The sequence below is a fragment of the Pithys albifrons genome, chromosome 11 (genome assembly GCF_047495875.1).
Source record: "Pithys albifrons albifrons isolate INPA30051 chromosome 11, PitAlb_v1, whole genome shotgun sequence".
NCBI lineage: Eukaryota > Metazoa > Chordata > Aves > Passeriformes > Thamnophilidae > Pithys > Pithys albifrons.
Genome location: NC_092468.1, coordinates 6,722,904 through 6,794,043, shown reverse-complemented (window position 1 = coordinate 6,794,043; position 71,140 = coordinate 6,722,904). Strand labels below are relative to the sequence as shown.

The 71,140-nt window shown below is 40.2% G+C and overlaps 3 protein-coding genes across 4 annotated transcripts; 2 read left to right on the top strand and 1 right to left on the bottom strand.

The window, feature by feature from the left end:
- Positions 1–2,190: 2,190 nt before the first annotated feature.
- On the top strand, positions 2,191–11,119 carry RBP2 (retinol binding protein 2). The gene is made up of 4 exons (XM_071566459.1): positions 2,191–2,263; positions 5,422–5,600; positions 9,207–9,308; positions 11,036–11,119. Exons 1-4 carry the CDS (start codon positions 2,191–2,193, stop codon positions 11,087–11,089), a joined length of 408 nt encoding a protein of 135 aa, XP_071422560.1. The 3' UTR covers positions 11,090–11,119.
- An 18,020-nt stretch (positions 11,120–29,139) lies between these two features.
- COPB2 (COPI coat complex subunit beta 2) lies at positions 29,140–42,469 on the top strand. Of its 2 annotated transcripts, none has more exons than XM_071566122.1 (22): positions 29,140–29,317; positions 30,418–30,555; positions 30,797–30,883; positions 31,769–31,895; positions 32,717–32,865; positions 34,000–34,146; positions 35,174–35,273; positions 35,409–35,551; positions 35,720–35,919; positions 36,084–36,194; positions 36,461–36,549; positions 36,628–36,734; positions 37,016–37,159; positions 37,800–37,930; positions 38,228–38,435; positions 38,657–38,767; positions 39,514–39,728; positions 40,006–40,098; positions 40,178–40,358; positions 40,474–40,542; positions 41,606–41,695; positions 42,126–42,469. In XM_071566122.1, the coding sequence occupies exons 1-22, from the start codon at positions 29,315–29,317 to the stop codon at positions 42,219–42,221; spliced, it is 2,739 nt and encodes a 912-aa protein (XP_071422223.1). In that variant the 5' UTR covers positions 29,140–29,314; the 3' UTR covers positions 42,222–42,469. The 2 variants fall into 2 exon arrangements, with proteins under 2 accessions (XP_071422223.1, XP_071422222.1); XM_071566121.1 differs by having other exon boundaries at positions 41,603–41,695.
- A 526-nt stretch (positions 42,470–42,995) lies between these two features.
- On the bottom strand, positions 42,996–48,819 carry MRPS22 (mitochondrial ribosomal protein S22). The gene is made up of 8 exons (XM_071566123.1): positions 48,702–48,819; positions 48,185–48,345; positions 47,282–47,446; positions 46,348–46,491; positions 45,792–45,875; positions 44,713–44,858; positions 43,440–43,548; positions 42,996–43,170 (listed from the first exon to the last, which is right to left on the bottom strand). Exons 1-8 carry the CDS (start codon positions 48,796–48,798, stop codon positions 43,078–43,080), a joined length of 999 nt encoding a protein of 332 aa, XP_071422224.1. The 5' UTR covers positions 48,799–48,819; the 3' UTR covers positions 42,996–43,077.
- Between the last annotated feature and the right edge of the window lie 22,321 nt (positions 48,820–71,140).

Genomic DNA, 71,140 nt, shown 5'->3' with positions numbered 1-71,140 from the left:
ACCCTGAAGGAGAAAATAACTTATAGTTGGAAAAACAGTGTGATAAGGCAAAGATTGTTATGCATGTGCAAAGGGAACTGATGGTGCTTACACAGCTGATTTTGAGTGGTTTTGAGGGGTTGACTTGGGAATGGTAACATTTTCTTTTACTTGCTTTTATAGAACCTTTTAGTGCATACATAAAATGTATAAACAGTAATAATGTATTTCTTGGCATTGATGCAACATGGAGGCTAAGAAAGTACACAAAGACATGTAAAATCAAACCTGTTGCAAAGATATTACATAATATTGCTACAGAACAATATTTTAGGCACAAAGATTTTAAATTTTCACTTCCAACATAACAAAATTCCTAGTGTTTTATCTAGAATTTCTTATAGTGGAAATAATAAGTAGATGTGCTCAGCTCAATAAATTGTGCTTGAAATAGGACAAGAGGACACACTCTTAGCTGTACCAGAGGAGGTTTAGGTTGGACATCAAGAAATTCTTGACAGGAAGAAGACTGGGCACTGGAGTGGGCTGCCCAGGGAAGTGGTGGAGTCACCATCCCTGGAAGTGCTCAGGGACAGACTGGATGTGGCACTGAGTGCCCTGGTCTGGTTGACAAGGTGGTGTTCGGGCACAGGTTGGACTGAAGGACCTCAGAGGTCTTTTCTGACCTAGTTGGTTCTGTGATTCCATGAAATGAGGCATTTGCTTTAGAAAGCCACTCTCCTCCTGTGTAAAGATGTCAGTGAGTACCAAAGCCCAGGGGTAAACTGGTCTGTAGACAAACTGTGTCCACGAATGCAGGTACCTCCCCGTGGGCACCCAGAGAGGAACGACCTGACTGCACCTCCCACTCACTGCAGTTCCTTGAGCCTTTGTCTGACTGAAAACCCTTTTCCTATCTCCTGTAAGTACAGATCTGGATACTTCTCCTTATCTTAAATTAGCTCATTATGTTAAGGCATTTTAAGAACTCAGTTCCCAGAAACTCTCAAATTTCTTTAGTTTTTGGTGTTTGTTTTTCTAAATGCCTACATAACGTTTCAGCAATTGTGGAATTTTACATTAAACTGTAACAAACTGAAGGCACTGAGGAGACATTGCAAGATCAATAACTTTTCAATTTACTTATTTCTGAGTTGGAGTTCTAGATCTTTATACTTTTTCTCATATTTTTTAAATAATATTCCCATAAAAAAAAGAAAAGGAAGAAAGAGGAGGGAGGAGGGAAAGAAAGGCAAGGAGTTTAAGGACTTTTTGACTTTTGGTCATTTCAATTGCTCTCTATATAGAGCCATCTGTAAGTTATCTTGACTGATTAAAGCCACATAATGTAAAACCTTATATTAATTTGGTTTTTGTGCTTACTTTACATTCCAATAAAGTTTGACTGCACCTTCAAATTCTCCATTCAGACACATTCTGAATGTGCTTATTTGCACAACTGAAATCTGAGTTTTTCTCCACAATGTAACGCCAATAGATGAAAAATACCTTTCTAATACAAACTGCCACATTTCAGAGCAATTTAAAAATCATTCTTAAGGCAGGCTTGATACTAATTATGATTGATTTTGGTTACTTCACATTTGATAAATTTACTGTTAAACTAAAACAAAAATATGGAAGTGTAGTTGGTAAAGGACAGCTATTGGTATATAGATACTTCCAAAATCAAAGGAAAACAAAAAAAAAATTTCAACAGGAATATTCTCTCTTCCGCCTTGTCTTAATTTTGTAGCACATCCAAGACTTCCATAAATTTTAAATGGAAGTTCTGGGTGTGACAGGTCTGTAAAACTGCCTCTTCACAAGGAAAAGTGACATGTAGAAGGGAACTAAAAAAGAGAATCCACCTTGGAAACTTTAACTGAGCTCTACAACTTGCCACTGTGTTCAATATATTTCAAAGGTATCCCGTAATAGCTTGTAGCTCTTTACAAAGGTCACTGCAAAATCATATCCTGTATTGCTACATATTTCTGAAAGTGTTCCTTCTCTGCCAGCTGTTCAAGTGAACTTTGTTAATGAAGGCAAAGTTTCCAGGGTTATCACTCTGCCCCTTACACTGTATATCTAGAAAACCATAAACCTTATTAAAAAAAAAGATGTGAAGAGCTTTATAAAACCTTCTCCTAGCAGATCCTGTTTCCAGCCTCACCTCTTGAGCTGAAGTTGATTGTAGCTCCTGCCACCATGCCGGCTGATTACAATGGGACGTGGGAAATGGAAAGCAATGAAAACTTTGAAGGCTACATGGTTGCTTTAGGTAAATGAAAAAATATTAACTATATAAAGATAAATGTTTCAATTATAAGTAAAATCCTTCTAAAAATTAATGAGATTATTTTTGTAAAACATGTTGTGGCATAAGGGTGTCTGCCAATCACAATTGAAATCAATTAATTGCAATGTACTTATAATTACAGTGATCTAAGTATATAAGCAATAAAGACTTGTAGCCAAAGACTTTATTCTTTATTTAGATAAATGAAAAAATAGATATGGGGGGGCGGGGATCCAAAAGAGGCTTTCAGATAGAGAAGCTCTATTTTACTTCTGGTATATTCTTACTGTAGCAGTGAAGCCACAGCCTGGTTAGCTCTGCTGAAGAGGAATAACATATTCCATATCACTAAAGCAACAATAATGCTAATACTTAATTAGTGCTTTGAGCTAATAAAATTCTATGTTACATAGATTAAAAGTTTTAACTGATTTTGTACTAGTGTTACTATTAGCAAAGAATCTTAACACTAATTGATTTATCTATTCAGACTGAAAGAGGAGTACACATAAACATATAAAAATAAACTCTCATCATTATTCAGCAATGAATGAAAATAGTTAGAATTTCCTCAAAGCTTCTACTCTCTTAAGAGATAAAGGCAACTTTTACTATTTGTAGTTATTAGGCTTTGCATTTATGGAAAAAAGAACAATAACTTCAGGGATACCTGTAAATAATACACACACACACGTGAGGTACCAAACAATTGTAAAAAAATAAGAATGATTAAGCCAATATCATGACACTCAGAAGAAAGACACACACTAACCAAAGTGATTTCAGTGCGGGGGTTTAGCAGTTTCACATGAAGAGTAATTCCCACTTGAGAGGCAACTAGGATGTGATTTCAGTTTTAAATGTGGAGTCTGGCTGATGCTTCAGTCAGCTGCCAGTTGTCACCAATTGACTGTTCCAGGCCACCTTCATCTAACTCAGGCTTCCCTCCCTGCCTGCCTTGGCCTCTGGTCTGACCTCCAGTTCCTGCCTCCAGCCCAGTCCATCATGATTTTTTGTGTACACATGCATATATATATGTATATATGTGTGTGTGTATAGATATATATGTATGTATGTGTGTATGTGTATATGTATATATATGTATGTATGTATATGTGTGTGTGTGTGTGTGTGTGTGTGTATATATATATATGTATATATATATATATATATAGTGTAAGATACATTAATTTAAAACTGGCAATGAATTAGCAAAAAAACCAACACCAAACCCAACACAAAGATGCATATGCTACAGGTGACTCTCAGAATGAAAAGAAAGTACAGGGAAAGGATCAAAAGGTGTTATTCTGCTCTGTTTCTCACAACTTTACATGTAGTTGGTATTATAAGTTTGAAAGTGCTCAGACTCAAAGCACACTGAGGTTTTGGTGTTTTTTTTAAATTCATCCATCCTTGTAATTAATGCATACATATTTCTAGACTTTAATTAAAGAATAGTTTTGCCCTTTAAGTCAGGAACTTTGATTTTATCATAAACATGTTACAAGTATTTTAATCTACTATAATAGAACAATATATCATTTTTATGGTGTGTATTGTTCAAAATGCAGTTATGAAAACCATGCTTTAATAAAACCTCCCTTAATTTTCTCCAGGAGCTACAAGACTAATATATTTGTCAGAAATAGCATTTCTTTAGAGGTCTAGACATTTTTTCCCCCCTCAGAGAGAACTAAATTTTATGTTGTCTGGCTATAAATCAGACCCAGAGATACCTTTAATCCACCACAGCAGATAAAGTATCCCCAAGAAGTCTTGACTATAAATACTGAACATTATTCCCCATGTTAAAAAGTCCCATTTTTTTTCAAGCCAATCCTCTTACCCAACTCGATTAGTACTTCACAAGTAGTATAATGAATCTACCAGAAGAGAAAGGGGTCCTTTAGAACGTGGCATTGCTGAGCTGACAATGATTAACTCCCATGCAAAACCACTGCAGGATGGCTGGCAAACCAAACCCATTTTTCAATCTCTTGCAGCAGCATGTGAGATTATTTCATTTGCATATAGCACCATAATAAGATTCTCTGCTAGCTGAGCAGAAATATTTATTGCAGCTGGTAATGCTGCTGGTGTTAGGGGGGTTGTGTGGGGCAAACTGTCATCATGGTATGTTCTCCCTTTGGTAACTTCCAATGCATTTGGTTGCAAGCAGTTGTTTACATTATAATGTTAGTCTTCATCACCAACAAAATAAGGATGTTAAGGAGACCAGAACTGCATAACATGTTCACAGAATATTAAACAGGAACTGGCAAATCCCCTGCATGGATGCTTTTTTGACTTTTGACTTTGAATTTGTCTCCTTTTAAATTGCAATTTATTTCAGTGTCTGCTATCTAACAATAATGGATGTGTCAGGCTTTTATTTGATTTTCTTTTTTTTTATTAGTATAATTATCATTATTTTGGGTTAATTAAATGACCTGTTGTAAACTCCCACAGGCTGTAAATTCATCATACAAGTAACATGCCAAAATCCCCTTGATTACATGCCCATTCTCCCTTGGTTGCATACTCATTCTAACGTGGTTAATTTCTGAATAGGAAGATTATTCTGAGATCCTTCTTTAGGGGTGGCCAACATCAGTAACCCTGCAGGGCACACACCAGTCCCCTCATGTGCCTCAGAGAGCTGCTTAGGACAGGGAATGGCAAAGGAATGGATCCCAGGCACTAAAGGATAATGGTGCTGCTGCATCCACAGCAACAGCAATGTCAGGCTTAACAGTACCTGTTGGTTCATGTTCTCAAAGGAACCTGGAAATCCAGGTGATTTACACACTAGCATCTCTTTGCTACTCATTGTATGTTGGAGCTCTGCCCTCAACATTCCCACAGATATCCTGTTAGTAAATAAATTTATAATCAGGGAAAGATCCTCAAATTGCAAGTGTACCTGCAAACAGAAGATGGTTTTTTTATTTGAAGTTATCTTTTTCTCTGAAAAATATTCCAGGTAAAAGCATCATTTGTGGAACTATGTTCCACATATTTTATTTTTTCTTTTTTTATAAATGTGTCAATATTATATACTGTGGGTTTTTTTAAAAATTTTTTGTATCAAATACTGGAATTTTCATTGTGATGCTCTCTTTTCTGCATTTTGACAGGTATTGATTTTGCAACTCGTAAGATTGCAAAACACTTGAAACAAACAAAGGAGATCACTCAAGATGGAGATAATTTTAAAACAAAAACACTCAGCACTTTCAGAAACTATGATCTGGATTACACAGTGGGAGTGGAGTTTGAAGAACATACCAAAGGACTGGATAACCGAGTGGTAAAGGTAAAAATCTGGTACCTGATACCTGTTTACGCCACAGTCAGCACCAGGAGGCAGCAGTTTCCAAAATCAGCTGAATACATTAAATAAACCCCCAATATTTTACAGAAATCACAGGATTTTTATAGAGCTGAAATAATTGACATGTTGAAGCAGTTTTCTTTTCAACTACAAGCATTTATTAGAAATGTGAATCAGGATGTTACTCAGATTTGTGAGGAAAATCATTAATTACATGTTTTTCTAGTAAGTAATTTTTCCAGCTTTTCCGTGATAGACCTTTATGTATTTAGAAAGTAGAAAAAACTTATTTTTACCTATGTATCCTCTTTAATGAAACTGTAAATTCATCCCTGTGAATTTAGGACTGTTTAGACTAGTTTGGGATGGCTGTGTTCACAGAGCATTTTTAATCTCAGCCTGCTCAGCCTCAGATGGGCAGTTTAACGGTTGGACACTGTTAAAAATAAACTGCACTTATCTATTTACATGAAGGGAGCTTTGGGAAGGGGCAAGAAAGAAGTGTGAGCCAAGGCTGCCAGTGATGGGGTGGCAGGGCCTGCTGGCAGGGGCAGAGGGCAAGGACGCCCAGCAGCGCATGCTCCCATGCCCTTTGGGTTGCAGGGCTAACCCAAGCTCATCATTCCCGTAGGAATCTGTGAGGGTGTGTGCAGACACCTTTCAGTGAGACTTGTGGACAGTAATGTTTGGTTCAAGGGCCATGCTGTGCCTCAGCCCATTCCCTCCCTCCTGTGGCAGAGTCAGGGGGTCAGTTCCTGTGGGACATTCGAAAAAGTCTGTCAGAGAAGTCAGGGAGGAAATGAACACATTTGAGAATGAATAAAGTTACTGAATTCAGCTTCATGGTTTCTGTATCACTATTGCTGTTTTACCCTCTTCTCACCACTAAAATACATGAGCAGGATTTTCAAGGTAGAAAGGCCAGTAGATCTTAAATGTCCATAGACTGTGCCCTTCAGAGCCTTGCCAATCCTGCATCACCTGCCTCCTTCTGTCCTCACACACTGAATCCACCTGGATCACTCTTTGCTGATTCCCACAGTTGTGTTCTGCCACTCGGCTTTCAGTGGCAAACTCTGAGAAGCCGAGGTCAAAGCTCATTGTCAACAAGACCTGTTTTGTTTTGGCAATTGCCACAGGAAATTGGCAGCATAAAGGACATGTTTATGTTTGAACTCACATCATCCTTCACTGGAGTAGCACAAATTTAACACAAGACATTGTTTATGCATCATGGTTCACTTTTCATTCTCAAACTAACTTCATGCAGTGTAACTCCCATGACTTCTTCCAAATTATTTCTCACTGACAGCACTACAGCCATCAAAAAATAAGACCCCTTTTTTTCACTATCCTGAATATACCTACCTCAAAATTTTCTTCCTATCTCTTTCTCCAGTGAGCACTGAGTGGGACACATTCCTGTGACAAAGTCTGTGCTTTAAGACATTTTTCCCACACCCCTTTACATCAGGTGAAGGCATTACAAAGGATCCAAGGGCTCATTAGGCGCATTGCTCCTTAAATCCATTGACTAACATTCCTCTAGTGCTCTTCACCACTACCAAAGCCTTGCAAAATCTTTCCCCTTGCAGACTTTCCTCTTCACTATCAATTAGAAGGAAAGGAAGGAAGGAAGGAAGGAAGGAAGGAAGGAAGGAAGGAAGGAAGGAAGGAAGGAAGGAAGGAAGGAAGGAAGGAAGGAAGGAAGGAAGGAAGGAAGGAAGGAAGGAAGGAAGGAAGGAAGGAAGGAAGGAAGGAAGGAGGGAGGGAGGGAGGGAAGGAGGGAGGGAGGGAAGGAGGGAGGGAAGGAAGGAAGGAGGGAAGGAGGGAAGGAGGGAAGGAGGGAGGGAGGGAAGGAGGGAGGGAGGGAAGGAGGGAAGGAAGGAAGGAAGGAAGGAAGGAAGGAAGGAAGGAGGGAAGGAGGGAAGGAGGGAAGGAGGGAGGGAGGGAAGGAGGGAGGGAGGGAAGGAGGGAGGGAAGGAAGGAGGGAGGGAAGGAAGGAGGGAGGGAAGGAAGGAGGGAAGGAAGGAAGGAGGGAAGGAAGGAGGGAAGGAAGGAAGGAGGGAAGGAAGGAGGGAAGGAAGGAGGGAAGGAAGGAGGGAAGGAAGGAGGGAAGGAAGGAGGGAAGGAAGGAAGGAAGGAAGGAAGGAAGGAAGGAAGGAAGGAAGGAAGGAAGGAAGGAAGGAAGGAAGGAAGGAAGGAAGGAAGGAAGGAAGGAAGGAAGGAAGGAAGGAAGGAAGGAAGGAAGGAAGGAAGGAAGGAAGGAAGGAAGGAAGGAAGGAAGGAAGGAAGGAAGGAAGGGAGGAAGGGAGGAAGGGAGGAAGGGAGGAAGGGAGGAAGGGAGGAAGGGAGGAAGGAAGGAAACAGTTTGCACATTTGTAACCCTACCTGGTTTAATTACCTTGGCCTAATATTCTTTTCCAAATGAATTATATTATTTGTTTCTAATAAAAAGAGAAGGAAGAAGAAAGGATGTATGCTGTTATTCTCTGAACTACTTTAAAGAATTTTCTGGTCATTGTATTAACAAAACAATGCCTCGAACACATTAAAGTTAGATGAAGGTAATAAAATTGGTAGGCAACATTTAAATGTAAAGAGGGCATGGATAATTTAAAGAGCATGTAGCTTGAAAATTCGGTAAATAAGAAAGAAATTAACTGAAATGGAATGAGTTTTGTCTCATTAATAGAAAGCTCCCTCATAAGAGAAATAAATTATCCAGTGCTGAACTAGAAAATGAATTAAGGTCCCAGTACCCCTAGAGCTTTGTAGTAACTGAACTTGCATGGACTGTTACTGGTCTCTAATAACGATTTGTCCGATACACGGTTAAGTGAGTCTCTAAAGTAAAATGGTTCAAATCTGGAACATTTCAAAGTTGCTTTGAATGTACCCCAGCACATCTACAGATAGTAGAGAGGATTTATCCTGCAAAGAGGACTTTTCCTTACTGAAAGGTTTATCCTGCTCCTGGACAAGAATCAGCATACCCAATACCCTGCCTACTGGTGATAGACTCTGAATCACACCAAATCAGGAAATGGATGAGGATGGAAGGGATCTCTTGAGATTACCTTGTCCAAGTCCTCTGCTCAAGCAGTGTCAGCTATAGCACATTGTCCAGTTTATGATCACATTTCTATAATTGTCTTTATGAAAGTGCTTCTAAGAGCACAATTAGAAAGGGTTAGCACTGCACCAGCTGGTGTAAGTCCCAGATCTTCACCTATCTTATTAATAGCTTTAAACAGCAAGCAAAAAAATACATTTGGCATACATTGCACAAGTATCTATCTACTCACTCAGCAATTCACTAGGTAGTATAAACACCTGATATTTGTGTATGTGAAGAAGCACATGGAAATGACAGCAAAGCACTGCAAAAGCTTCCCATCAAAATGCTGTTGTCATCTTGAATGCATTTGGGTTTTGGTTAAATGCATTTGGGGTCTTTTAGGAGGAAGATGGAGAATGATAGACGCAATTGTGCCATTATGTATTCACATTCTTTGACTGAACTTATTGTCATGTATTCATTAACTTCTCATTAACACAGCTATGTTAATTATCTGATTCATGCAGACACTAGTGACCTGGGATGGTGACAAACTGGTCTGTGTTCAGAAAGGTGAGAAGAACAACAGGGGCTGGAAGCACTGGATTGAAGGAGACATTCTGCATCTGGTAAGGGCTGCTGTGCAGATACATGGCCCATCACTGAGGCTGCAACACACTCAGGTTTCCTATTGCAAAGGATCCTTTTTCTAGTTAGAAAGGTCTTTATTTAGACAGTTCTGATCTCTGAACTCTAAGGAAATTCAGGAATGCTCAATTTCTTTCCACCTGCTCCCAATTAAGTCATCAGCCTGCAGTGGTTTTTTGCTCCAGTCCACTGCCCTCCAGCTCTTAACCCTTCCTGTTACATTGCACCTCTATCATAATCTTGTCCTTATATAATCACTGGTAGGAAAAAAAAAGAAGAAGAAATAACAAAAAAGCAATCAGACAGATTGCAAGAAAAATATTAATTTTTGTTCTGAAAGAAGCACTATGAGATTTAACACACTATGCTGTAATGCAGATCATAAACCCCTGCACACTCAAGAGGATCCCACAAACAACCTCTACTGCAATTATTTTTGCTAGTACAATAAAAAATTCAAAATACCAATACATCTGAGATAGTAAGCTGGAGGCCAAAGGTACAGGAGGTGAGTCCGAGAGAGGCCTGAACAGCCTGAGTAGGAAATAAGCAGTCAGTGAAGTTCAAGATTTCAAAATAATAAATCATAGAATCATTAAGGTTGGGAAAGACCTCCAAGTCCATCAAATCCAAGCTTTGACTGAACACCACCATGTCCTCTACACCACATCAGGAAGTGCTGCATCTACTCATTTTCTGAACACTTCACATAATGACAATGATTCCAGAGTTTCCTGGAAGAGCAATCAAGTAAAGGCCATGTTAGTATTGGATGACACAATGCATGGGTGAAGATTCTGGAGAGCTCATTGTTCTCTCCCATGGTTTGCATCCAGACATCTGCTCCTTCACAAGTTTGCTCTGCACATGGTTGGTGTGGGCAACCACAGTGGCTCAGGCCTATAGCCCTGAAAGCTCAAAGCTCTGAATTAAAAACCACGCTCTGCCACCAAACTCCAAATCACCTGTCCAGTACACTTCCACAAATCTATTTTAACATAAAGCTCACCTAACAAAGGCTCTACATGCTGGCACCAGGATTCAGGCTAAGACTGATGGAAACAGAGAGGCCAAGTAGATCCTTACAACAGTCTTCAGAAACTGTATTGCAGATTTGGCCCATTGCTGGCCAAAAGTCAGCTCCAGCTGCCTTCAGAGCCCTGTTTGCACAAGAATGCTGGCTGATCAGACTAACCAAACTGACTCATTGCCATGAGCAGCTGTGGCAGCCTTCAAGAGGTCAGCAGCAATATTGGGCAAAACTGGTGTATTGTTCTGGCCCCTGAGAAAGGGCTGGACACACCTCTGAAGCAAACCATCTTTTTAAAGCATTCCTCTTTTTCTTTTTTTACTTCCTTATTTCATTGCTTCTCATGAATTATGAGGTAACACGTGAATTATAAACTAGTGCAGTACATTGCTTTAATAACAGAGCATGAAAAAGCCTTGCATTAAAGCACAATTTTTATGCATTTTTCATGTTTATTCTTCTTACAGTTCAATTCAAGTGTCAAAAACTAATTAGTGCAACATGAGGTGCATGCCTGCTGTTTGGTTACATGTAACACACTATTCTTTCTGTTCTCTTTTTCATAAGCATAAGTTTTTAATGCAGGCGCTCAGTTGGAGTAATTTTTGGTGGGATTTGCTGTGCATGCAAAATACAACTTCTACTGCTATATACTCACTAATTGTTTCAATACTGTAGGAACTGACATGTGAAGACCAGGTGTGCCATCAGACATTTAGGAAGAAGAAATAAAATTGAGCAGAAACCTGCCCAGATCTTCACCACGCTGTTCTGCTGTTATGTTTGGTGTAAAAAGAAGAATGAAGCCAGATTTCTGTTTCTTTGACACTGCTACATGAATGTATTTGTTCCTTTTTATCGAAACAAACACATTTTATAGAAATAACATCAAACAGTTACAAACCTCATAAATTCCTTTGCCTTTCAGTTTGGAGGTAAATAAAAGTAATTGTCTTTCAAATAATGCTTCCCTTCATCTTTATAATCATTTCCAGGGAAATGTCCTTTTGCAACAAGGCTGAAAATTAACAGTCACAATTATATCAACCACAGTGTGTCTCTCCATAGTGCTATATTATCATAATATATTTGGATGACTGAGTAAAATGGGACATTCACCGGACTGTTTCTATTCAATTAGTCCTGGATCACTAAGTCCATGGTTTCAGGTACCAGAATGGCTCACTGAGCCCCATACATGGCCTTTCACATCTAGACAGTTCACTTGAATCCAGCCCAGGTCTGTAGCTGCCAGTAGTTATCACCTGATAAATATGTCATGGCCACTGAGAAATGCTGCAGCTCCTTAATGCAGCGGATCAATGACAATGCTGTAACCTCCAGTTAGAACTGGCATCCTCTGATAATCCCAGTGGAGAAATCTGCTGTTTGAAGTAAACTCTACACTCCATACTTACTCCATGGTGTGAAAAGTGAGGCATACTTAGGACTGCAAGAGGAAAACTTCAGACTATACAGAGTCTGCACGTACCCTGTGCACAAAGAGCACCCAGCATGTGCAGTCTTCACCTTGGACCTACCTGTCAGAGACTTAAAAAAGAAAAGTCATTTCCATACAACTCTACTCAGTTTTATTCAGGGTTTTTCAAGAGAATTTATATTCTTTGCTACAGGCAAGTTCAAGTTAACCATGGATGATGAGCACTACGTCAGTAGATGAACTGAAATTATTTGAAGTGTGTGCACACCTTCCACAGAACTGAAGAGCTTGTATGCCCCAAAAGCTCATCTGCTTCTTCCTAACTATATGAATTATTGTAATAATATATACTTTCTCACAACCTTGCCTTTCAGATATAGAAGTTTTCACATCAACTTTATCACTGTTTAAGTTCCCTTATGTCCAGAGGTCCCCATCGGCTGTTTAGTATGGGATGAGTGAAAATTAACTAAACAGATCAGTGGAAGGGAGGAATAGAAAATATGTGGAAAAAACTTTTGCAGAAATGAAGGAACATATGCTTTCTCCTCATCCCCACCTGCTGCTTAGCCCACTCACTGTCAATAGCTCAGGACAGGAAAGGAGTGAGACAGTCTCCCAGCTGAAAACTAGGTTGCATCCATAAAAATCTGACTATTATGTCACCAATACTTACATGGCCATGGACATTATACTGGTCTCAGCTGGGATTGAGTTAATTTTCCTCTTAGTAACTAGTTTTATTCATTTTCTGTGGCCAGGTTTTGGTAGTGGAGGGGGGCTACAGGGGTGGCTTCTGTGAGAAGCTGCCAGAAGCTTCATCTCGTCTGACAGAGCCAATGCCAGGCAGCTCTGGGACAGACCCACCTCTGGCCAAGGCCAGCAAAGCTGGGGTGACAGTAATGCCTCTGTGGTAACATATTTAAGAAGGAAAAAATAAAGTTACTGGGCAGATAAAAATTTCAGCCAGAGAAGAGCAGAGTGAGACTGTAGAAACCAAGGTCAGTGCAGAAGGAGGTGAAAATCTGCTCCAGGCATTGGAGCTGATGTTCCCTGTGATGCAGCTCATGGTACAGCCCATGGTGAAACAGCTGTGCCCCTGCAGCCCAGGGAGGACCAAGGGAGGGCAGAGACCCACCTGCAGTCCCAGGGAGAGCCCAGAGGGAGCAGGTGGATGCCCAAAGGAGGCCATGACCCCATGGGAGGCCCATGCTGGAGCAGGGGCCTGGCAGAACCTGCTCCCATGGAGTGAGGAGCCCACGCTGGAGCAGGTTTACCTGGTAGAACTTGTGGCCCTGTGGGGGACCCACGCTGGAACAGCCTGTGCCTGAAGGGCTGCACCCCATGGAAAAGTGACCCATGTTGCAGCAGTCTGTGAAGAACTGTTGCCCATGGGATGGACTCACACTGGAGAAGTTCATGAAGGACTGTGTGCTGTGGGACAGACCCCATGGGACAGCAAGAAAGGACTCCTCTCCCTGACCAGCAGCAGAACCAACTGTGATGAACTGACCATAACCTTCCCATCTTCCTGTGTCATTTCAGGGGAGGAGGTGGGACTTGGAAAGGAGAGAGGGATGGGGGGAAGGTGTTTTTAGGATTTACTTCACTTCTAATTCTCCTGCTCTGATTCTGTTAGTAATAAATTTAATTAATATCCCCACCTGGTGTCTGGTTTTCCCATGAAGGTGATCACTGAGTGATCTCTCCCTGTCCTCATCTCAGCTCATGAACCCATTGCTATATTTTCTCTCCTCTGTCCAGCTGTAGAGGGGAGTGAGAGAGCAGCATCAGTGAACACTGGGCATCCAGCCAGGGCCAACCCACTATACCAGTACAGTGCTGTGTTTTGAGTTTAGTGTGAGAAAAATGTTGACAACACACTGATGACTTAGTTGTTGCTAAGTAGTACTTACTCTCAGTCAAAGACTCCAGGTTCCCATTCTCTGCCAGAGAGGAGGTGCACAAGAAGGTGGAAGGGAGCTGGGACACCTGACCTGAAATGGCCAAAGGGATATTCCATAGCTCAAAACATCATGCTTGGCTTATAAAACTGGAAGAAGGAAGAGGGGAAACAGCTGTCTTGGTGACAGCACTGTCTTCCCAAGGAATTGTTACACGTGGTGGAGCCCTGCTGTCCTGGACATGGTTGGGCACCTTCCTGCCCATGGGAAGTGGTGAATGCATTCCTTGTTCTGCTTTGCTTGTCTGTGCAGCTTTTCCTTTACCTTTTAAAATGTCTTTAGCTCAACACATGGGTTTTCTGAGTGAATGGCTGTGTAGTGCTCATTTGCCAGCTGGGTTTAAATCATGACAGGCATGTAAGTGATATATTTATGCGTTGGACTTTGCTTCTGCTGATAAAAGTTGACCTGGTATCAAACTTCCTGCGTACTTCAACTGAGCAATGTTTTCATGTTAGTTCACATAGAAGAAACTGCATTTGGTGTTAGTAAACCTATTTTTTCTCAGTCAGCTCTGACTTAGACTTTTCAGTAGAAATATATTTAATTCCTATTTCTTAGCCTCTGCTGGTTACAAGGATAAGAAGTACCACAGTTCATTAGGCTTTCACAATGTTATCAGAAGAAAGTAATCACTAGAAAACAAAATGTGCATGTTTTAATCAGTGATATTTCTCATAGCTGGTTCTTGTCAGGAGTGAGCACAATGCAGGGTTTTGTAACTTCACACCATATCATAAAAGAAAACTTTTCATATATCAAAAGGAACCCTCATCAATTCACAAATAATGAGTTTGAAGATGGAAAGCAAACATTCTTCAACTGGTTTCTTATTATGCTTAGTAGTTCTATCTAATGGTAATGGTTCAGAAGCAAATGAAGTAGGCAACTGAGTACAAGTAGACCTGGATAAGGAGAAAACTGGATCTGATCCTATTTTTTTGACTACTTTGGAAATGAAAATTCCAGACTCTTTAACAGGAAGTGAGAAAATGAGCAAGGATTTTTATGCTCCAAAACGTTTTGTTTCTGCACATACTGATACGCAAGAACTGCAGCATCCATTACAACTCTATGCACAGAACTGGAGACAGAGGAGATATTCCTTATGTGACATTATAATTACTTCCAAAGGTATCCTTGTTTGTATCTTATTTGTGATGTGAGTTGGTCTCTAAGCTGTATAAAGCCCCTTATCTCCTTGTCAGCAGATTAAATACTTGCACTGGAGGAATGGACCTTGCTGGTAAATCAGAGCATGTTCATTCACAGTTTTCAGCCCTCTGGCACGCAGTGCTGTCTCAGCAGTTTTGAAGGATTATTATTTGCATGGATTCTTTTCCTCTCAGAGAATAGCACTCAAATACAGCTCCAGGAAGGGAATTTACCAGCAGCCTTCTGATCCAGAAAACAGAAAAGCCTACACTGTACAAAAGCACTTCCTAGTGAGTAAGTGCTGGGCAAACAGTCAGTACCATTACCTGTCACTGGACTTTTCAAAGGACAATGACTAAGGTGTGTCTAAGAAAAGCTTGTAGTGGAATTTCTAAAAATCCTCTGCATTCAGCCAATTTTTCTCCCAAAAAGTTAGCTGCATTTTCTTGCCAGCTGCTAAAAGAAGAGGCAACACTGCAGGCAAAGGCTGTAGGATACTGTAAATACTTCTGCCAATAATATTCTGTGGCAAGTCCCTACAATGCTGCCCTCCTGTTGAGCTTGAAAGGGTCACCAGGATATGCACAGAACACCTTTCAAGTTTTCCATTAATATCTTAGATGCTCTGCCTGTGAAAGATGTCTACTGCATTGTCATCTGGCAAAAAACCCAAGGTTTCTAAATCAGCATTTATGTTAAGATCTGATGAAGACAAAATTTAACCAAAAAGAAGTTCCTTAATAACATTTATTTGTATTCTTTTAAGCAAGGGTACATGTTCTGCTTTAGTGGAAAGAAATTAAAAAAGGGATTTCTTTGGAAGGTTTTTTCTCACTAGAAGACATTGTTTTCAGGTTTAATTTGTGATTGATTTGAAGGGCAGAGGTTGCAGAGATTTTAATTTCAGCTTGCTGATTACACTTTTTATGCAGATGGTGAAGATTAGAAGAAAGCATTTTGTGAAAATGAGATTTAAAATAAAATTAACCAGACAAGATTCTAAACTGCAAAAATATCACATCTGCTTTAATTAGATCTCACACTGCAGTGCTTCAGTCACTGTTAAATAGAAATGGGAATGAAATAGATGACAGTTCTTGGAGGTGGAGGAATTCATGGAAGGATTAGGAGCTTTGTCTTATGTGGCAGCAGAGACTTCACTTGGCATAGGAATACAAACATGAGAGGCTGCTGTGAAAGGAATGGGGCACACTGCCATCCATACTCAAAGACAGGAAAAGAAAGAAAAAGAAGTAACAGGCTGAAACTGCAGCGTGGACACTTCAGGAGAACATCAGACAATAGCTGTGTACTCAAGAGATAGGGAAGGACTGGAAAAGACAGGAGATGAGCTTGTGGAATCTCTGTGTCCAACCAAAGTATCCACTTTCTTCCATTGGCAAATTTTTCATTTTACCTGCAGTAACAGTTGACAAAAAGATTGTCAGGAAGATCTCAAAGACATTATATTTTTCCTGGGTTTATGGAGGAAAGTGGCCAAATAGAGTACCTGCAGTAAAAGAAAAGCTATAGCATAAACTAATGTTCACCAAGACCCAGAAATAAACTTCAAGAACCATTGGAAATTCTCTTTGCCTGTTTTTATGGTACAGTACTTTGGATTTTTGCTGGGTTTAGTTCAGGCAACAGTCTTTCAAAGGCTTTCTGAAAATCTGATAAACCCTTTACAAAGCCTTTTGCTGTAAACCTAGGACTTCAGAATTAAACCATGGCATGAAAGTTAAACAGGATGTCTCTCTGTGAAAGCTGCAAAGGGCCTTCCTTTGAACTGCTTTTTAATATGTAGTGCCCTTTTCTGCTTATATCAGTGCACCCAAAGTCATATGTTTTCCTGTAGTTCCTTAGTTGTTTTTTGTCACCTCTTTCTTTCACTTTGGATATCCATATCCACCTTTCCATTCAGGGGCACAAGGGTTCAGTAGCCTCACTGGTTAAGAAAATGAGGCATAGGTGTCCACAGTGTTTGCTAGCCCACACCTCCACACTTTTGAACCCTCTGCCCAGTGTAGACTGGTCAACCAAACTGGACTGTAAAAGATGAAGTCTGTATGATACAATATTTCTACAGTATTATGTAAAATTCAATGGCCTGACAGAATGCCTTCAGTAAAAGACAAGCTGCAGGGTGAACTCATGTTTAGCAAGTCCCAGCAAAATCATTTAGGATAAATGCCCATAACCATGGAAAACCTTCAGCTGGAGTTCAGATTTTTATGCCAATGAATTCAACCATGAATTAAATCCACTACAAACCAAGCTTCAGGAGTTCTGCTGCTCACAGTAGTACTTATTGACTATTTTACAATATTTAACATTTTTGCTACTTACTCATTTATCTGATTTGCCTTTTTCTGGCTATCTCTAATATCTAATCACAAATTTTTTTCAAAATTTGCTCATCTCTTCCTACACATGTATCGGGAAAAAGATTTTTAATAACTGAAGAATAAGTAAGTACATGTTTGTCCTGGAGGTGCCCTAAAGCCAAAGATTGCTGAAATTTTCTGATGGCCAGACTAAAGCAATGCTCTTCCCACACTCCATCCAGGGCAGCAGTGCTAAAAGGCAACAGAGGAGTGTGCTGTGCCTTTGCAGCACTTTGAGTCATTGAAAAATACCCCTCCCTGTGGTCAGGCCTTCCTGCTTGAGCTGAGAGAGGTTGTTGAGCCTTTGGCACAAAAATTAGTAAAGCTGTAATAAAAGTCACTTGGCATGACATTTCAAAATATGTAATTTGAGCTTTTCTTTATATGTTTTTAATTAATTGTCAGCTTTTGGAATAGTTATTAGAGCCTTTAACTGTATATTGGGGCTGGTTTTGCAAGTAGTTCAACTTAAGTGAGAGCACTTCCATGGAATAATTTATTCCATGCAGCCAGATTGGAGCCTGACTCAGGCCATGCACATTTAGTGCCAACATGGACTGTAGGCTCTGAAGCTGCAGAATTTAATGCATTCAGAGTGTCAGGGTCAAAAAATTGTGTATTACTGTTCACTGTTCTTGACACCTGCTGCAAAGATTCAACAACAAAAGAATGCAATAAAGTTCCTGAATGTTCAGAAACAGGAGTTTAAGTTAAACATTTTTCTTTTTGATTAGATGTTTAAAACAGGAAACTGAAAATAAAGGCATGTGACATATGGCAATTTTTTCTGTCATTTTAAAAAGAAAGTGAGAATTTATATTTATTTATATAGATATATATATATCACATTGTATTTTTCTTAGACTTAATGTAAATTAGACTCATTCTTTAAACATTTTTGAGATGCTATTATCAGTAAAATAGTCAGAAATAACACCTGGAAGATGAACTTTACTGGTTAGAGAATTAAAGCAGAGCTGGATTGCTCCCTTTGTGAAAAAACAGCCTTGGTTCTCTAAAAACACAGATTGCTGTTTGCTGCTAATGGGTGCCTTGTGTAGCATTACAGCAAATTGCTTTCCTTGATGTCATAAACTGAATACACAGAAAACATGAACACTTAGTTAAAACGTTAGCACATCAAAAGTCACTAAAGGAAAATAACTGTTTAGCAGAGAAAGACTTTGTGTGATCATAATTGAACTGTTTCTGTTTTAGTGAACTTGTGTCATTTAAAAGAAGCAGCAGCCCCAGGTTTTGTCTGGCCGTGCTGGTTGCACAGCCGTTCTGCAGCAGAGCCAAATGGCCCGAGATTGGGAGTGAGCAACAGTGGCAGGAACAAACTCACTGTTGGCCTTCAGGCCCCTGGGTGGTCCCCAGTGCAATTCTACACAGCCCCAGCCCTCGCCCCATCTTGGAATTCCAGATACAAGACCTGTTTATGGAAAGAGGGCTGTCAGACTGCTTTGGTTACACCTCTGCCCACCTGACTCACCTGGCTCAGCTTGCACTGTCCCTGCACTGGGAGGTCCTGCAGAGGTGATACAGCACTACAAGAGAGGAATAGTTATCAGGAGATGATCTCATACCAACTAGTTGGACTCTTTCCATAGAACAAGTTAACACACAGGAATCGCAGAACATATTTTAGTATAGTAGAATCATAGAATAGAATCACAGAATCAATTATATTGGAAAAGACCTCCGAGATCATCAAGTCCAACCCTTGGGCCAATTCCAGTCCCTTTACCAGATCATGGCACTCAGTGCCACGTCCAGTCTCAGTTTAAAAACCTTCAGGGATGGTGAATCCACCACCTCTCTGGGCAGGCCATTTCAATGCCTGATTACTTTCTCTGAAAAGAATTTTTTTCTGATATCCCACTTAAATTTCCCCTGGCAGAGCTTGAGCCCGTGCCCCCTTGTCCTATTGCTGAGTGCCTGAGAGAAGAGACCAACCCTCACCTGGCCAGAACTTCCCTTCAGGTAGTTCTAGACAGTGACAAGGTCACCTCTGAGCCTCCCCTTCTCCAGGCTAAACACCCTCAGCTCCCTCAGCCTCTCTCCACAGGACTTGTGCTCCAGTCCCTTCACCAGCCTTGTTGCTCTTCTCTGGACCCGCTCCAGCACCTCAGTATCTTTCCTGAACTGAGAGGCCCAGAACTGAACAAAACACTCAAGTATTTTAAATCTCTGCAGTTTCCATTGACACAGCAAGAATGCAGGGCAATGAAGATTCTGGATCTTGAGCTCAGGCTTGAGTTTACAGGTTTTCACAACTTGCTTTTTCATAAGCATAAATCTCTTTATTCTATTGATACAGTTTGCGTTTCTCTTTTGTTTCAAATAAGAAAGTCAATCCTTCATGAAGTCACAAGAAAAAAATCTGTTTGGCTTATTGTAGATCTCAATATGAACAAACTATAAGCAAAGCTGTGCATAACTTCTCTGATCTGTGGCTTTATTTATAAAGCATATGACAGAACTCTATAATTGCCTAGAGCAGGTAATTTAAATAAAATGAGATCCAGAAAATATTAGGAATCTTCCAGTGAAAAGTAGAACATATTTTGGCACCTTGGCTCAAATAATTCACCTCACACTCCAAATTTGTTTCCTAATGGAATTAGACACAGATTAAAAATCTTTCACAGAATAAATCACTATTACTCTATTAGATACAACAACAGTGCAACAACTGATTTAAAAATCTGGATGTGCAAGATATTTCAAATACATGTAGTCTTTTGCCTGGGTTAGCAACAATAGTAACAACCAAGACTTCTAAATATATACATTTTGGCTATTTCTGCAGTGAAGTATGTACACGGACTCACACCAGCTTCACCTTAAGCAGTTCACAGTCCAAAGAACATTCTCAAATATTAGATCAGTGCTAGAGCATTTATGGGACATGTTTTGGATGCTTTCTGGATTCCACTTTGGCTAAAGAAACAAAATATGGGAACATTTCAGTTATAGCTTATCCTTTTCTCCTGACCACTCCATTAGGTTTTGGTAATGAAACCATTCCTACTCCTATCCTTTCCTGCTGGTTGCCTCAGTGGTAATTAATCTCCACTGACTGAAGAGCATAAAGGTGCTTTTATCACCATTTCCCCTCCACATTATAATGATTATGTAACAAAAAAAAGGCACCAGAGACCATCTTTAGGAAGGAGAAGATTTAATCTGAGAACTTCTGTATCTAGTTCAATGTCAGGTGTTCTTATCTGGCAGTATTAATTAGAGAGAAAAACCCAATAAATCTTGGTTTATGTAGTTCTCTTTAATGTGTTAAGATTGTAACCAAGTCACTTCAGGTGACAGGAGCTGCAAAGTACAGCCTGCCTGTCCCAGCTAATGCAAGGATAGAGAACCTTTCTTCAATACTTAATGCACTCCATGGCCCTTTATGAAGCCACCTGAAGCCATAGAAGAATTTGCAGCCTCTCCTCTGAAGATAAATGCTTTAATTTAGTATTTTTTTAGAAGAGAACTTATTTGTGAGTTATACAATGAGCATTTTTTCCTATACTATCATCTTCAGCATGAAAAGATTTCCTCAGAAGTCTGGTCTGCACTGCACAGGCTGATTGCCATAAACCCCCTTTTGTCACTAAAACTATAAACACAAACCTGATGTATGACAGAAAACCCCAGTTTTTATCTTGTCCAAATCAAATCTACTTTCCTAAACAACAGAATTCTCTCAGCCAAGAGTCACCAAAAATACTGCTGACAAAATAACACCATCTCCAGTGTTATTTTATAAATGCTTCCAGCTTCTATTTGCAGCCAGTCAGCCTTGAGCCCCATCTCTGAGAAGCCCTCCATCACTGATGCATTGAATAAAACAATATTCACCAGTTGCCATAAAATAGCTCACATAAAAAATCAGAAAGTATTTCTGCTGAAGTAATTCTCTAACTAATTTAAATTATCAAGCAGTGGATGGCATCTCTTCCAGTTACAAACCAATCTAAAGAGCCTGGATTATGCACAGAACATAAAATTATTCTAACATACATGACTTGTTGTATTAGGGTTTGGGTATGGATGGACTAGTGCAGTCCTCTGACACACAAAAAATATCACAAAGTTGTTGGTCAACTTGGTGGCAGGAACCGTTCCCAGGCCATTGCCCACCTGCAAATATCTACAACTGAAGTACTGCTTAATGAAAACTGAGAAGGAAATCTCACCATCGTTCATGGAAGGGCTGGAGTTAAAATACATCAGTGAAGGTTGAAATACTTTTATTCATTTTAGTAGAAGACATTCAAAACTATCGTTTAGAAATAGTGATAAGCATTCTTTACCAGACGGATTTACTATAGAAGCAGTTTCGTGATCTCACGCCCAGACATCACAGACTACAAAACAGATACCAACAGGATCAAGGCGCCATCGAGTGGCGAATCTCGTACTCACACGCTCCCCTTCACTGCCTCAGACCAGAAAACACCGTCATTATTGCCATTTTATTTCTCTATAGTAAATTAAATTACATTCTTATAACTTCTTTTTCAGAACAGAACCATTAAGGCAATGTGCGTGCTCGAAACCACATCACAAGTGCTTTTACTTTGAGGGGATGAAATTCCAAATACATACTGACTACACATTATTAAAATTCATCAGTTTTAATTTGGATAGCCATCTAAAAATAGTAGATATCCATTTTTTGATAGAATCATTATAAAACTATGTGTAGGTGATGATTATTATCCCTACTTGGAGGGAAAGGGAACATTGACTGTATTACAGAATGGCAGCATAAGAGGAGTTGAATCAGAAACCTCTAGGATTAAAAGGACACACTTTTTTAGCCTAAATCAAAACTCTGTATTGACCTTCACTCATCAACAGTTTATGTACTTCATCTTTGAGAGTGAATTTGTTCACAAGATCTGAATGCTGCAAATCCTAGGTCAGGTTCCATTCATGTAATATATTGACTGATAAAGGACTGTAATAAAGGACTGAAAAAGAGGCATTCAAAGCTAAAAGCATTAATTGCTACAGTCTGAGTTTAAAAATTAAAACACGGGACAGGGATGATTGTGATAACTTGCAGTCTTCAAGACCAGATAAAGAGGGTACATAGCACACACTGGTATAATTGAATTATATATATCACAGTATCTCTCAAAAAATTAATGATTCAGGTTTTGCTAGAAATGGGAAAACAAAATAAACCGTGCTTGTATAGGACTTGTATATATAAATATATTGTTACATTTGCCTCTGGCAATGGGTTATTTATATGTGATTATTATAAAAGAGCAGGAATAAAATTTAATATAGCTTTCATCACTGCCTACTCTCCTACATAAACAACTTAATTCTGTGTCATTGAGAAGAAAAAGCTTCCAATACAAAGACATTCATTCAGTGCCACAGAAGTGCCACACAATTCTGTGATTGCTGATTGTCTGAACTGGATGCAAACTGATAAACCACACAGCTCAAATCACAAATACAGGGTGGGCTTAACCTCGCCTAAAAAAACCCACCTACATCTTAGACATACTGAAAATGAATTTAAAAATAATAATAGAACTATTAAAACACCCCAAAAGTCTTGAGACAGGAACTTTCCATTTGACGTGCTTATCTTGAGAGATGGGTCTCTAAAAGCTTTTCTTCTGACACCCTGTGTAAATCAGCCTGACCTGAAGCCAAACTCAGTAGCAGGGTTTAGTTTTCTGAGCTAGCACACCACAAGCCTGACCTGCATTTGAGCCCGTGGTGAAACAACTGCTATCAAATTATAAACAAAAGATTGTTCACAGCAGAGCAGTGGGTCATGTGGGGTGAGTGGCTGAGCAACAGGACCTCAGTGACAAGAATGACAGCCATGATTTAACCTCAATTTCCTTCCCTTTGTCAAGGAAATCACAATGAAAAATATTCTTTTATATCATTAAAGTCCTATAAAAGTAGTTTTAATTTTGAAACAGACCCTAATGCAGAATATTTAGATATTAATACTGTTCAGTTAGTTTTAACTACATAAATGTGCTTTGACAGTTGGATTCTGTATTGTTATGTACATTGTAGAGATGTTACAGTAGGAGTCAAAGCCTCACCTCTCCATCTGGAAAACACAAAACTGCCTCATCAAGAGAAAATAACCAACTTTGTTCCTTCATAAGCTGCAGTGAATTATCAAAGTGTGGCCAACAAGCTTTCACCTTGACTAATTGTCCATGGTGCTGTTCTTAAAGTAGCTTTTATTACTACTTTATATTTGGATAAAAAATAACTCTGTAAATTTTGTCTAACATTAATAGAAAACAAACTCAGTATTTTCAGTTTTCCAGAGTGCTGGCAACCCATATTATTCAGTAGACATTTTTTGCAAGCTTATGGAAAACCTGATGCTGAGTCACTTCCTAAGAATGCTCCAATTCTGTGGTCAGAAGGGACAAGGTTATTATATATAATAGCAATTAAAAGTGGTAATCATAGAATATTTTTGTTCTGAAATCAATATTGTTATAGAAACTTTTAAATAGGTACTGAACAGATACTCCTCAGACAAGAAGAAATCATCTTATACCTTTTTTACTTCATGTTATCTCAAGACTATATTCAAGGCAAACTAAACTTCTGTCTGAATCAGATCTTAGAAACAGTTTGACATGTTTAAAGATGAGCAGAGAAGATGGAATAAGTTTATCAGAAGACTCAAAACTCAATAAAAGAACATTAGCACCAACATTCAGCTATAGTGAAAGGCATTGTAAATCTGATAAAGAAGGAAATTATAAGCTCCAAACTTGGAATACCTGGGAGGATGTACATGGCTGCCTTCTGAGCCACATCGGTGGTTTCAAGGCCTGCCCTTTTGCCACTGATCTTAATGGAAGTGGACTCGTGCCAGAATTGTGACTATGGCCTTCCGGAAATTAAACATGAAGCAGCAAGTGCTAATAAATCAGAAGGACTAACAGGTCAATCAAGGTCATTGCTGCTCAATGAATGAATGACAGAAAGATGGCACTTATCTAATGAATCAAGTGTACCCAAAGAAGATGCAGCACAAGAGGTCAAGAACTGGAGGCTTTATATTATGTACAACACTTTGTTCTCTCTCACCGACAATCTTCTTTTTTGTCAGGGTTCCTTTTTTATGGACATCTCTCTCCTCATTGTTAGCATGTGAGTGCCACTTAGTAGGGTGCCACCAAGACTAATTCTTCACATTAAGTCCATATCAGATGCTGCTAAAAATAATGGTGATTACCCTGTTGTTGATTTTAAAGAAGGTGGTATTTTGTGCTCCCTTAATATTCTGGCAAAAAATTACTAAACCTTTCTACTGAAATTTGAAAATACAAGCTGAAATAGGCCCCTTGTTCAGATGAAGACATTCAGCACCAAAAAACTCCAATCCCACATAGCTGATTTTTGGCAGAATTACAAGTTGAAAAAGCAGGCCTGTAATGAAAGTGTCAGGTGATGTTATTTTAGATGACATCAAATATAAAACTTCCAATCCCTTCTTTACTTACTGCAGTATCTGATTTCTCTGTATGCACCACATATATGATTGTATTTGAAGGAACAACCATTTTTTGAAACTCAGTTTATGCACCATCAGGCTCCTGCTGACAGGTTGCAGGTTTTGGAGAGGATGGGATTATATTTTTTCATATATGAACTCTACACTTTTGACAGTTCTCATTTCTTCACCGGCATTTTAATTCCTCATTATCCTAGTGAGTTTAATGCTCTGCATCTGAGTCAGGATTGTATCCAAGGGTTGTATGTTTGCACGAGACAGGCTGGGCATCTCAGCCTGAGAGAGACAAACTGCATTCCAGAGCACTGCTGTGTCCCTGATCTACAACAAAGCGAAATGCTGGCGATTCAAGGGAGGCTTTAATGCAGATTTACAGTGGGGTTTGTCTCACAGCTCTGCCACCTACATGTTAATAACACCTTTTCTTTAAACCCACTGTGTTCCATCAATCTTTACTATCTTCCAAGTTAAGGCTGCAATGAGTTTTGCTTCAGTTCACTGCACTGCAAGTATTAACTCCCGGCAATCACCAGCACAGCACATTGATTTTGCATATGAAATAAACACTTTACAATACTGCAGAGCTGACCTAAATATGTAAGTGCTTCTGTTTATTCTAAAAGAAATGATCTTACAAGAATAAAGTACAGTAATTCAGTTACAAGATAACTCACAGAATACTTAGGGAATTAATAAGCCATCCATAACACTATCTCAGTTAGTCAAGCTCAGAGGCACTGGCAAACCCAAAGTGAAATGCAGAAATTCTGGGAGGTGCCACATAACCCCATAAAGAACATCAGCAATGGCTGCAGTCTGGAGAAACAAAGAATTTACAGAACAGGGATGGTGTCCTGGGTAGAACAAGGGAGGTAAAGAAATACTGGGCCCTCAGGCCTGGGCTGCCTGCCACGATAATTTTTACCCCAGGTGTGGATCTACCTAACAGCATTTGACAGATTTTTGTCTAAATATGAATTTTCACACATGTAGGACGAGGCACATAGATTTGGCTCTTACTTCCAGACCTTCAGTCTCTGCCTGAGAGGAAAAGAAAGTGGACTGCTGTTTTACTGTTAAAACACCAGTAGATAAATTAGAGGCACTTGTGATTGGTATCCCAAACTGCTTTAATCCTTTTCTTTGAAAGAATGACATTGTACAAGTTTTTATTTTAAAATGCTCTATCCTGCTTCCAAAAAAACTTGTTATTGCCATACAAATTCAAAACCTGACAATAATTTCATGGTCAAAAGGATCTAAGCTGAAATCTCAGAAAAGCAAGGTTGAGTGGATGGGCTCTCCTGAGAAGTAAAAACCCTATAAAGAAGAAATTTCCAGTAAGCTGAAACAGTACCAGAGTTGCTTTCTCCTTTTACAACTGTTGTATTGCTTGTTGCAAAGCCATTATAGCTGCTCTGTTTCTGACTAAATCACCCACAGTAAAAAAATATGCCGAATTCCTCTCTTACAGAACTCCAGTCATTTTTCAGCTTTGCAAAATTTAATGTGTCAGAATGCAACTGCTTGATCTACCAGCACTTATCCGGCCAGTTGTTTAGAGCATCCTTTTTGTTTGGGGGTTTTTGTGTGAGTAATAAAAGTATTTTTTAATGCTTTGTGTTGAGAACTTTCAAGACTTTTAAAAGTAGCTTTGCACATACAGGAAATGTGTCCTGCAAAATCCTATTGCCAGTTCCTTTATTATGCACTTACCTGCACACTTCACAGGACTGCTGTGTGTGTTTCCAACAAGAAGGCAGTTATAGAATGGTACCAGACACTGCATTGTAAATATTCTGTACAGCTTTATTCTGGTTTCCTCAGGAAGCAAGGCCTGTGACTGCACTCTACTGATCTGTAGCCATCTCATCATTTGCCCTCCATCCTTCTCTCCTCTCCCCTTTCCCTGGGTATGGCTTACAGATACCAAGTAGCCACAGAAAACACACAAACCTGAATTTGTGTCCTTATTCTGAGGCAAAGAAATGCCAGAATTTTCAGGCCCAGGAGGAAACAGCCAAATGCCCTGAACAAGGGTGCTGTTCCAGGTAAGCTGCAGCAAGTGCTACTGCACAGCCAAGCAGGGAGAGGGATGAAAGGGGCAATGAGGAGTTTCAGGGCAATGCCCACAAGAGGCAAAGCTTCCTTGTTCCATTGCTCTGGAATAAAACATTGTGTTGGTTTGGGGTTTTTTTACCTGAAAAATATCTTCTAGTAAACAGGCATAAAAATGCTGTTGGGTCACACAAAAGAATCTGAAGTGGAGATTTTGTTCTCATTTAATCCCTGTATTGAAAGTCCTCTTAGAGACACCCCCTGGTGCCAGCTGTTTTGTAGATAACCCCTGGTGAAACAGTGGCCAGTACAGGATATACAGGAAACAATGTGAAAGGGAAACAAATACATAATGTATTTCCTCTCTGTATCCATTTAATTTCCACAATTGATCATGGTTTTGACTCAGAACTGCTGCCCCACTGGTTCTCTTGCATCAACAGCTGTGAGAGAGATTTCTTATTTTTAATTTAATTGGGTTTTTTCATTTCTTCTCTCCTACTGTAAGGTCAGCTTTGGTTTATACCCTGTGCCTTTTTTCTGCCCCTTAGTTTTTCTATTATTACAACTTTCCAGGAGAAGCTAACAGCAAAATAACTCCTTCCTCTCCCTGCTCTTATTTTCCTGACTAATAAGCTCTATACCTGCATCTTTCACTTACCTTCCTGATCATCTTTGATTCCCCTGTAAGGTCTCGTCTCTCTCTGGGCAGAATCTCATTGAGGTGTTCAGGGAAAAATATACAGTGTGTGATTTATATTCCCCACTACCTCCATTCTCTAATATGGTATCTTTCCTCTACATCTCTTCTTTCATTGTTACACCCTCAGCTGTCTAAAAATCATAAACAGGACTCAAAAGTCATAAATTTTACTCAAATCATTACTTTTAAGCAAGGTTATCCAGATTCTGCATCCTGAGATTCTGTACTCAAATGTTTGCAGTGTTATTCTACAATCCTTATTATAAGGAATTCAAAGTGAATAACAAGTCTTAACACTGAAAGCTTAAACTCATCCATAACAGTTCACAATATTGTGCCTATTTTTGTGCTTCAGGCATTTCTCCTCTCACTTTTCATCAGACTTGTGGTTTTTTGAATTTTAATTATCTGTCTTTTCTGTCTTTGCTCTCTTGGAGTGAAAATAACAAGAATTGCAGTAATGTCTCTGTCTCTCTCCTTTTGGTTTGTTTATGTCCTACAGACTATAAACACTCCAGGTCAGTGTAATTCCTGCTGTCCTGTGGGATAGGACACACAGGGTTTCTAATCCCCAGATGAACATTTGTTTTTGAAAGGAGAATTTTCTTTTACTGAACCCCAACTAATATAAATATCCCCCATGTTACTCCTCTCCTTTATAGAATGAAATGTGGGGGATGCAACTTTTAATTAAGAGACAGAACTTCACCCTGGCAGCAGCACTGGGAGAAATCCCTTGTGCTTTGGTGCCTCCTCACATTCCCTGTGTTTCTATTGATGCTGTTCAGGGTTGCAGGAGCTTTAGGTGACAAAATGATTACAAGGAGAAAAGTGTCCCACAGGCCATCCCAAGGTCTGCAGGACTGACCAGGCTCATGGCTGTGTCTTTGGGAGAGGCCAAGGACACACACGGGATGTGGCTGGGGACAGAGGGGACACTGAGGGGACAGAGGGGACACTGGGGGGACAGTTTGGACCAGCATAATATAAATAAGCTGTTAGAGAGCATCTAAAGGAGAGCAACAAGGATGTTGAATGGCCTCAAAGGGAAGCATGTGAGGAGCTGCTGAGGGTACTTGGTGTGTTCAGCTGGAGGAGAGCGAGGGGAGACCTCAGTGCAGGCACAGTTTCCTTGAGAGGGGCAGAGGAGGGGCCAGCACTGATCTCTGTTCTGTGGGGACCACGGACAGGATCCAGGGAATGGCCTGAAGGTGTGTCAGGGGAGGGTTAGGTTGGATATCAGTAAAAGGTTCTTCTCCCAGAGGGTGTTTGGGCACTGAACAGGCTCCCCAGGGCAGCGGTCACAGCACCAAGGCGCTCGAGGAGCGCACTCAGACACATGGTGTGACTCTTGTGCTGTCCTGCGCAGGGCCAGGTGTCCCACTGGATGACCCCCGTGGGTCCCCTCCCTCTCGGGATATTCCGCGATTCCCCACGACCCGGAGCGATGCCCTCCCTCCCTCTGCCGCCTACAACTCCCGGCAGCCCCCGGGCCGCGCCTCTTCCCTCCCGCGCAGCTCTCGCGAGAGCGCCGGGCCCGGAAGCTCCACGTCGGAGGGGTCGGATCCTGCCCGGGGCGCGGCGACACCGTAGGGAGAGCAGCGGGGACTAGGACAGCCCCGGGACAGCGGGACAGGCCGCGGGTCACCGAGACAGCCCCGGGACAGCGAGACAGCCCGCAGGACACCGGAACACCCCGCCGGGCCAGCGGCGCCATGGTGAGCGCGGGGACCCCGAGCCCAGCCCGGTGCGGCGGTGACAGCCCCGGGAGGGCCGCGGGCCGGGCCCAGAGCAGCGACAGCACCAGAGGGTGTTCCTGCACTCCCGTGTCCTGGTGCGGGTGGCAGGCGCCTTTCCCGGCCTGGGGGCTGCGGGTCTGAGCAGGGACAGGGACAGCCACAGAATCGAGCGCATCGTGTGCTGGTGTTTGGGGCAGGAGAAATAAACCACAAATCCATCTCCCCCACACCGTGTCCGGTCTGTAAGTCACGGGTACTACCTGGTAACTGAGCACCTTTTGTCCCTGCACTAAAATGTGTAACTGCAGGTTTTATTAATATTATTCCCCCACTAAACACATGCAGCGTTCTCTGATCAGATATTACCCATTAAGTTCTCAGAGATAAAATGTCAGCAGAGTTAAGAGAGCTCAGCTCAGTATCTAAATGAATCTGTAATGCATTGAGTAGAGTGGAAAACAATTTAGAGAGTCATCTTGATGCCTTTTAAATACTGTGGATTTACATTGCCAATGATGATAGTGTAAGGTCAAAGCCTTCTTTCTAAGGGAAAGACTTAAACTTTCCCTCCTCTCAATTTCTACACTATAGTGTTCTATTCTAAAACTTAATTTGGGAATTGAGAATGGAAATAAATTTGTAATGGGCCAATGTTATTGTGCTCTGTTGTGATAATTGGTTTGCCTACCTGTTTTTTCAGGGGAAGTAGCAGAAAGATTAATTTTTTAGCATTTGTATTAGGAGCAAGTTCTCTTTCCTTTGTTTTAGGAGTTCAGGGACACCAGGAAGATGTGCAGTGCATCCTGGTTGGGTTTTTTTTACTGTACTGGAGATACTTTTTACAGTATGAAGAAATTCTGAATGTCACGAAATTAAACAGACCCATTGCCATTGGTGGGGATGTTTCCCTGCGAAAGCAAAGAGGCAGATGGATAGAAAAGAGGAGCAGCCTTCTGTCTGCCAGAAAAGCAAGACTGGATCCTTTTATTTCGAGGGTTAACTTCAGCTTTCCTTTTGTCATTGTATTTCTGTGCCAGCTTGCTGTTAAATAACCTGCTATTCCCAATTCTCCCCCCCAGCCTCTCCGACTGGACATAAAGCGGAAACTGACGGCTCGGTCTGACCGGGTGAAGAGCGTGGACCTGCATCCCACGGAGCCATGGATGCTGGCCAGCCTTTACAACGGCAGTGTCTGTGTGTGGAACCATGAAACACAGGTGAGGGGCTTGCTTTGCCTTTGCTAGGAAATCTTCATGACTGACAGATGTGTATTTAGCACTGAAAAATGCAATCGATACAAGAACCTCAAGCAGGGCCACTCACTGACTGTACTCTCCTCTGATTACAAAAGTCACTGTATTAGTTGACAAAAAGAAGACATTGTTAAGAAAATCTGAAGAGCTGATTTCAAAGCTTAAGTTTTCTCCAGTGCTATAAACTTACTATTTTTATTTTTAGACTCTGGTGAAGAATTTTGAAGTGTGTGACCTCCCTGTGAGAGCTGCCAAATTCGTGGCGAGGAAGAACTGGGTTGTCACTGGAGCTGTAAGATACTGTCCTCTTGTGATTTCATGTGCAGCTGTACTTTCTCTGATTCCTTTTCATGCCATTATTTCATCCTTCACATAATAATCTAATCTGGTATAATTCATAAAAGAGAACTTCATTAGAGTTTCCCAGAAATTTTCTCCTTTAAGGAAGCTTAGAAGCTTAAAGTTTTCATTTCAAAAGACAGCAGCCTGATAAGGTGACCAACTGTGCAGGTGGTGCCAGGTAGATCTGAAGTCTGCTTTTGCTGCTCACTGGAACATGCTCAGCACCCAGTTTTGACTCACTATTGGTGCTGCTTTAACTAATATCAAACTATTGACAGTCCTAGGTAAGATGAATTAGAAGTTGCTTTCACTTTTGTTTTTTTTTTTATTTTAAAAATAAATTATTTAGTTTTGCTGACCTCTAGAAAAAAGCTCTGCTTTTATTCAATGAGTCTACTTTGAGAGGAATAGTTCTATTCTGATCTTGGTACCACGATTTTCTTGATGGAATGAGTATTGTTGCATAAGTTGAGGTAATACCTAAATGTTTTTGTGTCAATTTTCTGTCCTAGTCCTATGCCTTGTATGCAGAGTAAAAATCTATTGTCATTTTGTTGTCTTACCCTGTTGTGACCAAGTTACTTCTAAAAATGAAATTTTAATTGAAGTTTTTCCAATTCTTATGTGTCTTAAAATGGCAATGGGTAATTTATAGACTTCTGAATCAAAGTAAAATTTTTATCATTAGCAATGTACAGAGAACACATTTTCCTAAATGATTTGTTGTTAGAGGCTCTTCAGTGCTGGAATATTTTCTCTAGCTGCCCTGCATTGCATAGAAAGTGCCCTGTGCAGACAATGTTATTTTAATGATGCCTTTTCTCCCCCTTCATAGGATGACATGCAAATTAGAGTTTTTAATTACAACACCTTGGAAAGAGTTCACATGTTTGAGGCCCATTCCGATTACATTCGTTGCATTGCTGTGCATCCCACACAGCCCTTCATACTGACCAGCAGCGGTAAGAGCCCTTGGTGGTATTTTTATAGTTATTTTGTATTTCCTAACCAGCTACTTTTAGGGTTCTGTTTCTGTGTAGTGAGGGATTGCACGTTTTCTCCTTTTTCTGTGGAAACAGTAGCCAACATGACAATTGTCACTTTGTTATTTGTCACTTGCATTCATGTTTCTTTGGTGTATTATCAACTGCACTTAGGATTGAAAATATGAAAATTTATGTTCTTGTCAGAGAAGAGCAAAGAGTCTTCTCACTGAAATATCTGCCAGGGGAAGAGTTCCTATATGTAGTGTGGCAAACTCTCAGTCCTTTTTGTTCCTGGAAACCTCACTAATGCAGTCAGAGCTCTGCAAGAAGGCAGAGCTTTGTGAGTCACCAGCACCATGTATTTCTGTGTTTTGCTGTTGAAACTTATACTCAGCAGTTGGAATGAAGCTATTAAGGAGCTTGATTGTCTCTGCTTCCTATTCCTGAGCACTCATCAGAGTAGGTGCTGCAGAACAAAGCACAGGTCCAATTACTTAATGTCTGTCTTAATTACTTTAAGATTCAATCCCTTAATGTCAATTTGTAATCTCCCTTTTAAAGACAGATGAGTTACTTTCTTCGTTTTATCATTTTACTGGACAGTCTTTTTGAGAAACTTGTACTCACTGTGGTCATTCTGCAAGGAAGGACTGGTAAAATCTTCCAGATGAAAAATATATTGAATATTAGCAGTGCCTCCGTTCCAGCCTTTAACTTGAAGCTGTTGAAGATTATTAGTTTAAGAAGGTAGTCATCATACTCTGATTGGTTGGTTGTTGTTTTTGCTGTTTTTTCAGATGACATGCTCATTAAGCTCTGGGATTGGGATAAAAAATGGTCTTGTTCTCAGGTGTTTGAAGGACACACCCATTACGTCATGCAGATTGTCATAAACCCAAAAGACAATAATCAGTTTGCCAGTGCTTCTTTGGATAGGACAATTAAGGTAAAGAAATGTATTTGGGGATTTTTTTTATTCATTAATTATAAGCATATACAAATGAATAATCCTGTATGGACAGTGGGTCAGTACTCTTAAAAGGAGGTGCAAGAATTACATTTTAATTGAACAAAGACCTGACCATGGTCGACTTACTATGCACCTACTAAGTAATTTAGTAAATTTACCAGATAACCTGTCACCTCTAATCACTGAAATGTGGTTCTTCAAACTTGTAAAGTGCTGCTTTTCTATCTGGATTACACAGAAATACAGAGAGGAGTAATGGTTATACTGTCAATTAGTGGTTTGGAAGTATTGAAACTATATAGTGGGTAAAGATTCAACTGTGCAGTAAAAGGAGAAAACAAACCCTGGTAAAAGCGTCTCTCCCATTACTTTCATGTCCTTGACTGTCTATTGAATTGTTTCCAAAGGTGCCTTCAGTCTTCTCCTGGTTGACCCTGATGAGTCTGATTTGCTGTGAAACTGTTACTATGTATCTGTAACTACAGATTTACAGTCACCTGAGCAGTGAGACTTCCTCACATTGACAGTATATTGGCTGTAAAAGGCCAGTTTTGATTTGAAATGTCCTCAGATGTTGAGATCAGATGCACGTAACTGTTGATTTCATGTGATAAACATGAGAAAATGGCAGCATATCTGCACATATTCAACATAAGATTTGTTATTCATTTAATGTAACTGGGAAAAAAATTAAATTCAGGATGCAGTTGGGGGCAACCTGTGTGTGCATGAATAGTTGTTGCTTATTCAAGGTGTTTTAGTTACTTTCATCAACAGATACTACTTCTTACACACGGTACCTTAGTGGTTGTATGTCCTTAAAAAAATTTGGAAGAAACCAATTCCATTGATTGGAGGTGTGAGCAGGGCATGTGCAACTTGGCATATTGGGAGTTTTATGTTTTTATTTGGGGGAAGGACTGGTAGTTTGAGCAGTTGTTAAGGTTCCTCACCTAAGGAAAACAACTGTGCCTTTGGAATTCCATAGCATTTATCTTTGGACTTGTAAAATACACCTGAATACCTGCTCTGTTGGGCAAGGTTGACATGGAGGCACAAGATCAGTAACTACATGTTGGGGGGTGTTTTGTTGGGTCTTTCCCTGGGAAGGTGTGGCAGCTGGGATCGTCCTCCCCCAACTTCACTCTGGAAGGCCACGAGAAGGGAGTGAACTGCATCGACTACTACAGTGGTGGGGACAAGCCCTACCTCATCTCGGGGGCTGATGACAGACTGGTGAAGATCTGGGACTACCAGGTACATGCTCTGCTCCTCAGGAACCTTGTGCAGCTTCCATGGCAAAGCCATCAGTGCCTGGGTTGGAATACACCTACAGACTTCCCTCATTTTTACTTGGAAAGAAGGAAAAGGCAGAGGAAATACTTCATGACATATTTAATGAAAAATTTGGTAACCATTGAGGAAACCTGCTGTGAATTTAAATAACCTCAAAGTTGATTTATAAAATTAAATTTGGCATGAAGTTTCTGTTGTTAGCATTAGGGGTTTTTCTTGTAATACATTAATTCCTGCCTTTTAGGTTTTATGTTTGTTTAAGGTGCTCTTTTATGTTCAAGTGTAAACATTGTGTAAATCTTGTTCCTGTATCAACTCTTTATGTCCTTTGACTTCTCATTAACTTTTTTCCTTTTTTCTTGATTACTTTCCCTCTGTTTTTCATCCTGTGCACATTTACACAGGTACATGTGTGCATGCACACACATGTGTGACAGGAGTCATGAGGTGACCTGTTTGAATGCTCTGCAGGAAAGAGATACAATCCAAGGATTCAGTTCTGATGTTGGACCCTAGAACTCTTTAAGTTCTTCCTGTGACATGTTTATGAATGGCCAAAAGGACAAGACAAAAGTTGTTGGCCCAGAAGTTTAAGCTGGCACTGTTAATTTAAGCATTCACTGCAGTAATGACTGTTACACAATAGTGTTTGTCATTTTGCCACAATGTAGAACTGTAGACATCAGACTTACTCTAATCTTAGTTATATCAAGCACAGTGGCCTTTTCATTCTCAACTCTCTGAACATTCTTGCCAAAGACAGTAATAGCTCTGTCTTCACCTGTAGTTAGATTCAGATGTTTTGTTCTGATTTTTTGAAGTGAACTCAGTTTCTGTGTTACTTTAATCTATTGTGCTGTGCAACTCTGGGAAATACATTTTCAGGCAAATTTTGGCTTTGGGGGAGATTTTCTTAAAGAAATGAAGGTTAAAATGTAGCCATGTGTTCTTGCCTATATGTACCTATACTTCTCATTCGTTTCTGCAGAATAAGACCTGTGTGCAGACGCTGGAAGGACATGCTCAAAATGTGTCATGTGTCAGCTTCCACCCTGAACTGCCCATCATCATCACAGGCTCAGAAGATGGTAATTTTGTGTTTTCTGATGTATAAGGGATAGGGAAAGAACTTACAGAGGAGTTGTTCTGTGGTGTGGCTGCACAGCTCCTGCCCTCACCCTGGGAGCAGATGAAAGGCATCCATCCCTTCCCTTCTCCCGTAGGAACTGTGCGTATTTGGCACTCGAGCACCTACCGCCTGGAAAGCACCCTGAACTATGGCATGGAGAGGGTGTGGTGTGTGGCCAGCCTGAGAGGATCCAATAATGTGGCTTTGGGATATGATGAAGGCAGCATTATTGTCAAGGTACACTTGATTTGAAATGGTAATTCAGAGCAACTGATTTCTGATTCTGGAATAATGTGTAAAATACTCTAATTTTGACTTTTTAATAGGCATTTTTAGACAGAAGCTGAAAAGAAAATTAACAATTTTTTTTTTCCACTTGCTTACTTCTTACATTACACTTTCTAGCTTGGTCGTGAAGAACCTGCCATGTCCATGGATGCAAATGGAAAAATTATTTGGGCTAAACACTCAGAGGTCCAACAGGCTAACTTGAAAGCCATGGGAGATGCTGAAATCAAAGATGGAGAGAGATTGCCTCTGGCTGTGAAGGATATGGGGAGCTGTGAAATCTATCCCCAGACAATTCAGCACAACCCCAATGGACGGTAATATACTTATTTGGAAATATATAAAGCTCGTGCTCTGTCTGCATTTGAAGTGATTGTATTGGGCATGGGGGCCTTTAATTTTTTGGATCATTTGCATTCTTGGTGATGCCTGTTGAACTGAACACAGATATGTGACAAATTCCATCTTTCTTGTGCTCCAGGTTCGTGGTGGTGTGTGGTGATGGTGAGTACATCATCTACACTGCCATGGCTCTGAGAAACAAGAGCTTTGGCTCTGCACAGGAGTTTGTTTGGGCACATGATTCCTCAGAGTAAGTGCTGCACAATTTTTCCTTTGTATTAACTTTGCTGCTACTTGTTTTCGGGCTGTGCAAACACTAAACCAGCCTGAAAACTAAAACCTGTGTGGACAATGAGCTTCAACGACTGTCCAGCTTTAAAATTTTCTATTTGTAGTACTCTGATAGTTGTAGAAGGTAACTCAAATGCAGCTGTTTTGTAGCAGCTTATGATTTAGTAATTTCGTAGGAAAGTAAATAATTGCCTTGTTTTTTCTTACAATTTTATCTCTATTTAGATATGCAATCAGGGAGAGCAACAGTGTTGTAAAGATATTTAAAAATTTCAAAGAGAAGAAGTCATTCAAACCTGATTTTGGAGCAGAAGGTAAGTATTTACATTTAAAATAGACATGTTGGTGCATTTTTTCCAGTGTGGATTTCTTTTACCTTTATCTTCTTGCAGGCATCTACGGTGGTTTTCTGTTGGGAGTCAGATCTGTTAATGGCCTGGCATTCTATGACTGGGAAAACACAGAACTGATTCGCAGAATTGAAATTCAGCCCAAACATGTAAGTTTCTAGATGCGACCGAAGATATTTACCTGTCTGTTTTTAATTATTTTTAAAATTTTTTACTGAACTGATCCTCTTTGATGAAGCCAAGCTGTCAATCATAAAATAGCACATTTATCTCAGTTGATGTAGCAGAAGGAGGAAAAAAAAATTCCTGTATGTGTTTGCTTCTCAGGTCCTAAAGCTTCTGGAGTTAGTATGTTTTATGCTTAATTTACACATGCTCCATTCTTAACCTGGGGTGTCTGAAACTGCTGTTGTTGATTGTGATGATACAGATTTTCTGGTCTGACTCGGGTGAGCTTGTGTGCATTGCTACAGAGGAGTCATTCTTCATTCTGAAATACCTGTCAGAAAAAGTGGCAGCAGCCCAGGAAACACATGAAGGTGTCACTGAAGATGGAATTGAAGATGCCTTTGAGGTACCTTCTATTTAAAAAGTGGGATAAGATTAGAGATGAAAGAGGCAAGTCTTCCCAGACTGTAGCAAACTTAGTCCTTAACATAATCCTATTTAAACCTTGGCTTTCAAACCACTGAGTCCCACAGAGCATGTCTGCCTAAGGAACACTGTTAATCATTTTCTTTAGGTTCCTGAGGAGAGTTATCCCTGTCTGAATTTCAGTATAACAGATCTTTATACCTGCATTTCTCTTCAGTTATCTATTTACTATTCTTACACAGTTACAGGTATTTTTTTAAACACACTTCTGGGTCATAGCTTAAGCTTTTTTCTGCAATTTTCAAATTTGAGAAGTAAAAGAATCTCATGCTGTGAAGTGTCAGAAATGAGTTTCAGAAGGAAAGTTGTCTTTGATTGCCTTGCTTAATGCTTAGTTTGGTGCTTGTTTCCTAGATTTATAACTGGTTAAGAATTAAGGTAGCATTTTTGTAAAATGAAATCACCATTTATGTACTTTGAATCTGTATGTAAATTTATTTTTGCAACTTGTCCAGCTACTTATTTAAGGTAGAATATTAAGTATAATTTCAAAGTCCAATAGTCTTTGTTACCTAAAAGTACATTTTTGTGTCTCTAATTAAACCAACCTTACTTTGCAGGTTCTTGGTGAGATTCAGGAGATTGTGAAAACAGGTTTGTGGGTTGGTGACTGCTTTATTTACACCAGTTCTGTGAACAGACTCAACTACTACGTTGGAGGAGAAATTGTCACTATTGCCCATTTAGACAGGTGAGTTGCTGCTTCAGATTATGAGCAAGTGTTAAAGGTTCTTGCAGTCAAGTGAGTGCAAGGTAGACCTGCTTGCTGTGCATTACAGCTTGTTCTCATGTATCATGCTGATGTATGTCCTGAGGCAGAAATGTAATCCTGGAGGGAATCAACAGTGCTATGTGAAAGTGCATGTCTAGTAAAAGTAGAATATTTTATGTGAGTAGTATTGCTACCATAAGAACCACTGGAGAATTTTTTTTATAGACTCTTTCGTAGTGGATCCATTGAAGATGAATATTCTTTGTTTTGTTTCAGAACTATGTATCTTCTGGGGTACATCCCCAAGGACAACCGACTTTATTTGGGAGATAAAGAGCTAAACATTGTTAGTTACTCTTTGCTGGTCTCAGTGCTTGAATATCAGACTGCTGTGATGAGAAGAGATTTTGGTATGGCTGACAAAGTTCTTCCCACAATTCCAAAAGAACAGAGAACCAGAGTTGCACATTTTCTTGAAAAACAGGCAAGAAAACTACTTCTTAGTTGTCAATTGATTTATTTATTTTGATATTTTTAAGTGAGTTTGCTAAGCAAAACCCAGTCATGGGGAAGCATAAACTCTTGTTAATTATCTGTATTTATTTGAGAATACTGAAACCCTCTGTTGAGAGTATTTTTGTTAAAGCATCTGGGGTGCTGTTTGAGTTGACAGATTCCAGCCTAACTTTCCGATTTTTCTTTTAGGGCTTCAAACAACAAGCTCTTGCAGTATCTACAGATCCAGAGCATCGTTTTGAACTTGCTCTTCAACTTGGAGAGTTAAAAATAGCGTATCAGCTCGCAGTGGAAGCAGAGGTAAGTATATAGTTTTGGTGCTTCATACTGAGAGCCCCTCTGAGAAAAGGCAGTGATATATAGGGACACAGTACAGCTCCCTGAACACAACAGAAATGCCTCCAACTCCTTTGATAAAGCTCTTTTGCCTGTAATTCAAAGGCATCTAAGCTGTGGGTTGAGGAACAGAAGAATGTGGACTTCCTGGAGAACTTAAGCCGAGAACCAAGGCCTAGTCTCCAGTACCTGATAAGGAGAGAAGGAATGACAGGGCTGAGGCCTTTCGGCTTGGCAGACTTAGACTGTGGCACTAGAAAGGCTGGAAGGCAGTGATTTGTCCCATAGCCATTAGTCAGAGAATTGATCTTACAGTTCCTGTTGTAGAATAGTTCTTGCTCATAAGGAGTGTTAACAGAGTTACAGAAATGCCTTTCTTCATCCAGCAGATTAACTTGGGAGCTTTAAGAGATTGTTACTGTTTACGTTTCCAAAGTCATTCCTACCTCCCACCTTTATGTTTACTGACAAACTGTTTATATTATGTAATGGTATAGCTGTGTAATGAACTTGTGACACTGGTTTTGTCCTGCTGTGGAAGCCACAGTTATCACAGGACCTCAAAGGGAAGACCAGTGTTGTGATGGGATGCAGCACCTTCACAAGTAAACATACCTTTTCATACTGAATGCTCTGAAAAATCTTTATGCTGTTCAAAAATGTCAGTGATTTGTTTTCTTTCCCTCTCTCTTCCCTTTTTGAACAATTAGTCAGAACAGAAATGGAAACAACTTGCAGAGCTTGCCATTAGTAAATGCCAGTTTGGCTTAGCCCAGGAGTGTCTCCACCATGCACAAGACTATGGGGGGCTGCTGCTCCTGGCCACAGCTTCAGGAAATGCCAACATGGTGAACAAGTTAGCCGAAGGAGCAGAGAAAGATGGCAAGAATAATGTGGCATTTATGAGCTACTTCCTGCAGGGAAAGTAAGTAGCAAACAAGAGATTCTGATTGTTCTCTTCTGCTTTGACGAGTTCTAAGAACCTCAGGTTCCTCAAATGGTTAACTACAGCTAACTTAAAACTTCATGGAGAGGGCTGGTGGTAGTACCTTCTCAGAAAAGCTGCTCCTTTTTTTGATGGCTACTAGATTTAAAATCTGAAGTGAAAGCACTTTACATTAATTTAATAAACAGTTAACCTGATACAGGAATTTGTCTTTATTAAGTTTACTGGTTAAAATCACACTTTAAAAATCTTCTAGGCTTGACTCATGTTTGGAACTCCTGATTAAAACTGGGCGTCTCCCAGAAGCTGCTTTCCTTGCACGGACATATTTGCCAAGCCAAGTTTCCAGGTAATTTCCAAGCTTGTGCAGAGCACAAATAGTGTTGTCAGAATGAGCCGTCTGTAACAAACATGGTTTGTATCTGCAGGGTTGTTAAACTCTGGCGGGAAAACCTGTCTAAAGTCAATCAAAAAGCTGCTGAGTCCCTTGCTGATCCTACAGAGTATGAAAACCTGTTCCCTGGATTAAAGGAAGCTTTTGTAGCTGAAGAATATGTTAAACAAAGTCTCGCTGACTTGCGGCCAGCCAGAGAGTACCCCCTTGTCACTGTAAGTGGGGGTTTTATTGTCTCTAGAAGAGACACTTGCTGCTGTGTCAAATCTGCTCAATGCGAGTTAGGGAAACATTTAAACAAACACGTTTTGGTTGGTTTTTTACTTTTAGCCAAATGAAGAAAGAAACTTACTTGAAGAAGCAAAAGGATTTGAGCCTACTGGAGTAATGGCATCTCAGGTCAGTGCTACTAAGTGATGAATTCTAGGAGCCAACCTTGCTATTTGATGGTAACATCTACCCTGGAGAGTATTTTACCACTAATGGACAAATCTTTGCTTTTATTGGTTTGACTGTAAGCACTGCAGCTGAGTTCATGTTCTTTTGCCTCATATTGTTCTTAATGTGTAACTGCAAAATCAGTGTGTTTCCTTACCCTGGGTCACTCCTTGTAGTGTAATTGTAGAGTCTTACCATTAAATTCATCCATACAGGATGCCTCAACTGCAGCTGGTTTTCTAAAAGCTCAGTAGCTGGAACCTGGAAACTCTTGCATATTACAGAAATTAAAAATGTGTAATGATCTTTGCTAGTGTGCTGCATGGTTATGGAATAACACTATTTTATAGCTAATAGATTAGGAATCTTGCTCAGCTACTGGAACAGATGTTCTAATCAATACCTGAAGTAACAAACTGATTTTTTTTTACCACCTCAGTTGTCCAATTATTATGCAGGAAACATGACTTAAAATGTAAGGTATGAGCATACAGATTGAAACACACACTTAAATACTTGTCAGAGCTTAAACAGAAAGTGACAACTTCTAAATCTTGCTCACATCAAATACATTTGTACATGAAAATTAGAGTGTGAGTTTCTCAAAGTGGCACAGTGTTTGAGGCTATAAAAAACTAAATTAGAACTGCATCACAAACTGAGGGAGAAACAGAAAAGCCACAACTTGTCATTCTGTCTGTATTTTTTAGCTCGTAGGAGATGCACTACAAAGCATCACTAGCAGCATTTCCATATTTGAAATGAACTGATACTTTCTGAAGGTTGTTTTCCTTTTACCAGTTTCACCTACTGAAGCAGGTCCAACTGCTTCAGCTGGGGAGGGAAATGGCAGTCTCCAGTGGAGAGGGGATTAGAACCCTTACAGGCCGTGGCTCAGGAATTACTGAGGGAAGCTTTGAAAGAGAACCACTGGGAGGGGAGGAATTACTGGGTTGCTGTTACTTGCTTTTGTTGAAAAAAAATTAATTCAAAAGAACTAAAGGAATTTCTTTGTCATTAGAAGAAGGCTGAAGAACCAGTTCCCTCTCCTAAACAAGAAGTGATGAAGACAGTTTTGCAGAATTCTGATATACTTCCAACAAAAGATCAGAAGGTACCAAAACATTTTTATGAAGGGGAGCACTACAAGCACTAATTTCCTGTTAAAGACTTTGATTCATAACTTGATTTAACGAAGCTAGTGGAAGATGTCTCTGTGTTACTAGACCTGGACAGCTTAGGCCCAGTACAGTGTACAGATCCCTTCCCGTGGGGTGCAGAATCCAGACACAGTAACACAGACCAGTTCAACAGCCTTTGGGGGTTTCAAGGGTGGAGTTCAAACACAGTTGGGCAGAATGTGTTAAAAACTTGCAGCTCTTGAAAGAGCCTTTCTTACCAACAATAGCTTCTCTGTACAGATTATTTTAGCACTTGTGTTGCACACAGCTGCCATACTTGGGGTTTTGCAGAATGTGCAAGTCTAGGCTGGCTGACATGGAACCATGGTAGTATCTCCTTCATCCAGTCTTATCTTTCCCTAGACACTGCTGGACTTGGAAGATGACTTAGATAACTTGGATCTGGAGGATATTGATACCACAGATATCAATCTGGATGAAGAGATCTTGGATGAGTAAACATCCTTTTTTAGATGACCAAATCAGTTACTCCAAACCAAGGAATGAAGTTCTGTGGACTATGTGCTCCAAGTTAATTTGATTTTTATACAAGTGGACCATGTACATGTAGAAGGCAGTGTAGACCCAGCAACTGTACAAAGCGAATCAGCTCGAGTACGTTGAAATTCAAGACCTAGGCCTGCTCCAGCACATACTAAACAATGTTTTCATTTTTCAAGCAGCTCAATAAATTCTTTTAAACCTTCTCCTCAGTTCTCCATGTACTAGTAATTCTACTAAAAATACTGTCATTCTTAAGAATAACCCAGCTTTGATAGTGTGTATTAAAAATATATGAAACAGGAACATAGTAGCTGAACATTAGTACTTTAACCTGACTTTTCTCAGCATATACACAAAAGTATAGGGTTGTTTTCACTGTGCTTATTTAGCTTGGGTTTGATAACAATCAGTGTTACCTCAATTGTTCTTTAACACACCACTTTTAGCTAAAAGTTCTAACAGAGCACAAATAACAGTTTAAGAGGTGAAATGGTGTTACACCCTTAACGAAGCTGTTCAGACCCTGCACTTACCTTAATAAGTGAAATGAATTGTGGGCAACTCTTTAGATTCAAGATGTAACAGTAAAAAAATTAAACTTGGGGTATATTGTCACCAAAACCAAAAAAGTCATGATGACTACTTTAAGTTCATTTACAGAACATTTCAAGAATCACACCAACAGTTTGTTATTTTAAGCATTTCAGTTAAAAAAAAAATCTACAACAGTCAGTTTACATTATTTATTGTGGGATCCTGTACAGAGAATGATTATAAACAGACTTAAAACTCAGCTGAACTGATGTTTATTTCATGAAGCTGTAGAAGTAGCCATTGCTTCTTCGTAAGCCTGCAGGGCCAGCTGTATGTAGCCTTCTCTTTGGGATTCAGTTTTCACAAATACCTGCAACCATGGCAGGAGAGATTAATGTACAGTTAACAGCAGAGTTGCATAATGAGATTTCATCATGCCAGTGGCAGATCAGCCACCTACTACTGAAATCCTGGTGCAGCTGTATATGAATAGCTTGAAAAAACCAATATGGCATGCAGAACAGTTCTAGTTAAGTATCTACCTCTTAAGGTAAGAATAAATTGAGACTAGTTAAATGCAGTTGTGCAGCTTAAAGCTTTCTCCTCCATAGTTAAGTAGCCTGAAGCAGAAAAACATACCTTGATCAGATCAACTCCTTGAAGTTTCCCTTCTTTAGCTTCTTTTGCTGACTGACATTCAGGATGTAGCATATGATACAGCGTAATCAAACTTGTAGCATCATCCAGCCTGAAAAAATAAAGGCTCATTTGTAGCAATTACTGTTTCTTAATAATTAAGCATACATACAGAAAGTGTATTTTGTGATGTACTTTGCACACCACAGGCTGTCATAAACTGCTTTCCGTGAGTATCCAGTCAATGGAATATGGTAAACAAGGAAACAGGCATCCCATCATCTACTGCAATGGCAGCCCCTTTGTGGGAAGGAAGACCAGAAGCACATGAACACCACAGTGCACCAAGCCAAGTACCTCAACCTATCCCTAGTGCAGCTGAAGCCTGGTGTCCTGTTCAGCATTAATACAGCTGAAATCCCTGTAAGATACAAATTATTATCAAATAATTAGTATTTAGTGGAAGAACTGTGCCAAAGGGGAACTTTCTAACAGAGACTGCAGTGACTAGCACCAGAAGTAGTGTTAGAAATCCTGTGACAGCTCATTCACTGCTGAATTTAAAACCACTGAAGTGAGTGGCAGGTAAAGAATGGAGCTTTAATTTAAATTGTCCAGATACTTGAATTTTCCCTTTAATAATTTTACTTGAAACAGGAACTTCCCTGCTTTCTCCATATCCTCAGGTTTAAAAGTGAGATCTGACCACCTGTTCCAAGTTTCTAACTGCAACAGCAGGAAATGAATGCCACCATCACTGCAACCTGGAGTTCTAAGGGTACAAATTTCTCCAAGCTCTAGTGATATTTGGAACAATTAAACATTGTTTGCTTCAGGGAGCTTTGAATAAATTTAGCAGCATAGCTTAAAGAAATCCACCCATTTAAAATGAAAGTATATCTGTGTCTTTCTAACTTCCTCAGCAATTGCTCTAAAAGCCAGACTGTGTCAACCCCGTAAGCCTAAATTGCAAGACAGAATTCGTAGCCTTTTAGGATCAGCACTACCCAGAGCTGAAAGTGTTCCAACAATCACATGGGAAACAAAACCCAAGAACTACAAAAGGTCAGTTTCTGCAGGAACCTATTTAATACCCTACAACTTAATGGACTGTAGTTGCTGCTTCTAATAGCACTAACAGTTACAGCCAGCCTAAAATTTTATGCAAATGAAAACTTTTCTACATCTTAACAGAAATATTGTTTTCAAACAGTGGTACTTACGGTTTTCTATTTGTTTAGATAAGCAGAATTAGGAGGTGTCAAACAGTACTCACAAGTCTCTGTTGATCATATCTATTAGTAAGCCATCTGTTCTCTTCCTGTTGACCAGATACCACACCATCCCCCCAAAGTGTCTCGTGGAGCGCAGCAGATCGTACTTGGCGTGTTTATCAATGTCATCGTAAGTCCGATGATGAACCTACACACAGAAAAGGTTTCAGTTTCATTCACACAACTGGAACTTGGTGACAGTTCTTCCCCTATACCTATCACTTAGTTTTAAATCTATTTTCTATTTCCCTGAATTGCAGGAGTAAGTCACAGACTGAAGATGCTATATTACAGCTCTATGCGTGTTGTAATTCAGGGGGACACTGGGATATCCCAGTTCTCAGTACTTAGGCACAGACAGCTTTATGGGAAAAGGAAACCAGGTTATGTCCTGAACGTTTGGGGAGGGAGGGGCACAAGCTCTGAACCTTTGTTGCACTGCTGTCAAGTCATAATCTGCTAGAGCAAAGAGGTGAAACTTTACTCTGAAGACACCTGAAAAATTGCTTAATAGAAGTTAAAATTTCTCAAATCACTGAGAATATTACAGTGTAGAGTAGTAAACATTTTAAAGGCAAGTGCAGATTAACAGATTTACCAGCAGCTACAGCTACTAACTTTTCCTTGTTCAGCTAAAACTACATTTTTATACCTAGTCTTTATTAAAAATAATACTTTGTGTACAGTGCTCTCCTCAAAGTGCATTTTCATTCATCTAACTGGTCCTTTTCAAGTCTAGCAGAGCAGTTACTATGACTTCAGCAGTACAACTCTGCTTGTGGCCACTTAGGGGTGTTATCATCAACTCTGCTTTGATAACAAAAATACCTGCATTAAGACTTCTTTTTTTTTTCTGTATGTAGTACTTTTCTATACTGTTGAAAATTACTTAAACAGAATCCTGTTTTACTTTTCTGCATAAAAATAAAGCCCAACATGAATCACAAAGATAACTGAAAACCTATATGGGGGGGGAGAGAGCCCATAGCCAACACTTTTGAGCCCCAGATAATATTTCCAAGACAAACCTGAAAGTTCTCCACAAATTTTTTTTGACTAGGAAAATGAAAGGTGAACTCACTCTGATATAGTCAGGTGAATCTGGCTCAAACTGTGCAATGCACTTGTTAAGGAGATCTTCATGACGGTCCTGCTGAAATACATTCTGAAACAACAGTTCAAATTCAGGAGTAGATTCTGTATCACACTATTGAACTCTCTAAAAATCAAAGCAGCAGCCACAACATTCTGTTCTGGGCAACAATTACAGGGAGTAATCCCTTAATCACAAGACAGTGCACAGAAATTCCATAACTGCCTTGATATTAATACAATGTTTCTTAATTTCTATTTCTGAAACACCACATTTTTAGATGAAATGTACAATTTCATAAATGCACAACAATGTGGTCTTCTAGTATGACACAGTATTCACACCTACCCAGGATGTACCTGGACCTAACCTGGAACTTTACTGCAAGTATTCTAAGTTAGAACGATAAACAATTGTTCAAACCAGAATTCAGGCAGCTTAAAACATACACTCACCAGAGTGGCTTATTCAGAGCTCCTCTGCCCAGTAACAGAGTACAATTAAGGAAATATGATGAGTTTTCAAACACTCAGGGAAAGCTTACCCCAAGGTGCTCGTCCTTGAATAGCACTGGGGGGATAACTCTGCGTCCTTCTTTTGGGAAGAATATCTGTATCATTCTGTCTCGCTCCTCCCAGGTCGCTTTGCGTAACACACCGTTGGGTTCTCTAACCACAATAAAACGTTCCTGAAAATAAGGTAAAATAAAGAGCATTATCTCTCACCATTGTAAAAAAAGATTCTTACTTGTCAAAGTCCATCTGTACTTAAGCTCACACTAATGATGCTGATTTTTAACTGATTGTTGCAATGTGCTAGATGATGATTTCTGCCTTGGGCAGCAGATGGGGAAGTTTGTTGGGACGGGGAAGTTTTCAACACACTGAAGCAGAAAAATAAATAGCAGGTTCCTGGGGAGAGTTCTCAGATGGAGTAACAGATGGAAAACTGGGCAATTCCTTTCACAGGATCATATGCATATGTGAACCATGGAGACTTCTTAAAATCATAACTATTTGTTAAGAATTGTTCCAGCTTCTTAATACCAGTACTTAATGAACATCTAGATGTTTCATTATAGAAAGAAAGCTCTATCCCTACACTCCACAATTCTACTCGATAACTATTTCTTTACAGCTTTCCCATGAATTCATCCACCATTTGCACAGCTTTCCACCAGATTTTGCTGCTGTGAAGTAGCTCCATCTTTTGGTCTATACAATAAAGTAATTCAATTTCACAGAAAGCTTCTTAGAACTATGGAGGAGCTCAGCACTCCTACCACATGACAGGCATAAAATAATTAACTCACCATCCCATAGCTTCCCCTCATGCCTGCTTTGGAGTAAGGGAACATAATTCATCATTATCAGTTAGGAGCAAGCTTTAGCCCTTTTGCAAACTGATATAATTACTTTTTTATTAAAACCTAAAGATTATTTTGAAAACAAATTAATATTGTTAATTGTGTTACTTACACGATGTGGAGTAGAATATGTTAAATCTGTAAATATGTATTTTGCAGTTTCAGTTCCTTCAAGGAATTTGTCTTCTGCTAAGACATCATCAATTGGCTCTCGTTCATCCAAAACAGGGGGCATGACTAGTTTTTCTTTAGCTTCCTCAATGGCTTTTCTTGTGGCCTTGGAGGAAAAAAAAAGTAGTTTAATTTTACAATTAAAAATATCATCCTATTGGAAAGCTAACATACAATTTTGAAACAGGTATGTTCATTTGGAGAGGTATTTTTTAAATTTTGTTTTCTCCTGCAGTTGAGAAATAGTGATACACTAATTTAGACTCCAGGCAGACGATTCACTTGTGAACATTTTACCAGCACTGAAACCTGGGAAATGCTGCAGGAAGTTCCAAAACTACAACGGACTAATTGCGAACCCCAAGTTTATGTCAGGTATTTTTCCATGGCAAATTTCCTCCAAAGCTTAAACCACAATCAACAGTTTATGGACAGTTGTGACTGGCTGTAGGAAATCCTGCTTAAATCAGGCCGCTCTGTCATCCTGTCAGACCACAGAGGGGGAAAAGAGTAGTCAAAGGAATCCCAGGGCTATAATTTAAATATATAACATTTAACATAGGAAGAGTAATGGGATAATAAAGAGAAGATGTCATTCAACAAAAAAAGCATCCAATTTCCTTCCATATTCCATAAAAATCGAGGAAAATTAGATAAACCACTTAAAGTGAACAAATACTGATGAAGTGAAGAAACATTGATTTAGACTGTTTTAGGGAATGACATGAAACAAAGGAAAGAAACCAAAACGTTTGCACAAGCGGCAGTAAAAGCGGCAGAAACAGTTGCTTTTAATGGCTTCTTAGGCCAACACCTGCTCCCGAAGGACGCAGAGCAGCCTCACCTCCTGCAGCTGAGCCTCGGTCATCAGCTTGTACTGGGGTGGCTTCAGCTCCTTCTTCACGGGCCGGAACACCTTGTGCAGGTCGATCCCCGTCATCTTGTACAGCAGCGCCTGCACCGCCTCGTCCGTGAAGGCGGGCCTGGGCTGGGCGGCCTGTCCTTCTGCGGGAGGAGAAACACCTGCTGTTACCGGGGATGGGAACAAGGGCAGGCCCGGCCACCGCTGCTCTCACGGCTCCCCCTGCTCCGCAGGGGCCCGAGCCCCCCACTACCTCCCTTCTCGCCCGGTGCGTGTCCTCCCGGGAGGGCGGTGCTGGCTCAACCCCGGGCAGTGCCCGTGTCCCCCCGGGCCGGCGGTGGTGGCTGAGCCCCGGGCGGTGCCAGTGCCGATGCCGGTGTTCCCCCGGGCCGGCGCTGGTGGCTCTGCTCCGGGCCGGGGGGGGGGTGCCTCAGCACCGGGAGGTGCCGGTGTCCCCCCGGGCGGTGCCGGTGCGGGTCCCCCCGCGCCCCTCACGCACCTCTCGCTCCCTGCCCGAGCCCGCGCCGCGCGTGCCGCCCCCACAGCGCCCGCAGCTCCCGCATCGCCGCGCGGCCCCGCGCGCCCAGCGCCGCCATGTTACACACGCCCCTTCCCGCCCCGCGGCGCGCCGGGAAAGGCGGTCCAAGGGGCGCAGAATTCCCTCAGCTGGCAGGGACACGGGGGGGAGGATCATCCAGTGCCGCTCTTGCCCCTGTGCAGGACACGCCGAGAATCCCACCCTGTCCCTGCGAGCGTTGTCCAAACGCTCCATGGGCTCTGTCCGGCCTTGGCGCTGTGAGCGCTGCCCTGGAGCCTCTTTGTTGCCCGACCACCCTCTGGGGGAAGAACCTTTTCCTGATACCCAAACCTGCCCCGGCACAGCCTCGTGCCGTTCCCTCGGGCCCTGTCCCTGGTCACCGAGAGCAGTGCTCGCCCTCCGCCTGCCCTCATGAGGGAGCCGTGAGGTCTCCCTTCAGTCTCCTATACAAGCCCAACAAATCCCCTCTGGCCCGGCGTGCGGGACACACGCGGTGCCCCAGCGTTTTCCCCGAGGGAAAGGGCAAGGACCTCGTTGTCCCAAGTCCCCACAGTGCGTTGGTGCTGCCGAAGCGCTGCTGAGACGAAGGTGCGGGCCAGGCTAGGGCAGGAACCATCCTGCCATCCTGGGTCCGTCCCGTTATTCTGGGACCATCCCGCCTTCCTGGGTCCATCCTGCCGTCCTGGGTCGATCCCTCTGTCCTGGGTCCATCCTGCTGTCCTGTGTCCATCCCGCTGTCCCGGGTCCATCCCTCTGTCTTGGGAAGCAGCCCGAGGGGCTGGGGCAGGGCTGCCGGGTCTCCTTCCTTAGCGGGGGCACCGATAGTAGGAAAAAAGTTGGAAAAGAGGTCAGTGTGGGCGCTGTCTAGATTAACCCGCTGTTAAGCTGCGGCCGGGACAGGTGCAGGCGGCAGCGGGACCCGGCGTGACGGGCATCTCAGCACCGGAGCCTGGGCTGTCTGTCTGTCTCTCTGTCTGTCTGCCCGAGAGAGAGAAACACAATTCACACTTAACTAAAAACGCCTCCTGGCCCCGGGTGCTGCTTTGGCACCTGCAGGGTCGTGCCTGGCGGCACCTGTGCTGTGAGTTTCTTCTGCTCCTGTCCGTCAATCTTCAGCACTTTCCTAAAGGAAAGAAAATACACAACTGTATTTAAGCATAAAGCCAAAACTGATTTTTATAGTCAATAAGGATGTCAGAGCTGAGCTAATGAAGATGGGGTATGCAGCTAAAGGGGTACAGTATGCTGCCACTGAAACTGTACAAAGGGAAATAGATTCAAACTGAAAGAGAGTAGGTTTAATTTAGATATTGGGCAAATATCTTCCCTGTGAGGGTGCTGAGGCCCTGGCACAGGCTGCCCCAGCCCTGGGAGTGTTCAAGACTGCATGGGGCTCCGAGCAACCTGCAATAGTGGAAGGTGTCCCTGCCCATGGCAGGGGGTTGGAAAGAGATGGTCTTTAAAGGTCCCTTCCAACTCAAACCATTCCATGGTTCTATGATAGGACAATAACTGATTTCTTATAACTAGATCTATTTCAAGGGGTTGAAAGTTTACTTAAAGTTTATTTTCTCTAGCTGGTCTGTATCTTCTGTTGTGAATTTCAGTCTTACAGACAGTGCTTGGGATGTGTAAAACAGAAAGAAAACCTCTTTCATCTAAAAAGTCTCTTCCAACCTTGATGATTCTATGATTCTATTGCCAGCAGGCAAGCCTCTGTTCAGGGGCCCAAAATGCTTTGAATTCTAGAATGTTCAAAGCCATACATGGATGCAACTTGGCCGATGGTTTCCCATCCAAACAGGAAATATTTCATCTCCAGGAGGAGAGATTTGCAAACACAGGTAATGTGCTCAGATTCTGTAGATTTCTTATTTTTTTTAAACTTTAGTGGATTGTACATTACTTTGTCAAATCAAAGTCTGAATTATACTACTTTTGAAAATGAAAATTGAAGTCTGAGAGAACATGAAGACTTTATTGCATATATTGGCATTCATTAAAATAAAGTTAAGCTGAAAAAAATTGTTTCTTGTAATTGATCTTTTTTGTACTGGGGAGTATTCATATTTTTCTCAGCCTTATGCAATATCCAAACACGTGTGCTGGGTTGAATTTAATATTCAAGCTTTTCAATATCCTGGTGTTTTGCATCATCAGGAAGGTTGCAGGAGGGCATATTCTTCTCATGCTTGTATTGTTACAACTAAGTTGAAATCATTGAGAACTGAAGAGGGCCAATGAACCTTTAATAGTATTTTAATGCAATTTTGTGCAGAATTTATTTAAATAATGCTAAGAAAATGAAAAATAATTTTGAGGAAATAGAGAAGGTGTTGTTTTTCAGTTCTTGCATGGAAGATCTCTGGAGTGAGAGCTATACCCTATAAGGGAATTGGGGAGTTATTTGGCGACTTGCCTAAAAGCCACTTCAGACCTGTTCATGAATTTGGATGGCAAGCCAACGTCCATTTTAATTCACAGAAGTGCTTAGAAAAACAGCAGAACTTATTGGGCTGTATCCAGGAGAGGTTAAATTCACATTCATTCTGTACTGGAGTAGTAACAGCTGGTGTGAGGATTAACCTTTTTGGCTGATGGGATGAAAGGAAATATTAACTAACTATATTGTAGGTGGAACTCTAGCAGGTTAACATAACTTATAAAGTAGTATCAATTTATAATGGATAGATTGGTTATATTTTATTTGTGGTTTATATTTGTACTGAAGTAACAATTTTAAGTAGGATGTTTTGTATTGGTATAATTAAAAATCTAACACCAGCTTGAAGAATCAATGGTGTAAAATTGATAATGAAATACAGAATCTTTCTTGGCTTTTGTTATTATTTTGAATGCATCCCAGGACAGTTGCCATTGGAGATTTACAACCCTCTGATGGTGGGTGGATGTCCCCTGTGGAACACACTGGTGGTCTAAGTCTGGATTCTATTGGGAAAGTATCAATACCAAATCATCTGCACAGTTGGCATTAATTTCCTTTTTGCTGGTAGTGTCAGGAGAGCAAAAGGATCTGATGGCAGCTGGGAGTGAACCAGCTGGTTAACATCTCAGGGAAAGAGAAGGCAAATGAGGGGCTTAGGGGCTTGCATTGGTGCTTTGCCTATTAGCTGATAAAATAAGGGGCTGTAGGTTATTGGTCTTTCTGAGTAATAAACATGTCAAATTAGAAGTAAGAAATTGTTTGGAAGGAAGAATACTTTCTTGGAAAAAACACAGTGAAAAACACAAAATGTAAGGTTTGGTAACTGTGCATCCATTTGTTATAAGAAGAAACAGAGTGAACGCAGTCAAGCTGTGAACATGTCCATAGTTGATGACATGAGCCTTTTAAAATTAATGGCTGGTTCTCTCATGGCTGATAAGAAACAGTCTGGCAATCCTGTGGAACATTTTTGTGAGGGACACAATAGACCAGGTTGGAAGCTCTTTTTACTAACCCTGCACAGATTAGTATGAGCATGAATTGTTTTTCACGGAGAAGGCACAGAGTGCTGAAGTAAGAGAGATGACACAAACCCCATTATATCATCAAATTAGTCTTTAAAGGAATAATACATTAATCATGATTGGTTTTGTTTCCCCATGTACATCGAGGGAATAAGTACTTTTTTGTAAAATTATTCAGGTGGTAATTTGTAATATGATTGCCTGAAAGCCTCTTATTTGCCAATTTTAGGTTTTTTTAACAGAGTATTATTTTATCCAGAGTTGTCTCTTAAGTTCTGTGGCAATGGTTATGCATCACCATCCTGAGCCCCGAGTAGCCGTTTGGATGATGGTGGTGATGATGATGATGCATAAGCCTTGCTCATACTTCGAAGTGGCTATTTTCTGTCTCAAAGGCTATGTAGTTATCTGAAGCTGTTTAATTTCCAAATCTCCTTTTGGTACTTGGCAGCAGGGACAGTTCAGAGTGGCTGTAGAACTCTGTCCCTGGCTGCTGGGCCAAACCTACTCCAAAGGCAGTCAGGGATAGTTCTGCTGGACAAAGCCCATTTTTACAAATAATCACTGAGATACCCATTAAAATTACAGCAACTGAGCTCAGCTGCTGCATTATCATCCCGAGGGTCCAGCTGCCCTCTGTTGCTGATGTAAATGTCCCCAGTGAGAGGGAAGGATGAAACGTTATGCAGAAGGTTCCAAAGTTGTTTCTTCGCTGCTGTCAGTTTTGGCAAGTGCCAACAGTCAGCAGAGGTTGAAGAGCAAATGTCCCTCAAGGTTTTCCTTTGTGCCTTGCCTATTTGAAATTTGTATTTTCACTTTGAAGGAAAAACAATAAAGCCAAGAGGATCATCAGTGCCCTTTGGTTTTGATTTTCAGTCTGGTTTCAGCCACACCTGCACTGTGCTGTATCCCTGTGGGCCATGGCGGGGCAGGACTGAGGACTCCAGCGAGAGGAAGGAGGGATGGAAGTGCCTGAGGACTTACAGCGGATCATGTAAATGAACTGTTTTCACTAATGACCCAGATCTGCCTCTGTCTTGCATAAAGCTGCCATAATCTCACTTTAATAATGATAAATTAGATATATACAAAGGCTGTCTCTAGTAGTTGTGATGACATACATTATTTATGGTAGGGATATAAATCCCACTTCAGTTTATATTGTTTTCTTTGCTACACTATAAGGGCTTGAGCCAAAGCCCATTAAAGTCCTTCTCTAACTTCAGCAAGCTCCGAATTAAGAGTCCCTGTTTTTGAAATAAATTTTATTATTCCCTTTTTGTCTTGTAATACTTATCTTTTAAAAATACTTACCAAGGGAAAATATAATAGTACATATTCAGTATCATTCAAAGTAAGGTATTGTTTGAGTAACTGTTCTTTTCCCCCTTTCTAATAGTTTTTAACCTCCCTGTACCTTCCATAACTATTTCAAGTCCTGTCCTTCTGGATCCAGGCACTCACCAGGGCATTGTGAACTAAATCAGTATAGTCTGTTCTATGTGGGCAAGCTGGGATGCATCTGATCCCTATATTTCTACAGTAGAAGGACAGAGCAATGATCCTGGCATATTTGTGGGTTTGTTTTGTTCTCTGGGGACAGGGACCATTGGGAGAAGATGACACTCTTCAAGTCAAAGGTTAATTATAATATTTCCATTCTCTCCTATTGCTGGCACAAGTAGTCAATACCTTTTCCTCATAATTTTACTTTTATCTCTTTTTACCTGAAACCTGACATCTGACAGAATCTTCTGAAACCTAAACTGTCCAGATTAAACCTGGATGGGTGCTATGGGTATTGCCTGGCCTGTTGTCAAAAGTTTCATAAAAATCCAAATCAGACTTGTCTACTGGTTATACTTTGTCATGTTTTGTCACTCTCGCAAAGAAACCTGGAGGTCTGGTTTTCCTGCTTTTTTTAATCCAAATTTCATCAGGACTATTGTATAATTTTGTGGGGTTTAGTTTAATTATTGTATCAATTAATTTATCTGACATAGAAGAGCTTCCTCCTGGTTATAAGCTGTTCTAATACTCAATGGCACCTGCAAAATTTTGGTTTTTTCAGCTTTTTCTCATAATAGTGGATTTTATTAACAGACAACCACTTCATTCCTCAATTGCCTCCAAAGCAGATGAATATATTTATCTGCTGATTACTTGTTAGTTAAATAGATTTTTTCCCCAAATAGGTTCAGTTTCTGTAATTTTATTTGCTTATTTTTCCCCAGTTTGTTACCTCACACCAGCCATCTTATTGCTTAGTGATGCAAAGAAATCCCTCTGAACTGCAGCCATTCCCTTCTTAAATTCTTTTTGCTTCCCAGACTCCATCTGTCTGTGGGATTCTTTCAGTTTTATTTCTTCAGGTTTATTCAATTATTTTTCTTTAAATCTCCTAATTGTTCTTCATAATGCCCCAAAGTCTTCCTGTTTTCATATTACTTTGAATTCATCTGGATTTATTGGGATTTGTTTTGTCACCTTCTTTCCTCTCTCTTCTTTCCCCAAATTAATTTTTCTTGAAAATAAGCTCCTGTAGTTTGCTATCTGCAAAATATATTTTTTAATTTCCTTTGTTGTTGTTGATAAGGGCAATACCTTTGACTTGCTATTACTATATTTAAATAGCCTGCATGATGGTGCCAACTTTTTTTAACCTATTTCCTACCCATATCACACTACTTAAAATAGAATCCTCTCTCTTCTAAAGGTGGCACTGGAGGGGTGTGTGTGTGTGTGTGTGTATGTTTGGGCTTCCTCCCTGCCCTTGTTTTTTGCTTATTCTTTTCTTTGGGTGCAGAATGCCATACAAATTAAATTTTCTTAGGCAAACCCACTGTGTGTTTAAAAAACTGATTCTAAAGAGAGCATTCTGGGGGTCTGACAGAAAAGCTAAACCAGCTGTGCTCTTCAGTACAAACAACGCATAAATCTACAGTATCTTCTCTTCATGATCAAATAAGTGGAAGAAAAGACTCAAAAAGTAAAAGATATTTTTATCTCACAGAAGTAGAGCTAAAAGAATTTAGTGTCAGTTAAAATCTCAGCCAGTCCAGTTAGACTGGTAAAATTTAACTTTTTTTTTCATTAGTTTTAAGCAGAAGTATTTTCATTTGCTAACCAAACAGCTCTGTTTGCCTGTTGGCTATGATGGATGTCTTTAGGTCCAACATTAAATGGTTATTCAGCTTTTCAGTGAAGAGCCTATCTCACAAGAACAGTTATCAGCTGTGTTTGTTCTTGTCACTTTCTTTCTATCCAAGCAAATCAAGAAAAACGTAGAAATAAAGGTAGAATTAATTTGTTCAAATAGTTATCAGACTATTTTCCCCATTTATTTCCAAGTAAACCTCTTTGCATTTATAAGGTTGCCCACTAGAGTTAAAAGGAAGATTCCCATCCATTTTTGGACAAACTGTCTGAGTAGAGTACGAGATGTCACCAGATGATTTCCAGAAGAGCACTGATAAAAATAGTTCAGCTGGTGCTACATCTGCTTGATCTGGGACAAAAATATATACGTATGTTCTTTATAAATTGTTGTAAAACTGTTCACTGAGCAAATGCATTTATGCTCCTTTTGGTTTTCAGATGATGAGTGTGGGTAGAAACCTGTACACCTTGTTTCCACAGTGCTTTCCCTTGTGTGCCCCCATCCCTGTGTGCCTTGCCCTGCCATCCTGACGGACATGGTGTGATCATGAAAATGGGTCAGTGTTGGACATTTGGACCAGAACAAGTGCCTGGATCATTATGAGGGCACATATTACATATCTAAATAAATAACACAGCTGGGTAGATGGAGAGATCTAATAGTGGCTTTATAAAAACTTTCAAGGGAAAAAACCCAACAAGCAGCCCAGCATGTCGGGAGGAATATGAGTAACAGAAACAAAAAGCACAGGCCTGGCTCTGCCCTGTGCACTGTGTGCAGTGTGTCCCCATTTGCCAGAGGGATGACTGTGTGGGGGACAGAGTGTGGAATTCCTTCATTGTTGGGAAAGGGGATGAAAAACAGCCCTGCAGCAAGCGAGTGGACTGAAAATTAAGATGAAAAGCTCAAAGTGCTGGAAGTCCGAATGTTTGTATCTTGTTAGATATTTTATTCTTTTACAACTGCACAGCAAAATGGGAATGCCTTGGTCCTTGCCTTTATTCACCCCCTTCTGGGCTGCCTCCCTCAGATTCCTCCCCTTACACCCACTCCATACACACACATCGGATCTTTTCATAAACAATCTCAGCTTATTATCCAGGTAGAAACAATGAATAATTTTCTTTTAGGTTATTAAGCTGAATCAAGTCATAGAAGGGTCTAATGAGAGCCAGAGCTTCTGAAAGAAAAAGAATGGGAGCAGGATCTTGTCATTTTGATAGCAGCAAACCTCCAGATTATTACACATCGTTTCAGGTAACTACAGCCTCGAGGCAGTTTTATAACTGCCCAAAATTGATCTAACACTATCCTGCTCCTCCAGTTCAAGCCCTCCTTTGGGATGTTTCACTTGCTGAAAACGTTTTGGTCTTCATGACAGTCACTGAACAGAGTCAATTGTTTTCTTCTGAATTCTGATTAAAAGCACAACAGTTTGGGGCACAAGTAAATTCAGGATCTGACTCTGGGAGTGTATGTGCTGCATGGAAAACAAATGGGATTCTGTCCTCTTTGAGTCTCTGCAACAGCACAGAGATCTCCTAAACCTTACAAGGTATTACTGAGGTGCAGCAAATCCACTGATATTGTACAGAACAGTTTTGCAGCACTGAGATCTCTTCATTTTTCCCATGTGCTCCAATGCAGCGCAATTCCTTCCAACCTAGGAACCAGTTATTTTGTAAATAAGCAGTGGAATTTTAGGTTGATACTTACAAGTTATACGGGCTATTGCTTGGAGTGCTTTGGAAAACTGAGACTACAATTAACTGTGCATTTCCTGTGCATATTTCAGCCCCGAGGACCAATGTTTGCCCTGAAACCAAAGCATAGAAACTTCTTCTGAATGATGATACAACACCCGCAATGTACTATATGCTCTAAATATGATTATATGTCCTACTAATGGTAGTTAAACAATTCTTACTTTATAGTCAGACATTCTTTTGCTTTCTCCTAGTAATTTCCTCAGTGCTAATCAAAAACAAAAAGAAAAAAAAAAGAATGGTATTTCAGAATGGTATCTGCCTTTTCAACTGCTGAATGTGATTGTTTTATCATGCAGTACTGTACTTCTGAAAAACAAGACTATTCCGTGTTTTTTACTGTGAAATACTGAGGAATACCCTTTCCAAGTTGCCGGCGCTGTTCCCGGCCGGGCCTCGGCGCTAGATGGCAGTGTGTGGCCGTGTGTCCTGTGCGGGAATGGCACGAGCAAAAGTCTCTCAACACATGAGAGAATCCTCATCTTTCAAAAATATTTGTAATATTGCCCTTTTATTATGAAAACAATTAATACGTGTAAATGCTCGAGTTTTACACTCTAAAAGCTTTACAAATTTTCTTTTTCCTGCGTTATGACTGCATGGGGAGCATTTCTTGATGAGTTAGACTGGTGAGTAGGTTTGCTAGTTTTTTGGTGTATTGTTAAGCTCTCTAGTCGATCAATCTATCAAAAGGAAGAATTTTTAGTTCCTGACATTATCAGAATGCCCCTTGCCATAGAACAGGAAGGAAGAAATGACAGTGAGTGTGCTGCCCTCTTCTCTCTCCTCAGTGACATTTTACTCAGTGTCATCACAATGATGAGAATGGGCATGTCATATCCTACCTCTGTCTCATTGCTTTAGCTCTCTCTCTTAGCTAGTCTGTGTGGGCCACTTCTCATCAAGATGAAACAGCGTCTTATGTTTGCCAGGGTTAATTATTGCTCCTTTCAGATATGTAGGCAGAAATAATTTTTAGAAGGAGAAGATGAGATGACTATGAACCTCTGTACAATTTTGCTTTTAATGTTTTATTGCTGTACAAACAAGAGGGAGATTTGTAATGGTGAGGACCCACCAAGAATGTTACAGGTGGGCATTATCCCTAAGACACTGCAGAGTGTCACATTTCTCCTGCCCACTGGTGTGCTCCCAGTAGTGTCTGCCTCCTGGGACAGGAGGATTAAAAGGTTTCATGACATGCTCTAATGAAATGGAAGGACTGTCCATGGCCTGTGGATCCTGCTGGATTGTGAGACTCTGTACCAGACGAAGGCAGCACTGTCTCATTCTTTCTCTTATCACAGGCAGTGCTGCTTTCTGTGCCAAAAGGAGAGGCATGGCATGGAGCAGGCATTTTATTTCCAGTTTCTTCCCATTGTCTTCTTCATCCTAATGCTATCATGTGCCAAACACCAGCAGTCAGTCCATTGGGGAAAAAAAGCCTGTATGGGAAAACTAGGATGTTTAGGGCCTTTATTAATGACCCTTTTCCACCCCCAGTTTCTATTTTGCTGTTTGTCTCTCTGTTCCATGTTCCCCACTGATGCTTTATTTTGACATTTTTGACCCCTCATGCACTTCCTTTTTTCCACCCATTGTCCTTTTCTATCCTCCTCTTCTATTCCTGGTAGAAGGGCATATCCCTGTGGCATTTAGCTCTGTTTCATTGGCTCTGATACCAGTCCCCACCAAAACCATTTTGGTTTGGGTACTCATAACCACTGTGTGTAAGTATAAACTGTTACCTCTGATGGCTACAATCCTTTATTTCTCAGTGAGGAACATGAACAAGGAAAGTCTTTGCTTAGTGGAAGTGAGACTTGGGACTTCCTGCAGTGTGCACACTGATCAACTCTAACATTAAAACTGAACATTTTGGAGAGTAGTACTAAGTAAAACAAATATACCCAATCAATCAAGATTTTTTTTCAGTAATTCAAAATAAAATTGGAATCCAAATTCGCCACAGTGTTACCTCCATCCTCTTACAAAGCAACTAGTCTCGTAAAGCAAGCAGATTTATATTGAGCAAGCGGATTTATATTGATTTATATTGATTTATATCCCCAAACTGTATTCCCAGTATTTTAGAAGCCAAGGCTCTCTGTTCCTTCCCTGTGGCAGAGGAGGAACATGCCCATCCCTTGCTGGTCAGAGGGTGGTGAGACCCCTGTGTGCTGACTGAGCAGGGCACTCAGAAGCATTGCTGCTTTCTGCAGCCAGACAGGCCAGGGCAGGGACTCCAATCCACACCGCTGCCAGGGGCTCGGAGAGCATTATGGTTTGCCTTGAAAGACACCCAGAGCACAGATACTGCTTGGGAACAACAGCTGTGTTTTGATATTATCTCAATGACCAGATGATATCCCATCCCTACAGAAAGAATTTTTCCTCCCATCCTTCCCATTGATGACACGAGAGCAGAGGACACAAAGCGAAGTGTGCTGTGTCTGGGAAGGTGTCCGTGCCTCAGGGTTCCCAGCTGGTGGGGGAAAACTTCTCAAAACACCCTTTCCAAACCAGTTTGTGTTAATAGTAGTAAGATAAATGCTCTCAAGTCTTCTACTTATGTTTTCAATGAGAAAATGGCCAAGCAATAGCTAAAGTCCCTCACAGAAACAGGACATCCTGAGCTGTAGCAGATGGACTTCCTTTACAAAGTTTTAATGAAAATTTTCAACAATAGCTCTGTGTATGTTCTTGGGGGGATTCACATGTGTACACACTTATGCACACGCACATTGTGCAATGCTACACAAACTTTTTAAAATAACATACAAAATACTATGTGTATTTTGCTGGAAGAAATGCATTTTGTAAAAATATATTTACTGTGTTATGACATAAGACAGGATTAGGTAGAGAGAAAATTTCAGGATGTGGGTGGCCACAGTTGAAGGTCTTACAGGGAGTGTTCAGTAAAATATCCTTGGAACATAAAATAAATGAAGAATAAACTTAACCAATGTATCAATGAACATAAATCTTGATGGTAAACAAATATTTCAAGAAAGCCAAAGTGGAGTAATTAGAAAGGAATAACTATGTTTTCTCTCCTTTCTAGAAGAGATATATAAGGTTTTGGAAATCTCCTAAATGCATAGCAAAAATAGCTAGAGTAAGATGTAAGAGGACAAACCCTTGTTGAGTTTATGATATACAAAAATCTAGTCTGGCTGAAGGCCAATTGCATAGCAATAAAGACAGAGTAAATGAAACAAAATTTAAAATATTTTAAAGGTTTTGTCTGCTATAACATGAAAATATCTGGAAATGTAACATAGAAGAAAACAAAGCAGTTACTATGCTGTAATTTAGACAGCAATGGTGTTAAATCAAATTATTATGTTGTTTTTAGCTCCTACCTTTTCCTCTTTTGGAGGAGCTTCTATTTTTAATGTTTTTTACTGTTAATTCTAGGCCCTTTCTGGGGTACCTGTCTTCTAGGATGACAGCAGATGGACACTATTCTGCTGTCAATTATCTGGTACAGCTCTGTGGAACTCAGAGCTCAGACTTTGAAGGAATGTTGTGAGATAATAAACTATTCTTATGATATTTTAACAACATTATATTGTTAAAATGCAGTAACAGCATGCAAAAATATTTATTAAAAACTCTTTGCATTTTTCTCTTTTATGGTAAACAATCTGGTCTTCTAATCCCTTCTGGATGAGTCGAACTTCATGCCCATGCTTAGAATGCCCAAGTTCTAACTGCAGCGGCACCTTCACTCTCTCTTTTGTGATTTTTTTTGTCTCATTGTTCCCAGAAATCTGTGTCAGAATTAGAGGCCCGTTGTGCTGTATGTTACACAAACAGACAGTAAGAAAACACATACCCCAAATTTGGTCCTACTGTAACTGAGAGGCTCTTCTATTGTTCCTGTTAGCACAGTGTACAGAACCTTCCCAAGGCATTTTGGACAGACCAAGGCTATAAAAACAGCACTGAATGTTTGGGTTAAAAATTAGGAGTCATTATTGGAACTACAATAAGGTAAACACTTTTTGTTTTTCTTCTCTTAAATGAAGATGTGACAAGTCTTTCTCATTTTATATTTGCGAACTGGAACCTGGTTTTGATATTCCTGGGAGACAACGGCATGTGAGCAGGAAGTGTTTGCTGTTAAGGAGCAGTGCTGTGGTGTGCCACATCTGTTGGAATCTCTAAGCCTTGGAGGTGGATAACTGTAAGTTCCACTTGTAGGTCAATAAGACCAGCCCAGATAGGTTTAAATTGCATTTGGTATAAAATAATCGGGAAAAGAAGTAGAAATGCTAATGCTACAAAATGTGGATATATGTGAGCAAGGTTTGCAGAAAGATAGATGGACTTCAATTATTAAAAAGAGGAAGTAAAAACTTACACAAAATGCATATCATACAGCAGAAATAGTATATAATATTTTACTTATGACTCAATTTTTCTAGAGATTTGAATGACTCCACCATAGAAGAGTTTTTTACCATAAGCTTAAATTTCCAGCATTCGTCATAAAGATTCTGATGCACAGCATCAGAGGAAAATATCAGAAGAACAATAAATGGCAATCAGATGCATTTTACTGAGACAGATATTTGCATGGTCTGTGCTATGTCCAAGAGCAATAGAACTTGAACTGGAGATGTTGGGTTTGTGCCTTGGGTCTGAAATCTTTTCACTGTTGACCCCTTTAGAGTCACTGTGGATTTAAACAGAAAAATTATGTCCAGAATATTTTTGTTATAGTGTCCTTTAGAGTCCATAGGAAGAGAAAAACACATTGTCAATTATTTTGGTGTGGTTTAATGCTTAGGATAAATGGAATGCTTAATGTGTTCTAATGGATAATTAGGCCTGTCATGTTGCTGGAAATGTCTCTGTAGGTATTTGGAGGAGCTGGGTAAGAGGAAAGGGGCTGATAACTGGCCCCAAATCAGGAGAAGGCTCTCTTGTTTGGCGTGGTGTTGGAATCTGCACAGTGACTCTGCCACCTGGAAGCTGGTTGAGCTCTTGGAATGTGAAGTTGCACATGGGGCTGAGAAGGAAGAGAGGATGAGTGTGAGCAGACAGATGCAACCATTGCATTGCAGTGAAAGGATTTGTAGAGATGTGTTTTGCTTCCACACCAGGAGGAGACTTACAGTGGACAAAAGGAACATGTGGCCCTTTATCCTGACCTTTCTGTTATATTACAAAGCTTTGATTTTGAGGTTTGCATTTACATCTCTAATCAACTCTGATTTCAAGCCTGAGTCTGAAGCTCAGAAGATTCACAAGCTGTTATTTTGCTTCCCATTTTTTTTCTGGGGTTGTGCTGCTTATGGGACCAAATAGAATTACATTATCTTGTTTCTAGTTAGAACTTTCAGTGAAGTGATTGATTTCTCACAATTGCTCAGCAGATCCAATTGAGAGCAATGCTGGAAGAATTGCAACTGGATATATTTGAGAAACCAGTTGCCTCATTTTCAGTGGTTAAATGTGTTTTCAGGTCTCCTAGAAATTTAATCACAGTCTATAAAGACAGTTTGTTAACAAAAGTTATGATTTAGGGTTACATGGATGCAGCTATTTGTTGTCACACCTTTTATTTTTGAGGATAATCTAGGAGATTGGGATGCAGTGTTATGCTAAGATCCACGTGTCTGATTCCAGTCTGATCTTTCTCTGAAAATGAAGGTTAAACCAAGTAATTCTTCACACTAGATTTGATGCACAGATTAAAATAAATCACTTCAGAAGTTTGTGAAATTCTTCACACAGAGCAAATTCAAAGTAAGGCTTTTCTAGACTGCATTTTCCATTGCCCAAAATGCTGGAGTTTATTGACAATAAATAACCAAAATTTATAAATACATTAAGTGCTCTGTTAGTGTCCTAGCATCACTGAACCAAGTAGAAGTACCTACTGTGATTTAATAACCATATTGTCTGGTGGGTAGGAAGTTCAATTGAGTAATGCCTTGCTTCAGGCACATTCAACTGAACTTGAGAGCAGCACTGAGCTTCTTGAGGTTTTGTTTCCTTGTAGGTAGCAACACTGAGTAGAAACAAAATAGCTCAGAACACAGGGGATAATAACTGATCATCTGAGAGCACTGGGCAACTGACCTAAAACACAGGATGGTTTATTGCTGTGGGTTAGTTGTTTTAAATTTGGGGTAGTCCTCAGAGAATGGGTGGAACTGCCTCTCCAGCCAGAAGAACCCAAAAGGGTATGAGCTCACAACAGGTGCATGTGGGATTTATTCTGTTTTGCTCAATCTGAGACATTAAGCTACCCAGGCCTTATAAATAAAACTGACCTGTTGAAATTACCATAATACTTTCTGTAACTAAAAACTCTGGGTTAACTTTGTAAAGTATGTGAAGGTGTCTTTTAGAGGAATGAGTGTCTTGGATTCCCCCTACTGGAATCTAAATTTCAGAAGGGGAATGTGCTGTGTGCGAAAACTGAAAAGGAGGGGTAGTTCAAGAATTTGCAAGCCCTACATGTTCCCCTTAGTTTTTGTTCTTGGAAGAAAGTAGGGAAATGAAGTCTTGTCTTCGAGTGAAAACAAATCTCTGTTTCCTGATTCCACCTGTGTAACAACTGTGCTAGTCAATGGCTGCAGTGCCAGTTCTTTTTATTCCCTCCCTGCCAGCTCCTGGGAAGGACTGTGTTGCCTGCCTTATGGACTTCTATTGCCTAGGCTGCTTTTGATCATATTTTTACCTGTATTAGACCCTGACTCTGCAGTTGCTTGTGTACAAAAGGTGCACTGGTAGCATCCTACCTTTCGTGTTGATTAGCTCACACTACAGAGGGGTGTGGAGATACAGCTACAAGCTGCTCTCAAAGGGAAGAAAGCCCCATGGCTGAAGTTAACCCCACAGGACTTTCTCAAAGCCACACAGGAAATCTGTGACAGATCCCAGAATAAATCCCAGATTTCCTGTCTCCTCCACTTGTGCTGTAACTACAAGGTCCATAATTTCTTAGCTGAGGAAAGTGTTGTCCAATATTATCTTTCTTGTTCTGGTATACTATTGCTTCAGTTTACTGTAGCAGTTGCTGCCACATGTCAGGCTGTGGCAGTTCATCCCTTTGACTTTTTCTTTGTTGTATTTTGTGGAACATGAATGAGTATTGTACAGTGAATAGTATTAATGCTGAGTACCAGTACTGTCCTGCATTTAAGCAAATAAAACTCAACAAAAGGAGGTATTGCAAGTTAACCATGGAGTATTTGCAGGTAAAGATAACTTATTGTCTGTATCCCTCTTCCAAATTAACTGCTCATGCTTCCAATATAAAGAGCATTCAGAGAAGCAGATTTGATAGGTATTAAATGATAGCTGTCTGTGCTAAGACAATACTCATTCAAATAATTTATCTCTATCAAAATGTATGTTTCCTTTTTGCATATGCCACTTTGTACTTTGGAAGATTTATGTATCCTGTTGTTAAGCACCAGTCCTTTTTAATGAATTGTAAATTAATAGATGCAACATTATCAAAGGGAGAGTAATTCATTGTGTATCTATAACTGAATAAGATGCTCTAAAGATTTTATGACTTCTACTGGGACTCGATAAATAGAAATTGGAGGAATTTGGATTGCTCCTTAGGTATCTCAGATGTTCACATGTATTGCTGAATGCCTGATCTTTTTTTAGGACTTTGCCGCTAGGTTAAACTTTAATAGTTTTCATTCTGTACTTCTCAATTTGCTCTCATATGGTTCTTCTTTAGATAACATTACTTGTACAAATTCCAACTGAACCAGGATCAGTAATCTTCAGCCAGTCTTGACAGCATTTCTAATGCAGTGCAGCTATGGAATTTCATTATATCTTCTTTTCTTTCGAAATTGCAGCTAAATAACTGAACAGAAACATGGGGAAAGTGAGCTTTGCTAAACACCTTGTTAATTTATAGGGTGATATTTAGAGCACTTATTAGAGGTATAATTGTTTTGAATGCAAAACTTTTGTAGACTTCAGTGGGAAATCTCATAAGCAGAAAGCTGAAGGTTTGTGCTTTACTGATGTTTAGAAATTAAGTGTGACTTCCAGCCCAGTGCAGAGACTGACACAGGTCTGCAGGGAGCTACCCTGAGTGTAACCTCACTGATGCTGAGCCACAGAGACACCTCAAAAGAGCTGCCTGGGCATCTGTGCACTCTTCCCAGCATTCTGGGTCCCAAGAAGCTTTTTCAGCAAGGCAGAAATGGGTCCACAAGTGGGCTAGTGCTTTGCCACATCCACTGGTTCCTCCTAAACCAAGGGCAGTGAGTACTGATGTGCAGAGAGAGCCTTTGCCCTGCAGGGATGAGTTGCCTCCAGCTCACCGTTATCCCTGGTGGATCCTAACTGGCTCCACACAGCTGGCTGTGCACCATACAGTCTGGTAACCATTTTAGCCATGTTTTTTCCATGACCTTTACTGTCCTATTTCCCATTTCAGTGCATAGTGGAGAGTCAGCTGTATTACAATTGTTGTAACTTAAGACTGGTTCCCCTTTGTGGTGGGAAGGGTTACTCTCTGGGGTCAGTGTTACCACTGGTGGCAACATCTGCACTGATTCTGAACATACTGCCCTGCAAAATGAAACAGAAAATATCAGCGTAAGGAATGAAACTGCTCATGTGAGCCCTTTACAAGGCAGAAGGATAATGAAGATTTGGAGGATGATGGCGTCCATTTCCCCCCTTACAGAGGATTAATGAACGTGACAGTGACATGGCACAGATCCAGATACTGAACTTCAGCTTAAATCAGTGTAAAGTGGAAGGCTCTTAAGCCAGGTAGTTGTCAAATTATTAGACTGTAACAAAGCATTAACAGAGTTTTCATACACAAGATAGAACTTTAGCCTCAATATGCATTTGAGAAAGGACACACTATGGTTCCTAATTAATTTTTCATTGTATGAAAGATAAATCTATAAATATTCTACCTGTCATCTTCTGGCCAGTGCTTTAGATTGATCTCAGTATTTGCTACTCATGCTGTATAAAGGAGGCTGATAGTTCCTAGTGGACTTTAAATAAGGTGTGTGGGAACTGACACCCAGTCTTTGAAACTGTTTTCCACAGCTACTTAATTTCTGATCTGAGAATGCCAGACTACAGGAGCTACCAGTCTAAATTCTACTGGGCACAGAGATAACCACCTTAGCCTTTCAGTTCCTCTTGCCAGGGCATCCGGGAAGTCAAATCCTGAATGGAGGCACAGTTTACAACTCTGAGTATGTGGTTCTGCATGGCAAGGAGCCTACAACAATCTGCAAGGTGGATGCAACTGGGAGAAGAATATGATAATATGACATCTAGTAACTGATTAAAAAACTATTTACTTTCTACTTAGAGGGAAAGATGAAGGAAATTACTTTCCTTCATCTGTCACCCTTTATAACCATGTTTACTGTAATAGATATAAAATAGTATAGAGTACCCTCAGAAAAGTATAGAGTAGCCCCAAAACCAAGGTCTCTGTGGAGGAGTTCATCTAGTTCAGACACTCCACAATGTCCCCTGCTACGTGGGCCAAATCAGTTCTTGAGGCAGTCATGCCAGTAACAGTCTTTGAAAAGGACTGCAGACATTTGTCTCCCAGCTGCTGATGCCCAGAGAGCCTGGGCAGACAAGCCAGCAGAGCTCTATGCCCACTGCTCCTGAACCCCCTACAGCCAAATCTTCATTCACTTTTCTGAATCAAGTAATTACACTCACAGAAATGGAACAGTTTGCTAAATTATTATGTTTATAGGATATTGTCATGAATTAACAAGCAAGATTAACAAGAGCAGAATAGCAATTAATTATATATGAATGTGCATAGCAAACACTTTTGGTCTCATAGCACTTTGAGTTTTTCTTAGACTTTGAATATGGAAATGTATTTACAAGCTGTGACTATATATATGAAAGAGGACATGGCTCGTTCAAGGCTGGAGATTTATATAATACCACAAATTTTTCTCACCCATAATAGTCAATTCTGGGATCCATTACTTCACTCCCTACTCAGGATGGGCAAAGCACTCCTCTTCCTCATACTACCACAGTACATTGCCACACATATTAGTGCCAGCTTCTGATTAGACCCTGTAACGTATTGAGAAATAGCAGGGGATAACAGGCTTGTCACAAGTCATCTTAAAGGGATAAATAAGTTTCAGAGACAAAGAGGATTTTCACTAGCAGCACAGAGTTGAACTGTTCTGTGTTCATTTGATAGTTGTCTATAGACTCTTTTTTATCTTTGTACTTCAAAAATACTTATACATCTCTGTACCTACAGAGTTGTTCTTACATCTGCAATGCTTTATAAATCCAACGTGATGTGATTAGCAATTTATGCGATTATTTTGATTGCAATTAAGACAAGTTAAAGGGAATATAAAGCAGCTTCAGTTAGAATATTGCATCTTTCACAAAAAGTTCTCATTGAATACGGTTGTTTACAATGGTTTTCCCTGGTTAATGAAACTACATGCAATGGTGGTGTTACGGTAAACCACCAGGTCTCTTTATGCTGTTGTTTTCAGTAAGTCTGATTTCTTTGTAAAGAACAGCTGTTGTGTACTTGGACTATCTGAGTTCAAAGACAAACCTCATAGATCTGCAGTCAGAAAGCAGTTTAGTTCTATGAGAGTAAGGATTAGAAATACCCCTAATAACAGCTGGGTGCATCTGGAGAGTTCCACAGCCATAGTTTCTCTCTTCATCTCATTACAGTTGTTGGTTTCTGTTGTTACATTTTCTTTCTACATTGATCTGAGATGCAAATTTTAAAAGTTAACTTTAATTACCCAAATGAAACTTAACTGAGATACTTTCCAGGAGTAAAGATGAAAATACAACCATCATGTAGCTGTATGCACTTTCCAAAGTAATAGAAAACTCAAATATTATTTGCTTTGTACAGGGATTTTGGGGCATATGCATAAAGCAATAATAATGCATATCATAAATTAGTATCAATTAAAACAATAAAATTGTAATCAGCAATGTTTAACACAGGCTCAGGCTTTCAATTTTTTATGTGTGATGAAGGACACCACCTAGTCAGCACATTCTCAATTAACTGCCTAAAATGACTTTTTTTCTCTTAATACCCCTTTGTCCTTCATGTGCACTTAGTGCCTGTTTCAGAGATAAAGCCAGTCTCTTGTTTTAATATCTTCTTGATTTACAAAGGTAGTTCTACTGGACAAGATGGAGCTGGACTCATTATGAGTTTCTGCAGGAAACACAAAGCCATTGCTAAGCTGTAGCCAAGTGCTCACCCGAGGAGCTGTTTAACCAAACTGACTCAGGCTTTGCAAATAAAGCAGCGGCTGCAGAGGCAACTGCAGCGAGTCCATCCCACTTTGTCAGAGCACACTTCTCCTGCGTGCAGAACTCTTAGGGAAGAACACCAGTTTCCCAGGGAAGGGTCCTGCCCTCTGCAGGTGTATGCGATCCCTGAGCTGATGAATATGGTGGATTTGGTGGCAGGAAGGGAGGCAGGATTTGAGGCTGTGCAGCTGCAAGTGCTTTATCACAAAGCTTGATAGTCTACCTATTGCTTGAGCTTACTAGTTTGTGAAGTCGTTCATATGTCAGCACTCGCAGTTTAAGATTTCTCAAGTCCTTAATGTCGTGAACTGTATGGAATTGCAGAGATATTTCCCTCCCAAATAATCTATGCCATTCTGCAATCTCTGCACATCAACCATTCAAAGCTCTTGGGTAAGATTTTTTTCCTCAAATGAGTATATTTTACTCAGTTAAATGCAAATATATAGTAAAGTCCTTACTTACTGATCACTTGTCTTTATTTTGTTTAATAATTATTTTAAAAGATGCATTTTTAAGCATAGCATTTAAATAACTTTACAAAGATTCATCATTAAAACACGTGTATTCAGTGCTTTAATGTAGGCTGATAATCATTTGTGTAGTAGTTTTTGGAAAGGAAAAGAAATTACTCTCCTTCTAGAATAATCTGTTATTGTGCCACTTCATGAAAATAGTTTTTTTCCTAGAAAGTGAGAAAAGATAAATGTAAAAGTTAACAGTAAATAATCCAATAGAACTGCTTAGATTACCAGCTGTATCCCAAAATACTTTGGACAGACAACAGAAGATGACTTTGCTTGCAGAACATTTTAGCCTAAACTCCTTTTAATCTTCAGAGGCACAGAGGCAATAACCCTTACACATATTTGAAAAAGGTAAGAAAAAAATCCTTTTGTTTTCTTCCAATCTGTAGCTTTAAAAGAAATGCTGTGGTGCTTGACTCGATGCTTTGGAATCACAAAAAGCATTTTTAGTTTCATTCCAGTGAATGTTTTCTTTTGGCAAGGTTTGTTGCTTCTAACAGACTGACCCCATCTTAAAAATCTTTCTGAAACTTTCTTGATCTGGAACTGAGTTTGGAGTTTGTGCAGGATTAAAAATCACAATTCACAAAGAATGTCCATAGGAGCAGTAGCCATGAGTAACAGAAAGTGTCACCCTTTAATCCTCCTCCTGCCCCTCTTTGTGCTGTCATTGCTGTCTCCTCAGGGTGAAGGAGAAAGCAGATCTCAAAGCTACTAAAGAGTATTTTTTTAAAAACATTCTTCCCCCAAAACCATCACTCTCCTTTAGTGAAAAGGCTACTTTATGTAGCATCCCTGTTCTCTAAGGTTCTTAAATTGATAATGAGAAGAGCAGGGCATATCTGCTGAGTCAGCTGCTATTTTATTATAAAACCAACTGGGGGGTGGGGGGAGCTGGAGAGGAGGGAAGTAAAAATACTCTGGTGTAGAGAGTTCACTGCAGAGTCAGTTCAATAAAACTTGTGCTTCCCAGTCCTGGCAATGCATTTGGACATTTCAAAGGGCTTGATAAACAGCAATAGCCTTGTCTCCCACACATTAAAGCTTCATCAACGACATTATATGAAAAGAAGAAAAACCTGGCAGAACAGTAAAGCAAAGGGTAAGGTGTTCTTTAGATGGGTCAAGGTGCTCTGAGTTCCTCTTGCTTCACTGAAATAACAGCTTTCCTTTTTTTTTCCTTTTTTTCTGGCAGCAGAACATCTGTAACCTCTGTCTGTGTCGAAGCAGCACATCTGTTCACAGTTATGGGTCAGTACCATACAGGAAGCTCAGTTGTGCTTCCCTCAGAGATGCTGGATCATAGCACAAAAAAAAGCAGTTCTAAAACTTTAATTAGCAGAGGAACAGGAGGATAAAATGAATGCAAATCAGATCCACAAGAGCTAAAACCCCAACCAACTGCTGTCAACCTCATCAACATCTAGATAGAGTTATAGGCAACAATCATAGTGTTTTATTCAATGCTGTATTTTTTAAATTGATTTTGGTTAAAATTCCTGATTCTAAAAAACATTGAGGAATAAAATTCTTATCAATAATGTAGCAAAGCACATGATGAGCCGGGTGGGTTATCTGATCACAAGGAGTTCATAGCACAGCTTATTTTCTGAAGTGATTCCTGTCCTGTCAGTCACGGTTGTTGCAGTGTTCCCCTCTGTCAGGTAGCTTCTTGCAAATACTTCTAGCTTTGGAAGGAAAATTGAAACATAAAGCACACATTTTTCAGTAATATTAAAATTAGTTTATGGTTGCTAGACTTGCCCTGTAAAGAACACATTTATTTGTTTTGGTTCTCTTACCTCTGAAAAAATATTTTGAGAGGATTAAGATGTATATTTTCAGTCCTAAAATATGTAGGCCTATGCAGATGCAGCTTTCTAATTATACTATTTGCCCTCAATCCAGTTATTCCAAGTCTGCTTAAGCTGGAAAAGAAAAATATTTCAAAAGAATAGTAGCACTGAAACCATTTGCCCTGTGTCAGGAAAGGCACATTAGAAGACAGTTTAGAAAACTAAAATTTAAAATACCTTTGCATTTCATAACATCACCCAATTACTTTGTTTGAAAGAATTCATGGACTTGTTTTGAAACATACAAATATCAGTACAAAGTAGACTGAGCTGACGTTTTCCCTTGGATTCTGCTTCTTGATAA

What these genes read in the sequence shown, in the direction of transcription:
- RBP2 (XM_071566459.1), top strand. Translation starts at nt 2,191, where the DNA reads ATGCCGGCTGATTACAATGGGACGTGGGAAATGGAAAGCAATGAAAAC. An exon ending in TGGATAACCGAGTGGTAAAG is followed by an intron (nt 5,601 to 9,206) that starts GTAAAAATCTGG and finishes TGATTCATGCAG; the next exon opens with ACACTAGTGACCTGGGATGG. An exon ending in AAGGAGACATTCTGCATCTG is followed by an intron (nt 9,309 to 11,035) that starts GTAAGGGCTGCT and finishes TCAATACTGTAG; the next exon opens with GAACTGACATGTGAAGACCA.
- COPB2 (XM_071566121.1), top strand. An exon ending in TTGAAATTCAGCCCAAACAT is followed by an intron (nt 36,735 to 37,015) that starts GTAAGTTTCTAG and finishes GTGATGATACAG; the next exon opens with ATTTTCTGGTCTGACTCGGG. An exon ending in AGCTCGCAGTGGAAGCAGAG is followed by an intron (nt 38,768 to 39,513) that starts GTAAGTATATAG and finishes TTGAACAATTAG; the next exon opens with TCAGAACAGAAATGGAAACA.
- MRPS22 (XM_071566123.1), bottom strand. Translation starts at nt 48,798, where the DNA reads ATGGCGGCGCTGGGCGCGCGGGGCCGCGCGGCGATGCGGGAGCTGCGG. An exon ending in CATATTCTACTCCACATCGT is followed by an intron (nt 46,492 to 47,281) that starts GTAAGTAACACA and finishes CCTTATTTTCAG; the next exon opens with GAACGTTTTATTGTGGTTAG. An exon ending in GATATGATCAACAGAGACTT is followed by an intron (nt 43,549 to 44,712) that starts GTGAGTACTGTT and finishes TTATTTTTTCAG; the next exon opens with GCTGGATGATGCTACAAGTT.